Source organism: Sus scrofa, chromosome 5 (genome assembly GCF_000003025.6).
Source record: "Sus scrofa isolate TJ Tabasco breed Duroc chromosome 5, Sscrofa11.1, whole genome shotgun sequence".
Classification (NCBI taxonomy): domain Eukaryota; kingdom Metazoa; phylum Chordata; class Mammalia; order Artiodactyla; family Suidae; genus Sus; species Sus scrofa.
In genome coordinates this window covers 25,777,671-25,849,759 of record NC_010447.5, presented here as the reverse complement: position 1 = coordinate 25,849,759, position 72,089 = coordinate 25,777,671, and positions in this window count along the sequence as shown.

The following is a 72,089-nucleotide window of genomic DNA, read 5'->3' as shown; positions in this document are numbered from 1 at the left end:
AGTAGAAATTACATAAGATATATTCTCAGACCACAATGGACTTAATCTAATAATCAATAACAGATAGATAGCTGGAATATCACCAAATATATGAAAAATTTTAAAACATGCTTCACATATTCTATGAGTTTAACAACAGTATCAAGAGAAATTAATAAAACATTTATAACTAAATGAAAATTAAATACAACTTATAAGAATTTGTAGGATCCACCAAAGAAATAGAGGGAAATTATAGCATTACATGCATATATTAGAAAAAATTTACAAGATGTGACATCCATAACCTGAGCTTCCAATTTAGGAAACTAAAGGAAAAAGAGCAAATTAAGCCTTAAGCAATTAGATGGGAAGAACAAAAATTAATGCAGAAATCAGTGAAAATGAAAGAACAAATTTTTAAAAAATCAATAAAACCAAAATCTACTTTTTAAAAAATATCAATAAAATTAATAAGCTTCTAGTCTGGCTAAGTAATAATTAAAGAGAAAATACACATTGCCAATATTAGAAAGTAAAGGTTGTTCATCACTACTGATTCCATGGACATTTGTAGTGTAATATAGAAATACTATGAGGAACTCTTTGCCTACAAATTTGGAAACTTAGGCAATATGGACTAATTTCTTGATAAAGACAACCTACCTGAATAGTCCTATGTCTATAAAAAAGAATTATAATCAGTAATTAATAACCTTCCAAAAACAAAAGCACCAATATCAGATGATTTCACTCTATAACTTTAGCAAATATTTAAAGAAGACATAATACCATTTGTCTAGTATCTCTTCTAGAAAACAGAAGCAGAGGGAACACATTCCGTTTGTTTTCAGGAAGCCAGTACTGTCCCAGTATCAAAACCAGATAATTAATATTATAGGAAAAGAAAAATACAGACAAATGTCTCTCATGAAGAGACATGCACAAATCCTCCACAGAATTTGCACATTAAACCCAACAATGTATAAAAATTATACATTACAACCAGGCAGAATTTTTTATAGGTATGCGGTGGTTCAACATCTGAAAATGAAATCAATACACTATATTAACAGTATAATGAAGAGAAACCATATGATCAAATCAGTTGATGCAGGAAAACTATTTGATAAAATCTGACACCCATTCATGATAATAAAAATCTCTCATCAAACTAGAATAGAGTATGAATAGTGTCCCCCAAATATTTATATCCACTCACTAAAACTTTATTTGTAAATAGAATTTTTGCAAATATAATCAGTTAAGTTAAAATGTAGTCAAACTGGATGGGGAGGGGGGGCAGAGTGCTAAATTTTCTTTATAAAAAGTGGGAAATTTGAACAAAAGGAAGAGACCACTTGAGGACAAAAGCAGAGACTGGAGTGATACAAATGCAAGCCAAGGAAAGCCAAGAATTGCAAGCAACCACCAGACGTCAAGAAGAAGAAAAGAAAGATTCTTTCCTAGATCTCTCATGGGTAGCATGGCGTTACTAACACCTTGATCTTGGGCTTCTTGCCTGCAGAAGAGTGAAAGAATAAAGTGGTGTTTTTAAGCCACTTAATTTATGGTAATTTGTTATCATAGCTTTAAGAAACTAATAACAGAAAGGAACTCCCTCAACTTGATAAAAGATTATCTATAAAACAACCACACCTACACTACATGTAATGATGAGAACCTGGGTTTATTTATCTTAATATATTTTAAGAACAGGCAATGGATGTCTTTTCTTACCACTCTTTTCATTCTTTCTTTCTTTTATTACTCAATGAATTTATTACATTTATAGTTCTACAATGATCATCACAACCCAATTTTATATTCCATCCCATACCCCCAGTGCATCCCGCCATCCCCTAAACTGTCTCCTTTGGAAACCATAAGTTTTTCAAAGTCTATGAGTCAGTATCTGTTCTGCAAAGAAGTTCATTCTGTCCTTTCTTCAGATTCCATGTGTCAGTGATAGCATTTTTTTTTTTTTTTTGGTCTCTTTTTGTCTTTTTTTTTTTTTGGTCTGTTGTTGTTGTTGATGTTGTTGTTGCTATTTCTTGGGCCGCTCCCGCGGCATATGGAGGTTCCCAGGCTAGGGGTCGTATCGGAGCTGTAGCCACCGGCCTACGCCAGAGCCACAGCAACGCGGGATCCGAGCCGCGTCTGCAACCTACACCACAGCTCACGGCAACGCCGGATCGTTAACCCACTGAGCAAGGGCAGGGACCGAACCCGCAACCTCATGGTTCCTAGTTGGATTCATTAACCACTGCGCCACCACGGGAACTCCAGTGATAGCATTTTGATGTCTCATTGTCTGACTGACTTCGATTAGCATGATAATTTCTAGGTCCATCCATGTTGCTAAAAATGCTGGCATTTCATTCCTTTTAATGGCTGAGTGATATTCCATTATGTATATGTACCACCTCTTCTTGATCCACTCCTCTGTCGATGGACATTTAGGTGGTTTCCATGTCTTGGCTATTGAAAACAGTGCTGCAATGAATATTGGAATACCTGTGTCTTTGCAAGTCGTGGTTTTCTCTGGATAGATGCCCAGGGGTGTGATTGCTGGATCAAATGGCAGTTGTATGTTTAGTTTTCTGAGGCATCTCCATACTGTTTTCCACAGTGGTTGCACCAAATTACAATCCCACCAACAGTGTCATAGGGTTCCTTTTTCTCCACACCCTCTCTAGCACTTATTGTGTGTAGCCTTTTTGATGATGGCCATTCTGGCTGGTGTAAGGTAGTACCTCATAGTGGGTTTGACTTGCATTTCTCTAATGATGAGTGATGTTGAACATCTTTTCATGTGTTTTTTGGCTATCTGTATATTATCTTCATTGGAGAACTGTCTGTTTAGATCTTCTGCCCATTTTTTGATGGGGCTGTTTGTTTTTTTGGTATTGAGCAGTAGGAGGTATTTATAAATTTTGGAGATTAATCCCTTGTCAGTCAATTCATTTGCAAAGATTTTCTCTGATTCTGGGCTGTCTTTTTGTTTTGTGTAGGGTTTCCTTTGCTTTGCTGTGCAGAAACTTTTCAGTTTACTTTAGTCTCATTTGTTTATTTTTGTTTTTATTGTCATTGCTCTAAGAGGTAGATCTGAGAAGATGCTGCTGTCATTTATGTCAGAGAGTGTTTGACCTATCTTTTCCTCTAGAAGTTTTATAGTATCTGGTCTTATATCTAGGTCTTTGATCCAGTTTGAGTTTATTTTTGTGTCTGGTGTTAGGGAGTGTTCTAACTTCATTCTTTTCCATGTGGCTGTCCAATTTTCCAAGCATCACTTATTAAACAGGCTGTCTTTACTCCATTGTATATTCTTGCCTCCTTTGTCATAGATTAGTTGACTGTAAGTGCATGGGCTTAATTCTGGGCTTTCTATCCTGTTCCACTGATCTATATGTCTGTCTTTGTGCCAGGACCATATGGTTTTGATGACTGTTGCTTTGTAGTATAGTCTGCAGTCAGGGGGCCTGATTCCTCCAGCTCCATTTTTTTTTTCAGGATGTCTTTGGCTATTCTGGGTCTGTTGTGCTTCCAAACAAACTTTAAAATATTTTGTTTGAGTTCTGTGAAAAATGTCCTTGGTAATTTGATAGGGATTACATTGCATCTGTAGATTGCCTTAGGTGGTATTGTCATTTTGATGATATTGACTCTTCCAATCCAAGAGCATGGTATGTCTTTCCATCAGTTTGTGACATCTTTGATTTCTTTCATCAGTGTCTTATAGTTTTCAGAGTACAGGTCTTTTGTCTCTTTAGATAGGTTTACCTAGGTATTTTATTCTTTTGGATGCAATGACTTACCACTCTTTTACCATTGAACTCCAATTCTGAGCTAGTACAATGAGGCTTTAAAAATGAATACAAAGCATACAGATTAGGAAAAAAAGAACAAAAATGGTTTTATTCCAAGTCGACATAAATGTGTATGTATTCAAACCCCAAAAATCTAAAAGATGGAATAAAAAATTTCTGAAATAATAAGTAAGTATGGCAAGGTAATAGGATACAAGGTCAATACATAAAAGTCTACTGCTTTCTCACCTACAAGCCCAAAAATTGGAATTAGAAATTCCAATTAAAATGGCAATACCAGTTGTAATAATCCAAACCCAATGTATGAAATACTTAGGTATAAATATAACAGAATATATGTGAGGTCTTCATGTAGAAAAATGAAAAAAAAAGAAGCAATGAAATAACTCAAAGATGGAAATAAATGGATATCAGTATCATTATGATGTCATCTCTTCTGAAAGTGATCTATATTTTTCATGCAATACCGATCAAAAGTTCAGCAAGATCTTCTATGGATATCAATTAAATGATTTTAATTTTTTTTTGGTCTTTTTAAGGCCACACATGCAGCATATGCAAGTTCCCAGATTGAGCTAGAATCAGAGCTATAGCTGCTGGCCTGTTCCACAGCCACAGCAACATGGGATCCAACCCAACCCGAAGGTGCAACTTCCATCACAGATCATGGCAATGCCGGATCATTGATCCACTGAGTAAGGCCAGGGATTGAACCCGTGTCCTCATGGATATTAGTCTAGTTTGATAACCCTGAGCTATGACAGGAACTCCCGATTTTAAATTTTTATGAAAATACAAAAATCTAGAATATCCATCACAATATTAAAGCAATTTTTTGTACACCTAAATCTGATGTAAAATTAAAAGTTTATTAAAACACACACACACACACCAATACTCTGACAATACACTAATTATCTGGAGGAGATTAAATCAATATTTATTCCACACACACACACACACACACACACACACACAAAAACAAAACTGAAAGCAAATATTTCTCCATCGGGGCATATAAGTTTATCAGTTACTGCCATGAGATTGGATTCTCTTTCTGTGTTCTCTATGTTTCTGTTTCCCGAACTCTACATATTTTATAATAACATTTTAGTAGATGTTTGATGGATTATGCCTAATGTAACTGAGCTGGGCCCTGTGGGGCTCCTGGGCACAAAGGCCTTTCTCTGTCCCCCATTTCTTGTTCTTAGGCAATGGGCCTCATTCAGCCTCCATAACTTCCCTGAGTTCCGAGGGGAAGATTCAGACAGTTGCTCATCAGAGAATGAAGGGCATGCAAAGACAAGGAAGAACAGTCAAGCAAAAGTAGTACAGCCTTGGAGCAGGAACCTGGTTCCCTCTTAAGGGATATGCATGATGATGTAGGCATCTTATACATGTAAGAGAAAAGTTATATTCCTTAAACTTCTTTTAGAAATGAATACCTTAAAATCGAACAGCTTGGAGTCCTTTCTTATCCTTCTCCCTGGCTTAATTGAACCCTACACACAATCTCCCGTAAGCTAAAGTTCAGGCGCCCTGAGCACAGTTGCCTATGGGTTAAAGGTTATTAGCACATGATGTTATTCAGGAACTTTCCTAGTTTGTTCTAATCTCTGATCAAGATGCCTTTTCACATGTACAGTTATTCTGTGAAATAACCCAGAAGACTGCCCTCATGTTCATGCTGAGATCTCCTGATTCGGCTTTGATGACTAAGATTCCCCCAAAAGAAAGAATGCATATCTGTCCCAATCCTGACTCCTATCTGACAACCTGTTTTTCTCTTTTTTATTATAAAATTCCTAGCAATTCTTCCCAATGGGCAGTCTTTAAGACATTAGGAAAAAAAAAAAAAAGACATTAGACTGCTGTGGCATCCTTTGCCTGGCAAAGCAATAAAAGCCATCTTCTCCTTCACCCAAAACTCTGTCTCCGCATTTCTATTCAGCACCAGTGGACAGTGGCCAAGTTTCAGCAACACTATTAGTGCGTTGGTTTATGATTTGCAAATTTTTAAAAGTACAGTTTTACATCTTTTTAGATTAACAGTTCGTATTAATAGCCAAAGAAATCCCAGAGAAGAAGTGAAGTTCAGCTGATTGACATCAGAGAAGTGACTGCTGGGAGCACTGAAAGGTTTACAGTTGTCTCAGACTTCAAAGGAAGGGTGTGCCACTAAGGACCAAATTAAAAATCTGCACTTACTGCAAGTGCATGATAATCTCTTTCAAAGGCGAGGAACCAACCTATCTGTTGTGACTCTAATAATTCTTAAAGTAATTGCTGATGTTTCTGGGAGTTTAACTCATTTCCGAGACAAATATATATCAGTGAAGGTAAGACTACTGTAAACTTTTGTTATATACTTCAGATGTAATGCTGAAAAAAAGTCATTCCCAAATTCGATATTAACATTTCTGTATCCTTCTTAAGACATTTGAGAGGAAATAGAGCTCTGCTTAAGGACCCCCCAGAATGTTTAATTAACATATTTTTTAAAGGGACTTCTTCCTTATTTTCAAGGCATTTTCAAACTAGAATCCAATAATATCAAATCAATAAAACGTAGTTTGAGAATGAAGGGGATCAGGATATGGCACCTCAAAATACAGCACTTTGTTCTTGATTTTTTGGAGAAACTTCCATACAATTTTCCATAGTAGCTGTACCAATTTATATTCCCACCAACAGTGCACAAGTGTTCTCTTTTCTCCACATTCCTGTCAACGCTTTTTATCTTTTCTGAATATATATACAAAGGAAATAAAATTAGGATCTTGAAATTATATTTATACTCCCATGTTGATTGTAGCACTATTCACAAGATCCAATTTGGAAAGAATCTGTGTATTCACTGACAAATGAATGGATAATGAAGATGTGGAATACACACCACACACACACACACACACACGAATATTATTCAGCAATGAGATTTGCAACATGGATGGAATTTGAAGGCATTATGCTAAGTGCAATAAGTCAGAGAAAGACAAATACTCTGTGATATCACTTACATGTAGAATCTAAAAAAATCTAAACTCATAGAAGCAGAAAATGGAATGCTGTCTTTCAGAGACTAGAGGTTTGGTGAAATAGGAAGATGTTGGTCAGAGGGTACAAATTTTCAGTTATAAGAGACATAAATTTGGGAGATATAAGGCACAGAATGGTGATTATAGTTAACAATACTATGTTGTATATGTGACACTTACTAAGAAAGTAAATCTTAAATGTCCTCACTACAAAATAAGAAATGATAATTATGTGAGGTGATGGGGGCTTTACTTATTGCTATAGTAGTAATCATTTTGCAGTATAAAAGCATATCAGGAATTCCTGTCATGGCTCCGTGGAAACGAATTTGATTAGCATCCATGAGGATCCATGTTCAATCCCTGGCCTTCCTCAGTGGGTTCAGGATCTGGCCTTGCTGTGGCTGTGGTGTAGTCCTGCAGCTGCAGCTCCAATTCAACCCCTAGCCTGGGAACCTCCATATGCCATGGGTGCAGCCCTAAAAAAAAAGCATATCAAATCAACACATTGTATAGCTTAAATTTATATAATATCAATTATACCTCAATAAAGCTGGAAAAAATAAGGCCAATTGCATTAACTATACATTGCATTAAATATATACATATAAAATATGTTGGCTTAAGAACTACTTTGGGCTAAAGGTACTTGAGTTTCTGAAACTCCTTATCTGCCTAAAAACAGCCTCTGAAAATATCTCAGTTGCTATAAACTCCCTACCCAAAAGCAGCTCTTAATTTTCTCATCTCAGAGGTAAGGCGTCTGTACCACCCAGACAGACATTGTCACAAACTATCATATCTCCCATCTAGTCTCCTAAGGACCTGTTCATATTTCCAAAAGTCATTTGTTTTTCTTTAAGTGTCCTTTTCCCCTCAAAAGTTAGGTAAATAGATCCCAAATTCTAAGCCCTCCTTTGAGTTACTCATCACTGGGTATTCCTATGTGTATGCACTTTGCACATACTTTGTTTTTCTCTTGTTACTGTCTTCTGACAGTCAAACCTACAGGAACAAGCACATCTGACATACACATTTTCTCTCTCTAAACTTTAGAAGTGGACATTCTGGTAGAAAATGAAGGTGAGAGATGCTGTTACCTCCTAATTTCCTAGAGCTGCAGTAACCACAAACTCTGTGGCTTAAAAAATTAGAAATTTGTTCTCTCACAGTTTTGGAAGCTAGTAATCAAAAGTCAAAGTCTCTATAAGGCTGTGCTCTCTCTGAAGCTCCCGGTAAAAATCCTTCCTTGCCCTTTCCCAGCTTTTAGTGTTTACCAGTAATCCTTGGCATGTGTTTGTATGTAAAAGCACCGCTTCAGCCTCTGCCTCTGTTGTTACATGGTATCATTCCTGTCTCTATCTTTTTCCTTTTCTTATAAGGATGCCAGTCATATTGGATTAGGACCCACTCTGATGACCTCACATTAATATGATTACATGTGCAAAGGTCCTATTTACAAATAAAGTCATATTCACAGCTACGGGGAGTTAGGACCGCCTTATATTTTGGGGTGGACACAATTCAATCCGTAACAGAGATTATAGCTGTAAGGGATAGGAAATCCCAAAAAGAGAGAGGAGAATTTTCTCTCCTATTGTGGAAGCCAAATAATCAGCTTGAGAGATACCTTGAAAAATGACTTTGTTCCCATGGTTCCCTAGAGAATGTTCAGACTTTGAAGACTTTTGAATCCCCTCAGGAAACAAAGCATTTGGTTGTGAGAATCCTTGAATAACATGTTGGGGACAGTACTGGTAGACAATAAATTATTCTTGGTCCTTAAGGTTGGAAAAAAGTAACTATAGACTACAGTACCTAGAGAGATTTTGAAGGGGGAAAAAAAAAAGCTTCCTCCCAAGGCACAACAAAAGGTCCAGTGATTTTTCAGTCTGTTTGTTGTATTAAAGAGGAATAACTTTTATTAAATAAAATCATTAAATAAGCGTCACTGGCTGATTTGAAGTTATTTGAAAGAGCCCAACAGATGGACTTGAGCATTGATCCTAAAAATCAATGCTTTGGAGGCCTACTAGTAATGACTGATTTAAGGAGACATTTATGTGAATGAGAGGAGTAGAATGATAAAGTAGATGCATTTCCACAGAAATAAAACTGTTGAAAGAGTTAGAACTAAAGTGTAGGCTCTTGGAATAATACAAATTTCAGTGAGATACTGAACAATTTGATGATGGTTATTGAAAAATTATTTTTTTCCAAAAGATCAAATGAAAGGAATGTTTTAAAACACAGAGCAAAGTTAGAATAAACAATCATAACAGAAAAGATTGAAGGACGTATTCCAGATAAAACATACATACTCTAGAGACTTCAGAAGAAGGAAAAAGAAATACATGGAATAAATAGTATAACTAAATGAGAATTAGAAAAAGGTTTACCTTATCAAAAAAGAGTTAAGTGGGATTTAATTACTAAATATTCTTGGCACAGTTGACTCTTCACCTAAAAGATAAGTTTAGAGCTTTATCACACATAAAATTCAAAATTAAATCCCAGTTGAAATAAAGGTTAAAATGTAAAGTAAATGTTAAAAAGCTAGAAATTAAATTACAACTGAAGCAAGAAAAATTTTTAACAAAAACATTAAAATTAGAGAGAAATTATAAAATTTACGCAATCCAAATATAGTTTGGAGTTTCCTTTGTTAAAAAAATAATGAAGTATAAAGAAAAATATAAATGTATTTGTATAAAAAACATTTTTATGACAAAAAGTCAAAAGGCATACAGAAGTCAAAGCCTGATTTAATAATTAATGATGGAAATAATGTCCATAAATGCAGAAATTCCAGAAATTGATAAGGTTTCCCTGAGAATCAAGATTTTTAACTGTTGAAATATTTTGAAAAAAAATCATTTGCATATTTACCAAAATGTAAATTGGCAAAATTAAGATTTAATTTTAAGTAGGGAATTCCAGTTTATTGATATTGTTTCATTAATAAGAATCCAGTGTTAATGTGGACAAAAGATTATGTTCAAAAAAGGCTAGTAAAAACATAAATTGGTATAATTTTCTGGGAAAATAACCTAGCAAAACCAAATAATATTTAAAAGGTACATCTCCTAAATTTACCCAACACCCTTCTGTATATTCTATGAAATAATGTACAATATACCAGTTATGTAACCAAACTTGGTTCTGCTCACCCACATGCAATAAAGCCAGTCTACTGACACCAGGTTGTAGTGAAGGAAAGTACAGTGTTTATTGCAGGGCACCAAGCAAAGAGTTCACGGTAGGTACTCCTCAAAACACCTGAACTTCTGGATGGGCTTTAGAAAAGCATTGTTAAAGGCCAGATGAAGAAGGGGAGTCTCAGGGTATGTGATCAGTTTGTGCACAATTCTCTGATTGATTGATGATGAAATAAGTAACAGGGTGGTGTCACATTATTGGTCCTCAGGCTCTAGTACATCTGAGGGCTAACTGCTCATGGTCATCAGGTAGTTAATTTCTACCATATGGTAGGGGTTTTAGCATATGTAAAACAACTCAGGAAATGTACATCAGATAATTATTTAGTTATTTCAAAGAGAGCTAAAACAGGGGAGAGCTCTGTCCTGGAAGGCCTCACAGGGTCCTGTTCGGTTACATACACAGCATCCTATATAATTATGGATGCTTTATAAGAAGAAAATGAGGCACATACACACATAAGCACACAAATACAAGATGGCGTAGTCAATATTATACTTGTTCATAGGCTTGAAGTTAAAAAGCAAGATGTCTTGAAGAAATGAATGTGTCAGAGTAATAAGAAAATAAGAAATCAAACAAAAATATTTCTAAAAAATTGCAAAAATATGAGATTAATTGAAACTATGAAATACAATTTTTGAGAATATGAGAAATAAGATTAAATATCCTTATGTACAAAGACTAAAAGATTTCATGAATTATTGAAAGATATATTTTAAGTAATGGCTTATGAAGAACTTGTTTTTGGGTTTGAGAGAAGAAGCATTCTGATGTTAATTTTACCATAATACTGAAGTAAATATTAGAGTTTTTTAATGTATATTTGTAGTCACTTGTCCCCAAATCTAAAGGCTGTATAAAATATAATCTTTTTTATGAATGAGAAAATCAGATCTATATGTGTATGTAAACAACTACCTACATTTTGGGGATAATAGTGTATGATATAATCATATAGGGTGGTGATATTAAGTAATAAAGGGAATTTGGGCTTTTTGCTGGAGAAATGTCCATGTCTGAGAAAATCAAGCACTGCAGTTGAGATTGCTTTTCAGTGCTCAAAAGCCATTACTTAAGAGGCAGATGTTGGAAAGTACTGGTTGCTTTATTCAGGAGGCCAAAGTAGGGAGAAGGTGGACTCATGTCCAAAAACCAACTCAGAAAATTGTGCTCAACCATGAAAGTTTTTAAACAGAGAAAGGGACGTTAATCATTTGGGGAGAAGGTCCGTTATCTTCCACTGTGTCCAGACTTTCTTCTGATTGATTGATGGTGAGATAAGGCAGTGTTACAAGAATATTGTACTCAGCTTGAAGTTATCATCCTCCACTTGGGAGGGGGCCTTAGTTTCTGCAGAAGAGCTCAATGATATTGTTGTATGTACCCCCTGAGGAGGAACCAGGACCGTTTTTTATTGCTGCACTATTGTTTCTTCACTGTTCCTCCTTTCTTTTGCATTTTCTCCCTTCCCTAATTAACAACTGTTTGAATCTGCCCTTTGGGACTCAGGTAAGGTCAAGGAGGCTGAATGAAGCCTGTTTCCTACAAACAAGAAAAGGGGGCAGAGAAAGGATTTGTTCTTGGGAAGGCCTCATAGGTTCCTGCTGAATTTCAAGTTGTCAAGAAAATTTTTAATGCCAAAGAAAAATTGCACATGACACAGTTAAACAAGCAAAAGTGTCCTTGTTTGGTGCTATTAAACAGGAATCCAACCTATTCTACTAGGGAAAAGAGTTTGAAGTCAATTCCCTATATAACCAAAAGGCAGGATGGGATTAAAACTTAATATAATTCCAGATGCTTTTGATTCACTTAGCAATCCTTCTCAGAACAGTATATGTATGGGTGCTTTCATGGGGTTAAATAGCTAACAGATCTCCCGTTGCTAAGAAGGAACAAAACAATTACAGTAAAAATTAATATAACAAAATTTTACCTAATACATCTTCTTGAGGAAGCAATAGCTTCATCATTAATGGATATGGTCTGTGTTGTTTAAACATTTTTGAGATTATAGTAGCTATAGTTGATGGAAACAGGAATGACTCATTTGGATCCTTCATTTATATATGCATGTGTGTGCATGTGCTAATAACTATAGAGTCATAAGCATTTATACCTTTCCCCCCACTGCTTAGCATGGACACTGTGAAATGCATGATTGGCCATTCAATTGTATTCATTAACATTATTTCACTTTTATAAGAGGTTCCTTCCTCTGAAATGGCTTAATTGTTCATTATAGGAAATTACAGGATGCTCCATCAGCACTTCAATGGAAAGCATCAACAGATGCCATCATGCCCTAACATTATTTGAATATTTCCTGTCAAAATCCTCTCCTTGCAGTCTCTGCCAATCCCATTGTTGATCAGGATTGATTGTCCAGTCCTAATCAAATTCACCCCATTCCTACCAATGAAAGATCTTCCTTGCCAAGCTCTTAATTCTCAATAAATTCAGAACTTGCTTTTCTCCCACCCTTCCCAAACATATCTAAAGCTCTCCAGAGGTGAAATTCTCACTTATCACAGTAAGCAATAAGCTCAGCTAAGTATTATAGAAAGGTTATGCTGAGATATTTTGGGGAGCCAGTATTTGACAACCATGTGGCTATCTGGAAAACAAACAAATACGTTCTTGTAGAATACTTATCAGAGGCAAAAAACAAACAAATAAACAAAAAAGCCGACCAAATAAACAAACAAAAACAAAGAATAGCTGAAATATGAGGATTAGAGGGAATGAAGGAGACAATGAACATTTTCCCCTAAACTGGAGTCAGGACTTCACTGACTTTACAGCAGAACTAATTGTAAAAGATTTAATAATTTATAAGTGTCAAAGACTTTTAGAGCATATATTAAGGTCTTAAAAATGATCACTTTTGTTAGTTTCACTTCACTTAGCTCCAGATTTTGTTCCCACAAACAAGTTTATTGATTAACTTAGACAAAATGTGCTCTTTATTTAAAGTGAATACCGAAACATAATAGGCCAGCTCCATGTGAAAAAAAATTATTTTGCTTTTTATGGCCACACCTACCACATAAGGAAGTTTCCAGGCTAGGGGTCCAATCAGAGCTGCAGCTGGTGACCTACGTCAAAGCTACAGAAATGCCAGATCCTTAACCCACTAAGAGAGGCCAGGGATCGAACCCACATCCTCATGGACACTATGTCAGGCTCTCAACCCACTGAATGGCAATGGGAACTCCTATGTGAAAATTAAATTGCTCCCCCTGGAGTTCCCATCATGGCTCAGTGGTTAACAAACCCCAACTGGTATCCTTGAGAACGCAGGTTTGATCCCTGGCCTTGCCAGTGGGTTAAAGATCCGGGGTTGTGATGAGCTATGGTGTAGGTCTCAGATGTGGCTCAGATCCCAAGTTGCTGTGGTGTAGGCCAGTGGCTACAGCTCTGATTAGACCCCTAGCCTGGGAACTTCCATATGCCACAGATGTGGCCCTTAAAAACATAAATAAATAAATAAATAAAATCAATTGCTCCCCCTAATATGGTTGTTTTCAAATCCCATGAAGCCTATAAGGTTTTTGTTATTGTTGTTGTTTACCAAAATATTAAGCATTGGTTTTACAATATAGAGGCATTTTATCAGGTATTTAATCATAGCTTTTTTTAAAAAAGAAAGTCTCTCTGTGGGTACATAATTTAAAGTGACTGACTGGAGTTCCTGTCGTGGCTCAGGGGTTAACAAACCCAACTAGTGTCCATGAGGATGCAAGTTCAATCCCTTGCCTCACTCAGTGGGTTAAGGATCCAGTGTTGCAGTGAGCTGTGAGCTGTGGTGTTGTAGGGGAAAATGTCCTGACAAAAAGGTCGAACGGAGACACCCCGGCCATGATGACTAAGCAAAATCTGGCCAAACTGCCCCAACCCAGCCAACTACCTCTAACCACCCCTCCCCCACACATCTGCTTCTTTAAAACTCACTCCCGCATCTATTACTTTGCCAGTTCTCACTCCAGTCCACCAAGCACAGACCTGGAAGAACTAGCCCATAAAAGCCTTGTGAAACCCCTCTTCGGGGCTCAGACTTTGGAGAGGGATCTCCTTAGAGCCCGCCTGTGTAGTAAACCTGAGTTCTCCAGCTCTCTGAGTGCTTGCTTGGTTTCTCACCAGGTGAAAGAGCTGCTGGAGCTGGTACATTGCGGCCACAGAGCCGCTGGAGCTGGTACACTGTGGCCATAGAGCTGCTGGAGCTGGTACACTGGCCATAGGACTGCCACCAGAGCTGATACACTCCGGCTGTGGGCTGCTGACAGCCTCCACAACAGTGTAGGTCACAGACATGGCTTGGATCTTGCGTTGTTGTGACTGTGACATAGGCCGGCAGCTACAGCTCTGATTCACCCCCTAGCCTGGGAACCTCCATATGCCACGAGTGCAGCCCTAAAAAGACAAAATAAAATAAATAAATAAATAAATAAATAAATAAAGTGAATGACTGACAAGTTATAAATAAGTTTTTACAAAAGTTTTCTAATTCACTTGTTCCTTGTTTTGATTAGATCTGTCTGTTTTTAAATATAGAATCATACAAAACACCTATGCTGCTTCCTAGAGTGCCTTTCTCATAGGGGAAATAAAGTGAGCAAATTCACAAATGGTATTCACATAAATATGGTAGGAGGTTTTGGGATTAGAGGCAAGAGCCTTAACTTTTATCACTGTCAATTAGTAGGCATTGTGAATTGAGGCTACCCAGTTAATGCTTTTTTGTTCTCAGGAAATTACATCTCAGAAGGAATGCTGGCACTTTTGGTTTGCTAATCTGCATGGCTTTGTGCTCTAGTCTTTCTGCCACAATCAAATAATCATTTCCTCTTGTTTGTCTTCATTCATTTCCTGCCTGCCTCCTCCTTGGATTTAACTACCAAATGTCCTTTGCTTTTGACCAGAGGCTCTTCAACAAAAGCCCCCTAGTTCCTGACATCATTATTCTTTTGCTTAAAAAAAAAAAAAAAAAGAGTGCTTGAGCATATGGTTTCTTTTTCTTGGTCAAAGTTAAGTATTCAGCTTATCGCCCTGGTATTACTATATACTATGCAGCAGTCTTCATTCCATAACCATATCAGAAAGTGATTAGGAAAACAGGAGTTGTGAACAGACAATTGCATTGTGAATAACATTTTGATATCTCATCAAATCTGAAGTCCTCATTTTGTTTTAGGTTTATTTGTTTTAAAACAAACTATAAAATATAAAGGTATATATTATTTGTCTATCATCTATCTATCCATTTAATTTCTATTATATCTATCATCAATCTCTTTAAAATTACCGTTTTGGTTAAAATATTTCTGTGTTGGTAGCAAGGTTTTTGTTTTACAAATACCCACTTCCTACCAAGTCACAGTGCCTCCTGCCCAAGACAGCAATCTATAAACCAGAAAGGGGTGCATTTTAGAAGGGGTGTGTAGGAGGTATTAGAACAAATGCTGTTATACACGAACAGACTTTTTGCACATAACTCCCTCGCAGTTCTTTAAAAATGTACCCTTTCATATAAAAATATCTGCTTGAAAGCTAACAAACCAGAAAAAAAAAAAACACCTTTTTTTTGCCTTTTTAGGTGCAATCTTGTCAATGCAACTCAAGCTGACGTTTCAAGTTACTCCAGAAAAATCTGCAAGTGTCCCAAGATTGTGTGTCTGTGTTCAAGACTTCAAAATATGCCACCCCAAAATAATTCACTTTAGCATATTGACAATTTGAGCTGAAGACACTTGAGAAACAGCAGATACAGGAAGGACTACTTGACCTCCTCTTTTCTACTTAAAAGTAGGTCATAAAATTTCCTAAGAGAAAGTTGTTCTTCCTGCACTAGGAAGACAGGAACATTCCTATTACAAGAGTTTGGAGGTCAATGCTGAAATGGATGTGTATAAACTAACCTACTGAAATAACCTTTGTCTTCCATTAGTTTTCCCCAAATATTTCTTAGTCAATTTCTCAGAATTTCCTCTCTCTCAGAACTGTAACCCACTTTTCCTTTGTATGGCCACTCGTTCATAATTTTAGCATTCTTTGCTAAAAGGTTATGTAAGCTCTTAGTCCTAATCGCTTCTAAGAGTCTTCATTTTCCCCATAAAAGCCTTTCTATATGCATGTAAAAGTATTAAATAAATGTGTATATTTTTCTACTGTTAATATATCATTTGTAATTTCAATTCATAGGACCCAGGACCAAGGAAGGAGGAGAAAATTATTTTTCATGCTCTATTATAATGGTAACGAGGATGAAATAGCATTAGCTGGGACTCCCTACTCAGGAAGCTGTTGCTGAGATTTGGGGAACACCTGAAATACTCAGCAAAAGGTAAGTGACTCTTTCACTTTTTGTTTTGTGTACTTTTGGTTTTAATTGATATTTTCCCTCCCAAAGATGGACGTTGTTTTCCTTTGTCTATCTTTTGTCTTATTTTTTGGAAGAATGACAAGCACAGGATGGAAGACAGGCATGGTTCTTCTAAGTCTATTGTTTGAGATGGTCTCACAGACCAGTGAGTTAATGGTTCTTGTTGGGCTATTGCCAGAATTCGGCCTCTTTCTGCCAGTGCTGAATTGAAACACAGAGGCAGAGTTTGGGGTAAAGGAGAAAAAAAAAATAGCTTTATTGCTTTGCCGGGCAAAAGAGGGTCACAGCAGGCTAATGCCCTAAAGACTGTGCCCCCCACTAGAAAGAATTGCAAGGAATTTTATAGCAAAAAGGAGAAAAACAGGTTTTCAGACAGGAATCAGGATTGGGACACACATATATATTCTTCTTTCTTTGGGGGAATCTTAGACATCAAAGTTGGAGGCAGGAGATCTCAGTATGATCATGATGGTGGTCTTCCGGGTTATTGCCTAAAATAACAGGACTTGCAAAAAGGGCATATTGATCAGGGATTCGAACAAAGTTCCTAAAAAACATCATGTGCTAATAATCTTTAACCCAAAGGCATTTATGCTCATGGTGCCTAATCTTTAGCTTATGAGTGATTGTGTTTAGGATGCAAATAAATCAGAGAGAAGGACAAGGAAGGACCCTAAGCAGTTGAATTTTAAAGTATTCATTTCTAAAAGAAGCATAAGGAATATCGCTTTCCTCTTAGGTGTATAAGATGCCTGTATTATTATGTGTATTTCTTGAGAGGGAACCAGGATCCTGCCTCAAGGCTGTACTGTTGTTGCTTAACTGTTCCCCTCATCCCTGATCAGCAGCTGTCTGAACCTGTCCCTAGGAACTCAGGGAAGGTCATGGAGGCTGAATGAGGCTCATTTCCTAGGAACAAGAAATGGGGGACCCAGAAAGGCTCTTGTGCCCAGGAGCCCCACAGGGCCATGTCTGGTTTCAGGACTGGAGTCTGTTTGGACAAGCTTTGCTCTGATTCACCAATAAAACTACTGGCTGAGTTTCTCCTTTCACCTTGTTTTGTATTCTGAGAGCTTGCCTTGTAACCTGCCTTCTGCTAGATAGGAGGATCTGGTAGCTTGCCATCAGATTACGACCATAGAACACAAAGTGTGCTAGAGGCATTTTATGTGTTGGACACTTCTGGCTCTAGGAGATTATGTCTAAATAAGGGGTCTCAGCTCTTAAAGGCCCTTTGTTATCTCTACACTTATTGCCTGTCAGTGCTGGAAAAGTTGCATATCAGTGTGTTTCCCAGAATCAGATTATCAGATCCGGGCCTGGAGGTGTCTTACTTTTGTGGGAAACTGGATATACAACTTCTCACAAACACTGTTCTTAACATTTGTGACAGCAGAGTTTTTGCTTTCTTTTTTTAAAAAATGGAGATAGAGTTGATTTATAGTATATTATTTTCAGGTGTGTATAATGTAGTTCTTCAAAAATTTTACAGATTATACTCCATTTACAGTTATTATAGAATATTGGTTATATTCCCTGTGCTATATAATGTATCTTTGTAGCATATGTATTTTATGCATGGTAGGTTGTACCTCTTAATCCCCTAACCCATTATTGCCCCTTCCCTCTTAGCTCTCCTAACTTGTAACCACTAGCTTGTTCTTTGTACCTTTGAGTCTGTTTTTGTTTTGTTATATTCATTGACTTATTTTATTTTTTAGGTTCCATCATATAAGTAATAACATACAGTATTTGTCTTTTTCTGTATGACTTATTTCACTTAGCAAGAGACCCTCTAGTTCCATGCATGTTGTCACAAATGGCAAAATGTCACTCTTTTGTGACTGAGTAGTATTCCATTACGTGTGCGCATGTGTGTGTGTGTGTGTGTGTGTGTGTGTACATTTTCTTTATCCATTTCTCTGTTGATGGACACTTGGGTTGTTTGCATATGTTGGATATTATAAATAATGCTGCAATGAACATCAGAGTGCATGTATCTTTTGAGTTAGCATTCTTGATGTTTTTGGATATATACCCAGGGTTAGAATTGTTGCATCATATGGTAGTTCTATTTTTATTTTTTGAAGAAACGATTGTTTTCCATGATGACTGTACCAATTTACATTCTTTCCAACAGTCTGCTAAGGTTGCCTTTTGTCTACATCCTTGCCAACTTGTGCTATTTGTCATCTCTTTGGTGATAGCCATTCTTACAAGTATGAAGTGATATCTCAATGTGGTTTTGATTTGTATTTCTCTGATAACTAGTGATATTGAGCATTTTTTCATTTGCCTGTTGGCCATCTGTATGTCTTCTTTGGAAAAATGTTTATTCAGTCCTTCTGCCCATTTTTCAGTAGGGTTTTTGAGGTTTTTTGATATTGAGTTGTATGAATTGTTTATATATTTTGAATATTAATATCTTATTGATAATAAACATTTGCAGATATTGTCTCACATTCAGTAGGTTGTCTTCCATTTTTTCAGTGATTCCTTTGCTGTGCAAAAGCTTTTAAGTTTAATTAGGTCCCATTTGTTTATTTTTGCTTTTTTCCCTTTGCTTTAGGAGATGGATCCAAAAAATTATTGCTACGATGTATGTCAAAAAGTGTTGCACCTATGTTTTCTTACAGTGTGTTTATGGTTTCTGGTTTTACACTTAGATCTTTAATCCACTTTGAGTTTATTTTGCATACAGTGTGAGAATATTTTATAATTTCATTCTTTTATGTGTAGCCGTCCAGTTTTCTCAGCCTAATTTTTGAAGGCATTGTCTTTTCTTTGTTGTTTATTCTCACTTGCTTTGTTGTGGATTAATGGAACATAAGTGTATGGGTTTATTTCTGAGCTCTCTAAGCTCTTCTGTTGATCTTGGTGTCTATTTTTGTTCCAGTACCGTACTGTTTTTTTTTTTTTTTTTTTACTATAGCTTGATAGTATAGTCTTAAGTCAGATAATGTCTTTGCTTTCTTAAGCTATATTTGAGTGACTTTTTGAATCATGAGAGCTGTACCCACCCCCATGAGTTTCTCTTGTATTCATAATAAAAATTTATTATACTTCTAGAAAGTTACCTTTAGGTCTTTCTATGCAAAGGTTTATTGGATTTAGTCACAACTGAAAAGAGTATACATTTAAAAATTCTACTTGTCAATGGCCAAATGATGGATCCTTTTGATTTGAAAACAAAATTTTTTATTTGAAAAAAAAAGTTAAAAAGCTCTCATCCTAAACAAATGTCCTGTTGTAACTATAGAATGATCAAATTGAAGGAAAGACAGAAAAGAACATTATGGATAGCCTTATGGACTCTTAACAAGATTATAGAAAGGAAAAAGAACAAAAGTTAAATTTCACACCCACATTGAATTATTCTTCTTTATGCTCTTATATTCTCATTTATCCCTAACTCCCAGTTCCAACCCCCTAGAAGATCTTTTGGGTCTCCTGACCCTTGTCCTAAATCCCATGCTATCTCTTCAACAAATACCTTTAATCCCTAGAATTCCTTCTTCTTGCATAGAAAATCCCTTCAGTACCCAACTGACCATTTTCTTCTCTTACCCTGCAAAAATTACAAAAAATAATCCATCCTGTTCTCAAGGACTGGCATACAGGTTGCTTTTGTAAATACCGATGTGGGCCAAGAAATAACTGCAGCAGAGTTCCCAGGGCTGTGCAGTAGGGTTCATTTTGCTGTCCCTTATAATTTTACCTATGTTCTGGGTATCTGTCTGGACTTCCTCTGCACTGTCCTTTGCGGGTGTATCCTGGACCCTCACTGCAAACAAGTCATGTCTCTTGGGCAGCAACAAATCTTTTAAACTACAAAGTCCTTTACTTTCACTTTTGAAAGAGTCTATCAAATTTATGAAGGAGTTGGAAGGTTTAGTGGCCATTCAACTGCCCCACTCATGGTGACCTCAACGGCTGCTAAGAGACATTCTTCTCAATCATGCTTACACTGTAGTTATAAGACAAACCAGATAGCCCCCAGGAAGTCTCTGTGCCCCTAACAGAGAAAACAGATGGTCGGAACCTCCTCTAAGGATCAGGAAATGGATCATAGGCATACCAATATTTGAGACCTGAAAAGCAATTATAGGTACCTTTCCTTCAAGGTGAATTGATCTAAGGTTGAGTTGCACTCAGAAAAAAAAGGAGAACATTCCAAGGTCTTTGTTGAATGCTTTTATATAGACTTTCCAAATGCACTCATTAAATCCCAATAACATAGAAATATTTTCATTTCCACCTTAGTAAAATATCTTCTCCCTAATACAAAAAAGACAAATCCAAAACAGTGTGGTGGGCTGTGCAGGATGATCTCTGTGTTATTATTTAAGTTGCTATTTAATTCTTTGATAATAGCTTGTAGGAACACAGAGGGAAAAATGAATTGAAATCAACAATCCTTGTCTTGCAAATTGAGTCTTTAAAAAACAGAAGTATGACTCTAAGGGTAAGCCAGTAGCCACCTATTTTTCTTGTCAACCACAGAGCCTGTCCTGTTCATCTCAAGATATTTACAGATGTTGTAAAAGGCCAGGACATTGGAAAGGCAATTGTTTTGAATATAAAACAAAAGCTTAAATACACTATCCCTATATCCCAGCAGCCTCATAGGATCTGTTTTTTTCTCTTTTGGGGGACAATTTCCCATCGATGGATGTCAGTCAATTCTTATTTGCACCCTAGAACCCAGCATTAAACTTTAAAAAAGAATATTAGGAACTACACTTCTTAACTGGTGTGCGTGCACCTTTTTCTACCATTGGCTTAGAGGATTTATCTGTTTGTTGCCTCTAATTCTGTTCAGATTGTGGGAGAATCTGAACAACCTCTTTCATTGTCAAATATCAGGCCACAGCAAAATCTTAAGGCCCTCTAACCACCCATCATATCTTTTGAGTTTCTGATTCTTCATCAGCAAATCTTTTAGGTAGAACCTTATTGAGTAAATTTAATGGCACCATACAATGTAATGAGAAAGATATTTTTATCCCTGCCCTCAGACCAAATCTCAAACTTTCTACTTTCCCTAATGGAGATTTATCTCAATTTAAAATCCTCTGAAGAGAATGCAACCTTAAAAGATGTCCTAATTAATCTCTGATCCTCACTTGCAGATGAGGTTGGATTGCTTGTCATTGTAGAGCCTTTGTGCATTTTCTGGAAAAGGAATAAACCTGTCCTAACAGTACCCCAATACTCTCCTTCTCAAGAAGCAAAATAAGGAATTGAACTTAGAACAGAGCCACGTGTTCTTATATTTTCTTCCTCACCCTGCACTACTTCAATCTTGTCAGTAATGAAAGAAGGGAACTTTGATTCAGTTGAGAATCAAAGTATTGATTTGTATAAAATGTAAGAGCCATAAATGCTTTCGTAATTCCTTATCACACTATAGTCCCTATTCCAACTACTATTCTTACCTCCATTCCTGTTAACATAGTTTGATTTACAGTAACTGACTCCTGAACAACTTTCTAATTCTTTTGCACTTGACTCAAAATTTCTTTCTGCATCTACATTTTGAGGAAGATAATTAAAATGGACTAGTATACCTCAGAGATAGTGTAAGTCTCCCTCAATATTTTCCCATGTCCTTCAAGCTAGCTTAGACTTTTTTGTCTTTACCTAAGGCTCTGCTCTTGTTCAGTATGTTGATGACCTCTTACTTTATAGCCAAACCAAGCAAAGTGTTTTTATAGATTCCCTCATTCTCCTAAAGGCATTAGCTAAACAAGGCTTTAAAGCCTCCCGATATAGACTTCAATAGGCACAGACCACCATTGCCTACTTAGAACATGACCTATGTCGGGGCACTCACAACTCACACCAAAGTGCCTTCAGTTAATATTGCCCATCTCACTCCTGAAAACAAAAACACAACTATGTAAATTTTTCAGGGCAGCTGATTTTGTTGCCAATGGGTTCCTAGTTTTGCTGCCCTTGCTAAACCTCTGCAGCCTGTCCCATTGCCCCTGCTCTTGGCTTACCAAGTTTTGACCTTTTCACCTATGTTGCCAAGAAAGTAATGGAATTGCTATGGGTCTTTTGGGACAAACTTTCCTTCTTAGGTACGTCCTGTAGTATATTTCTTATGTCAGTTAGACATTGTAGTGTCAGACATGCCCCCATGCCTGTGCATTGTAGCCACAGCTTCTACCTTAATTGACAAAACCCATTGCTCTTACATTAGGCTCCCATTCACCTCTAGGTTCCCCATCTCTTGCTTTTCCCTTACGAGTTCATAAGATACAGATCCTCTCTACATGGAGGCAGACTATGAACAAGCCCTGTTGACCAGTCCCTTCCTCATTTCACATTGTTTTAATACTTTAAATCTGGCTACTTTCATAACCCCTCCCAGATGATGGACAGCCCCACTCCATGCAATTAGAGAAATAATTTCAAAGACACAAAGAAGATCTCTTTTTGTGATATCCCCTTAGACAACCCAGACTTACCTTAGTTTTGTAATGACTCTTTTAAACAAAATTCTCAGGAAAACATAACTCTTTATAACACAGTTTTCCCACATGAAACTCCTGGGGCATACGTTTTACAAGCCCAAACTACTGAACCTTGGTAGAGCTTACATATTAGAAAAAAGGAAAACTACCAATATTTACACTAACTCCAGATCTGCCTTTGAAGTCTTCCGTGCTATTAGTACAATCTGTAAACCCTATAGATTCTTAACCTCTACTGATACTGCTATTGCAGATGGGCATGTAATTGTTACTCTTAGGGCTCTTCTCCCTAAGACAATGACTGCTATTCACACTCCAGCCTGTACTAAGAAAACTGATACTGTGATAGGGAAATATAAAACGGAGCCCACCTGTCCTTTGTCTAGCCACTTTATAAACTTGCCTTCCTCCTTGACTGATACCCCTCGACATGCCACCCAGCAATATACCACTTTGGCATATCAGAAGGGCTCCCTGACCTCCCTTTTCTACCTAAAAGCAGGGCATAAAATTTCTTTTGATAAAGATGCTCTTCCTACACTGGGAAGAAAAGAATGTTCTTATCATTGGAGCCTGGGAATTGATACTGGGATGAATCTGTACAGAGACCTACTAAAATAACTCCTTTCTTCCATTAGTTTCCTCCACATATTTGAGTCATTTTTTCACAACTTATCACCCCTAGAGACTTAACACTCTTTCCCTTTGTCTTGTCACTTCTCTACAAACTTATCATTCTTTGTTGAAAAGCATATAAGCTCTCAGTCCTATCTCCTTTGTATTTTCATTTTTCCTATGACTGCTCTTGTGTGTTTGTAAAAATATTACATAAAATTTGTATACTTGTCTCTTGTTAATACACCTTTTGTCAGTTCAGTAGATAGATCACAGCCACAGAACCTAAGACAGTGAAAGAAAGCCCTTTTTCATCCCCTACATATGATTGTTTATGTCATGTTTTATTAGATATGAAATGAAATTTAGATTAAAAATAAATGCAAATGTATACTCTTTTTTCTCCAGTTTTACTAAGATCAATTGACATACAGCACTACATAAGTTTAAGGTATAAAGCACAAAGATTTGACCTATGTACATCATGAAATGATTATTAAGTAAGTTTAAGAACATTCATCTCACGTACGTACAAAACTAAAGAAATGGAAAAAAGTTTTGTGTGTGATGAGAGGGTTTACTCTCTTAACAATTTTTCATATATAAGAACTTTCATATACAACATATAGCACTGTTAATTATATTTATCATGTTGTACACTAAATCCCTAGTACTCTTTTTTATCTTATAAAGTTTGTAGCATTTTCCAATGTTACATCCAATCCCTCCTTCCCCTGCTCCCCACCTCTAGGAAAACAAATTATGATCTGTTTTTCTATGAGTTTTTTGTTTGTTTATTTTGAACTACAAATGACCTATAATACTTGTCGGTTCCTATTGCACAACAGTGATTTTTTTTCTATACATTTCAAAATGATCACCACACTTTCTGCTGACTCTGTCACCTTACAAAGACATTACTTTGTTATTGACTATATTCCCCACCCTGTACATTTCATACTCATGACTAGATTTATTTTACAACTGAAAGTTTGTACCTCTTAATCTCCCTCATCTGTGTCTTCCTTCCCCACAATGCCTTCTCCTCTGGTAACCACCTGATTGTGTTATTCATAATTCCATTTCTGTTTTGGTATATTTGTTCATTTGTATTTTATATTCCACATTTAAGTGAAATCATACAGTATTTTTCCTATTTCTGTCTGACTTATTTTACTTAGCATAATAGTTTCTAGGTCCATCCCTGTTGTCTCAGATGGGAAGATTTCACTCTGTTATATGGCTGAGTAATATTCTATTGTGTGTGTGTGTGTGTGTATACATACATATATGTATTTATATATGTATGCCAAATCTTCTTTAAATATTTATTTATTGAAGGGCACTTGGGCCATATCTTGGCTACTATAAATAATATCATTGTGAATATTGGGTTGCATAGTGTTTTCATTTTCTTTGGATATATACCCAGGAGTAGAATCACTGGATCATATGGTATTTTTTTTTAATTGTTATTTCCCCAACATAATTTTTTTTTCTACCGTATAGCATGGTGACCCAGTTACACATACATGTACACATTCTATTTTCTCACATTATCATGCTCCATCATAAGTGACCAGATATAGTTCCCAGTGCTACACACCAGGATCTCATTGCTAGTCCATTCCAAAGGCAATAGTTTGCATCTTTTAAACCCCAAGCTCCCAGTCCACCCCATTCCCTCCCCCTCCTCCTTGGCAACTACAAGTCTATTCTGCAAATCCATGATTTTTTCTGTGGAAAGGTTCATTTGTGCCATATATTAGAGAGAATAAAATAATGCCATTTGCAGCAACATGGATGGAACTAGAGACTCTCATACTGAGTGAAGTAAGTCAGAAAGAGAAAGACAAATACCATATAATATCACTTATATCTGAGTCAATGGTATTTTTAGTTTTTTAAGGAGTTTACAGCCTTCTTTCCATAATACTTGCACGAATTTACATTTCCACCAACAGTGCACAAGAGTTCCCTTTTCTTTACATCCTTGCCAACACTTATTTGTTGACATTTTGGTGATAGTCATTCTTACAGGTATGAAGTCATATCTCAGTATGGTTTTGATTTTCATTTCTCTGGTGATGAGTGATATTGAGCATCTCCTTGTGTGCCTATTGGCCATCTATATATTTTATTTGAAAGCTGTCTCTCCATTTTTTAATTTTTTTGGATGTTGAGTTGTATGTGTTCTTTGCATATTTTGGATATTAACCCTTTATTGGATAAGTTGTTTACAAATATCTTCTCCCATTGAGTAGGTGGCTTTTTCATTTTGTTTATAGTTTCCCTCACTATGCAGAAGCTTTTTAGTTTGCTATAGTCCCATTTGGTTATTTTTTCTTTCATTTTCCCTTGCCACATATTACAAAGACTGATGTCAAAGAGAGTACTGCCTATATTTTCTTCTGTAAGTTTTGTGGTTTCAGGTCTTAACATTTAAGTTTTTTTTTAATCCAATTTTAGTTTATTTTTGTGCATGATATGAGAAAGTAGTCCAGTTCATTCTATTGTGTGTAGTTGTCCAGTTTTCCTAATACCATCTGTGGAAGAAGTTTTTTCCTATTGTATATTCTTGTCTCTTTTTTCTTTCTTCTTTTATTTATTTATTTAATTTAATTTAATTTAATTTAATTTTTATTTTATTTTATTTTTTTCAGTGCCACACCACCCATAGCATGTGAAGGTTCCCAGACTAGGGGTTGAATCAGAGCCACAGCTGCCAGCCTATGCCCCAGCCACAGCAATGCTGGATCCCTAACCCACTGAGCAAGGCCAGGTATTGAACCTGCATCCTCATGGATACCCGTAGGGTTTGTTAACCACTGAGCCATGATGAGAACTCTTGTTTCATCCTTTTTCTATATTAATTGACCATATAAGTGTAGGTTCATTCTGGGATCTCTGTTCTGTTCCATTAATCTGTATGTCTGTCTTTTGTGTCCATACTGTTTTTGTAACTGTGGCTTTGTAGTTTGAAATCAAGGAGCATGGTATTTCCAGCTTTATTCTTTCTTCTTAATATTGTTTTGGCTACTTGGGGTCTTTTATGTTTCCATACAAATTTTAGAATTATTTGTTGTAGTTTTGTGAAAAATAACATTGTAGAGATTGCACTGAATCTATAGATTGCTTTGGGTGGCATGATCATCTTAATAATATTAATTCTTCCAATTCATGAACATGGTATATCTTGCCATCTCTTTGCGCCATCTTCAGCTTCTTTTGTTAGTGTCTTATAGCTTTGCAAGTGCAAGTATTTTACCCTTTAGTTAGACTTATTCCTGAGTAGTTTATTCTTTTTGATACAACTATAACATTGATTGCTTTTTAAATTTTTCTTTCTGATAGTTCATTGTTAGTGTATAGAAATGCAACAGGTTTCTGTATATTAATTCTGTATAAATTCATTGATAAGCTCTAGTAGTTTTTTAACTGGCCTCCCTGGTGGGTAGATCTAGTCCCAGAGCTTCTGACTGCAGGGCCCTGGGGGCCCTAGGAAAAGTGCTGGCATATTTTGTATGAGGTCCAGTCTTGGGCTCTTTGGTGGATAGGGCTGGGTCCTGGGGCAGCTGTGGGCTCAGAGGGTCTTAAGGAAGTGGTCTGGTGATGGGTCGGGCTATGTCTCTGCCCAGCTAGCTCCTTGTCTGATCCAGCCCAGTACTGGGTGCTGAAAGGCTAGTTAGTGGAGTTGTGTGTCATAGGTAATAAGTTAAAGGTAGGATTCCAGAATGGTGCTTGCCTGCACTAATGTCCATGTGATTAAATGGGCTATGCTAAATGGCTCCCATTAGTATCTGTGTCCCCATAGTGAGTCCCAGCTGCTTTCTACCTCTCTGAGAGGCTCTCCAAGATCAGCAGGTGAGTCTGACCCAGGCTTCTTTCAAATTACTGCTTCTGCCCTGGGTCATGGAGTGTGTGAGATTTTGTGTGCACCCTTTAGGCGTGGAGTCTCTATTTTCCATAGCCCTCTGACTCTCCCAGCAGTAAGACGTGTTGGCCATCAAAGCCAAAGGTTCTAAGGGCTCATCTTCCTGCTTCAGGACCCCCAGGCTGGTGAGCCCAGTGTGGTGCTCAGACCACTTTTTCCTTGTAGAGAACCTCTGTAGTTGTAATTATCTTCCGGTTTTGGGGTCACACACCCAGGGGTGTTGGTCTTGACTATATGGTGTCTCTATTCCTCCTACCTATCTCCTAGTGGTTCATTTTAATATCTTTAGTTGTATAAGATCTCTTCTGCTTGGAGTTCCCATGGTGGCGCAGCGGTTAACGAATCCGACTAGGAACCATGAGGTTGTGGGTTCGGTCCCTGCCCTTGCTCAGTGGGTTAATGATCCAGCGTTGCCGTGAGCTGTGGTGTAGGTTACAGACGCGGCTCGGATCCCGCGTTGCTGTGGCTCTGGCGTAGGCCGGTGGCTACAGCTCCGATTCAACCCCTAGCCTGGGAACCTCCATATGCCGCGGGAGCGGCCCAAGAAATAGCAACAACAACAAAAAAGACAAAAAAAAAAAAAAAAAAAAAAAAAGATCTCTTCTGCTAGTCTGGTTTTTCTCATCAATACTTTTTTGTAAAAAGTTGTAATTTTGGTGTTCCCATGGGAGGAGGTAAACTCAGGGTTTTCTGCTCCATCGTCTTTGTCACAAGGTCTATAGTCTTTTATTACATAAAAATGTTTTCTTGGGATTCTTGGTGTCATATCTTATAATGTTTTTAAATTAACTGATCAATAAACGCCACAGCATTTCTTGTATTTTAGACCATGAGAAAACATTTATTTTCTTCCTTTTGAAATTCCTTTGAGAAATTAAGACATTTAACCATGATATAGATCAGTCTAATCTTTTGTATGTTATCAGAGTCTCAAAGGATATATTTCCCCAAGATATTTCAATTTTCAGCAACAAGTGACATTAGAATATCAGAGGTTATGGTATATGTATCCAAGACTGTAGGTTTCAGTGTTGAAACAGAATGATCTAGGTTAGCTCTTAATACTGTGTAATACTGTTATTATGAAAGAATAACCCAGCTGATAGTAAGAGTAAATGAACAAGATATTTGCCACCTGAAAAACAGAGGGGTAAAATATCCCCATAGCAATACTACAAATGGTAGAGACTTTTGCAACCAACAGCTAAGTTAGGTATACACATGTAAGTATGAGCCATACTATAAATAAAAAGTAGCCTTGCTATGATCAAATAAATGAGGTATAGAATCTTTTAAAAGCTAATATTAAAAACGAAAAATCTCAAATGATTGTAAGGTGAATAATGAGTCTCCAAAAGGTACCTGCATCAGATCCCTGAAATCTGTGAATATTACCTTATTTGGGGGAAAAAAAAAAGACTATTTGAAGACATACTTAAGAATCTTGAGGTCCAGTCATCCTAGATTATAAGGATGGGTTGTGAATCCAATAGTATGTACCCTTCTAAGAGTGTTACAGAGATCAGGCACACAGAGGAGAAGATGATATGAAAAGAGAAACAGAGATTTGGGTCTATGGCCACAAACCAGAGCAGGAATGTTGACAGCCACCAGAAGCTGGGAGAGGCTGAGAAGGATTCTCTGCAGAGCCTCCTGAGAAAGTGCAGTTCCACTGACATCTTGGTTTTGGATTTTGGCCTCCAGAATGATATAAGAATAAATATCTGTTGCTTTAAGCCACATTGTTTTGGCGTTTGTTATAGCAGCCACAGGAAACAAATACAAGTAGAGAAACTGATGAAGAATCATAAAGATTACTAAAATCCATTTAAATATATTCTGTTGACAGTTCTGGTGGGATTTTTAGTCTTTTAGGGCCCGCTATCATAAAATTCCTTGATTTTTTTATTAGCTGCACATGATATCCTCTTTATTCTTACTGTTTAATAATGATGATGAATAAACATTAACTGTAATTTATAAATTAATGATTCTCACAATACAAAAGTACTATTACTAGCTTTGTCCTTTCTATTATGATTAACTTTTGGGATAGGAAATAAGACTTGGAAATGCTTTCTGTGGATCGCAAAAGTGCTCACTTTGTCTTGAACAGATGTTCCAAAATGCAGGCCATAGGATATGAGGAAAGGGTTACCAGGTCATGAAATGCCTCTTAGGCACGTAACTTCCTGACAGAACTTGGCAGTGCTGATGCTGAACTCCCTCAGCTCAGTCAGGAGCAGTGATGTAATGTGCAGTCTATAGCCCCTTACATACATATCTGTTATTTTTTCTCTCTCTCAGAAAATGATGGAAAGGGGGATGGTATGAGGGGAAAATAAGAAAAGTGGTTGCTGAAGCTATTTTTCAGTTTTTCCAGAGTATTACAAATTAAATGAAACAAGGTTAACTGAGGGCTTTTCAACCTTGGTACTGTTGGATAGACCAGATGTTATGTCAGTTTGGATGAAGCATGTCTTCATGTTGGGGTTATCTGTGCATTGTAGCATGTTTAGCAAAATTCCTGTCTAAAGGACAGCAGTATCTCCCCCCCCCCATTGTGATCATCAAAAATGTCTCCTGACATGGCCAATTATCCCCTGGGTGGGATTGGCTGGGGGGAGGGGGATTTCCTAGTAAAGACACTTGGTTTAAGCATATTGTTTTTATTCCTGTGTGAAATTTGAATTTTCATAGTGACTGTTTTAGGAGATCATTTGTGTTTCACTTTTTTATTGTTACATACCAGGGTGGGGTGGGGGGAAGTGGTGAGCAAGTCATCTCCAGTTCCTGACTTCATGGAGCTTAGAGTGTCAGTGGAAAAAGCACACAGAAAGCAACTTATTATGAAAATAGGTACATACTAATAATGATGGCAAACACAGTTACTTTAACTCATAGCTGGTTCTCTCATCTTTACTAAGAGACCTTGACTTTGTTCTGGGTGACAAAATACTCACTTAGATGATGATGCATGTTGCTCTTTTCTAGAAGCTCACTTTATGTACTCCCTTCCGTTTGTCAAATGCAAAGGGTAGTCATTTGTTGAATTCCATTGAATGAAGTGAAAGAAGTTGTTTTCTGGGCATTTAATACAAAATATTCTCATCTGTGCTATCAAGAAAGCTAATATTTTGCCCAATCCTCTACCTCCTTTTTTCCCCAAACTTTGGAGTTGTAGAAGGATGTGAGGCTGCGTTGCAAGAGAGCCAGCTTGTTACCCTGAGGAATAAACCAAGAAAGTCAAAGCAATGTTGAGCTAGAGGCCTGACGTAATTTGATGCTAACCCCAAAATATTAACTACTACTATAACACAACTCAAGTCTTGTAAAAGTTGTATTTAATCAGCTACTGTATCTCATGAAGCAAAAATATTCCTAACTAATTTGCAAATTGTGATAATTGTGGTGAAATATGAGGAGTAAGTAGGCATTAACTAAGAGAAAGTTAGGATAAGTTACAGTATGCTGGTCAGAGAAAGGAAAGGATGGTGCAAAGTCCCTGAGGTATAATTCTAAGGATAGAAGAAGACACTAATGAGCAGAGTTTGAACAACAGGAGTGAGAAATATGCGTCATTGGCTGGAAAAATCTAGGCAGGGCCTTGAAAGACATGGAGCATAGAAGAGCAAAGCAAAAGCAGATAAAGAGATACCAGTTTGAAAGATGTTACAAGGAATCAGGATGCTGGTGGCTGAGACTAGAAGACTGGAAGTGGTAATGGAGCTAACTTTTGTTTCATTTTCCTTTTATGGCTGCACCTGCAACGTACAGAGGTTCCCGGACTAGGGGTCAAATCAGAGCTGCAGGCCTATGCCATCGCCACAGCAACACCAGATCCAAGCTGTATCTATGACCCATGCTGCAGCTTGCAGCAACACCAGATCCTCCACCCACTGAGCAAGGCCAGGGATTGCACCCACCGTGTTCTGCTCCTAACCTTCTGAGCCACAGTGGGAAATCCGCACTTCTGTTTTTAATCTGAAAAAATAGCTTGTTTAAAAAATAAAGCCTCGGAGTTCCCCTCGTGGCGCAGTGGTTAATGAATCCGACTAGGAACTATGGGGTTGCGGGTTTGATCCCTGGCCTTGTTCAGTGAGTTAAGGATCTGGCGTTGCCGTGAGCTGTGGTGTAGGTTGCAGACGCGGCTCGGATCCTGCGTTGCTGTGGCTCTGGCGTAGGCCGGTGGCTACAGCTCCGATTCAACCCCTAGCCTGGGAACCTCCATATGCTCGGATCCCGCGTTGCTGTGGCTGTGGCGTAGGCCGGCTGCTACAGCTCCGATTCGACCCCTAGTCTGGGAACCTCCACATGCCGCAGGAAGCGGCCCTCAAAAAGGCAAAAAGACAAAAATAAATAAATAAATAAAATAAAGCCTCATTTTTTGGGGGGGGGCAGTTTTATGCAAAGCCAGTTTTGCATAAACTCTATAGTCATCTACCAGTATAAAATTACTGAAACAGAAAATACAAGTTATGTTGCAGTTGATTAAGACTCTTTTATTCATTCCTTCAGGTAAAGAAACCTTGCCCAGTTCCATTCTGCCTAATATTGACATCACACCTCAATTACGTGAAGATTGTGTCTATCTTTTCATCACTCTCTCCGCATAATTTTTAGTATAAAAAAGATGAGGATAGATAACTAAATTAATAATACAAGTGTTACTCATGGAAAAGACAAAAATGTTTGGTGACTTAAAAAAAAAAAAAAGCTTTTGTGGAGGTAAAATTTACATACCAAAAATGCATTCTTTTTTCAGTGTGTGTCTTTTTATAGCAACACCTGCAGCATATGGAAGTTCCTGGGTTAGGGGTTGAATCAGATTTGCAGTTGCTGGCCACAGCCACAGCAATGCCAGATCCGAGCCACATTGGCAACCCACATAGCAGCTTGCTGCAGTGCCGGATCTTTAATCCACTGAGCTAGTCCAGGGAGTGCACATGCATCCTAATGGATAATAGTTGGTTTCTTAACCCACTGAGCCACATCGGGAACTCCAAAATGCATTCATTTTAAGTGCACAGCTCAATGATTTTTGGTAGATTTATACAGACTCCCATTTAAAAATATTATCAAGATGTTGTTTTTCCACAAATCTCTGAGGTTCTGTTCATTTTTCTTTCATTTTTTTTTCTCTCTATTCTTCAGATAGCTTAATTTCTATTCTATCTTCAGTTCACTGGTTATTCTGCTCTCTCAAGTTGTCTTTGAGCCCATCTAGTCAAGTTTTTATTTGTTATACTTTTCAATTCCAGGGTCTATTTTCTTTAGTTTTATTTGTTTACTGAGATTCTCCATTTGTTGTGTCATCATATTTTCTTTTCAGTGTTTAAACAGTTGCTATAAATCTTTGAATGTATTTATAGTAGCTTCTTTGAAGTCCTTGTTTGCTAAATCCAACATCTGGACTCAGAGTCTGTTTATATTGACAGCTTTTTTTTTTTTTTCCCCTGATTATAAGTCACAGTTTCCTGGAGTTTTTTTCTTTGTTTGTATGGATTTCTTGTAGTTTTTGGTTGAAATTTGTATATTTTAACTTGAGTTAGTTATATACTGTGGCAAATCTAGACTATGATTTCTTTTGTTTCACTTGCCTGGTGTTAATCTCTAAAATATATCCCTTCTGTCATAGTCACTGATATCTATGCTCAGATTTATATTTCTTATTTTTCTGATTTTAGCTAATATCCTAAGGAGTGTCCCATGCCTTAATATCCAGCAAACAATTAAGGCAGAGGTTGTGCTCAAACACTGTGACCCCGTAAATCTTTCATTCTCTGCTGATCTATCCATCTGTGGGCTGGGAGACCTTTCACAGTTCAACCAGGTCTCAGGTTTGACCCTCTCAGGGTTCCTAGTACACAGATATAACTTAGTCAAACTGAGATGTATGGAGAGTTTATAAAGCTAATAATTCTTTTGGGCCCCCTTATTTTCAGGCTCTCCCATTTGACTGTTTTCACCCTTCACCTCAATATGGACTGAAACTTTAGGCTCATGGAGAGCTGCGTATTTTGTCCATCCTTTCCTGTAGTATTTTCTGCTTTATTGAAAATTCTGCCTGTCGTGGTTTTTTTCGCCTTGTATCCCAAGTCAAGTCTATCCCTCTGGCAATAACACTGCTGGTTCTCATAGCAAAACCATGAAACTACGGCAGCAATTGAGTTTGGGTGGACTGCAGTAGCCTAGGCAAGAATACTGCAGACTCAGCTTTTTTTCCCTCAAAGTTCTAACAGTTTTCTAACTTGTTGATTTCTTTTCATCAACAGCGAGAGCCTTGAAATGCTTTTGGAGGACAGTTTTGTTTTGTGTATCATTTTTGGAAAAGAGTATTTTCCAAGCTCATCATATACTATCAAGTTGTTGCTTTGTAATATTCTGCCTCAAATACACATTCATTCTTGAGTGGCATATTTGGTATATCCATAATAATTGGATAACATATAGTAGTCTCTTTTGAATTTATTTGTTTTTATCTTATAGGCAAAAACTTTTTCAAGCACTATGTGAATGATTCTAATGTTTAGCACTAAGGAAATTACCTATTACTCTTTTTGGAATACTTATGTTTTTCTATTTGTTTAAATTATTTTTCCTACCATGCTTAAACTTTTTGACCTTATCAATGAGTTAGAAATCTACATGATCAGTTTAAAGGTCTATTCTTCCTCTTGTAATAGCACTTCTTTCTTTGTTTCTGTATTTTTATCCTTTCATTTGAAAAACTGGCAATAATGGGCTTTCACTTTGATATATCCCAGGATTCCAGATAATAATGGATGTAGTAGCCATTGGCCATTTTATTACTACCCTGCAACTGAACATATCGATTTCAGTGGAATCATCCATTGTGTGGGTCTTGATAAGAGGCAAGACCTAGCTCTATCTAATTCTTAAAATCTAAGACATATGTATCAGTCCTGGTCTCTGCTGATTATCTGTTTCCATCCAAGAACTTGAATCCAGGGGAGTGATACAAAGATGCAAGGAGATTTAAAAATTACTTATCGGAGAGTCTAGTAATGAATTATTCAATGTTAAAATGATAATGATCACACAGTGATCAAATGGATATAGTAGTACTTTCCTTGTTGCCTAAAATTTTCATTTTATACCTATTAGTCTGTTTTTTTCCTCTCTCTCTCTTTTTTTTCTTTAAGTATAGTTGATTTATAGGTCTAGTTCTTTACATTCCTAACCATTTTGTGAGCCACCTAATATTATTCTAATGAAATATAAGTTAGCCAGAGTTCAGACTAATGCAATAAGTAGTTTTGAGATATGCTGCATTGAGCTATACTGGAACCTGAGGCAAAAGGAAATCTCAGTAATACTAATAATGTATTTGATGTTTTGTTCATCATGAATCTTTACACTAACTTTATTTCTTAAAACTTTTTCATTAAAATATTATTCATCTTGATTATTTGAGTTTTTTGGTAGGTCGTTAACATTTGTGCCCAGAATAAGTACTTCATCTCACCCTAAGCCCAGCCGTGGTGAGGTCAGCTCAATACCAATGCACTATATGCAAGAGGCCTGAGGAGCTGGACAAGCCCATCGAAGAATGATCCATAACAAATTTGATGTAGTTGTAGAGCCTTGGAGATTGTTACACACCAAAACATGGAAATACAAAATAGTGACTATTCTTTGGCTGAGTGTATATTATTATACTAGAACCCATTTCTTATCCTACATTTATTATTAATTTAATTGTATTAGAAATTAAGACCTACTCTCTGTAATATTTCTGTCATTTGGAGCAAATTAATCTGTTTATCATGGTCCCCAGATAAAGTATCACAGAATTATCATGTTGCCTCAATTTGTGACAATAGCAACAAACATCCAAATCTCATAATGTTCTTGATAGAATCCTGATTTAAAGGTTAAAAAAGGTTTTTTCAGTGGCCTGTTTAATAAACACAGGCTGTACAGTGTCATTGTTAATGAGAGTCTAACATAGATTCTTATTACATCTTAGTCATATTAGGGACACCTACTCATTATTTCAACATGAAAGGAAGTCTTCACAGTGGAGTAGGATATGTCCTCACTAGGAGACATAGAACAAATTCTGCCTAGAAAACTCAAAAAGATGAGCAATTTATACGCATATACACTCACTCACACACACACTCACATTCAGAATGCTAACTTCTAAAGTTTCAGTGAGAAATATTATTATTATGGGACTGTTACCAGATGTACACTACCAGTCAAACCATAATAAGTTTGTGTGTAATCATGAACCACCCCTACCCTCCCTAAAGGCCAGGGGACAGGTGGTTGATCACCAGGGGGATTATAATGCAGTTAAGTTCCCTTCCTCCAGGTCAGTGATTGGATGGGCACCAACAGCGTTTGCCTATGATTATTTTCAATTATGTGCATAAAGACTCATCTACTTCTTATCTGACTCATGCAATCTTACTCATACAGGGTAATGTGTTCATTTTGGCCTCAGGCAAGTCTTGCTGGCCAGGATGGGTTTAGGCCTCTCTATTTGACTTTACCTGATTTTTATGATATGTAAGGAGAACTGTTATAATGTCTTAGAAAAAGAAAAACTATATTGTAACAGCCATGATTTGAAAATATAAAACAAGTCTAACTATAAATATTTTTTTATCTTTGTAATGTTTCTTTATTATTTTTTAATAGTTATTTCCCCAATACAATTTTTTTTCTACTGTACAGCATGGTGACCCAGTTACACATACATGTACCCATTGTATTTTCGCACATTATCATGCTCCATCGTAAGTGACTAGACATAGTTCCCAGTGCTATAAAACTTCAAAAAACAATTTGTAAGAGGATTAACCTAAAGTTATATATTGTGTGCACAAACTGTAAAAACTTTGTTTGTCATGTTGTTTATAGTTTTTAAAAAATAGACTTACTAGTGATCAACAGGGAATTATTTTTTTTAAAGGTTTTTTTTTTTTTTTAAAAAAAAAGGTTTTTTAAAAGGTTTTACAGGTGCTATCATTTCAGGGAAAATCCAATGAGCTTATCATTTTTTTTTAAGTTTATCATATTTAAAGCTGGATTTTTAATTTTTTTCCCTTAAAGATTAAATTTTACCTCAAACCCCAAATTACTTCCTGTTGGGCTAGTCAATATTTCTAGTGTTTTAGAATCATATTCTACAGTCATCAGTGAGTTCTGTGTTTAGATTGTTTAGTAGGACTCTGGATCACACGCATTCTTGAGTCACTTCTCTCTTCCCTCCTTTGTTCTTTCCGTCTTCCTTCCATTCTTCTCTCTTTTTACTTTCTTTCCCTCTCTTTCCTTTCTGTTCTGTAAGCCACCACTGTAATTTAGTAATCTCCTGTCTGCACAAAACTTTTTTTATGTTTGTGGCCTTAACTATTTGGGCTATTACTATTGGCTAGATAGAGTATGGAAGTAGTATTATACTATAGTATATCTTTAAGTATAATATATTTTTTCTTAAAAATGGAATACTTTTAAACAAAATTGAGTTGTGGCGATGGTGTAGGCTGGCATCCATGGATCCAATTCCCCCTAGCCTTGGAACCTCCATATGCCAAGGGTGTGGCCCTAAAAAGACAGGAAGAAAAAAAAAAAAAAAAAAAAACTTTCAAAATATTATTTACCTCGTGATGAAAACAATAGCTAATATTTGTAACATGCCAGGCTAGGTGCTTAAGTTCTCTGTGTGTAATACTTCATTCTAATTTACTTTAGTTTTCCTGTGTGTACGATAGACTGCTATTATTGCTGTTAGAGGGAAAAGGAACCTAAGATTTAGTGGCTTATGTAAATTACTGAAGGTAATGTATCAAGGAAAGGGACCAATACTTGATTCAAGTTTTAATTCAAATCTAATGGTATTACTGCTCAGTGGAGAGGATCTACCAACCAACCGTATGTTCCCCTGGCACCTAGTGCATAACATTCGATGTAGAATAAAGAAAGCCTTCACTTAATGTCCTAGTGGGGGTATGAAATGTCAGTGTGCTCTTCAACTGTGCCCTCTTTAGAATGAGAGAAATTTCATAATTAAAAATAATCACAAGAAGTTACCTTCCTGACACCTAATGGGTTTGGATCCCAAAGAATAGGCTATCCTCCTTTAAACTAGGATAAGATATCACTGGATAAAGTTCTGATTAATAAGTGTAGTAGTCACTATTCAGTCCCCTCTCTAAGAATGTCGCCAGCTAACCTCTTCATCAAGAAGTACATATTATTTAAACTAAGAAAACCTTAGCATGAAGTCTCAGGAAAGATCTTTTGGGGTTTTTTGGGGTTTTTTTTGATTCAGATAATTTTGGTTTACTAGTTTGATAATTCTTGTCCATTAAGCCCTCACAACAGCTAAGGGAAAGAGTAAGAGTGCTCTGAACAGATTTCTTATTCAGTACAACTATTACCCTGGCATAAACATTAAATAGCAATTAAATAATTACCTATGCTATTAGTAATCATACCTTTACTCACAACTTCTGATTACTTTCTTGGTGTAATAAAAATATGACCTAATGTTTGCTATCAAGTTTAATAAATGGACTCAAATTTAGAGAATATGATAAATATAACCCAATTTGAATACTATGATACTTATAGCCAAAATTTTCTAATTATTGCTGCAAAGTACTAACCTTCTTCATATATCTAAGTCTTGGCCCCTAATATTATCTGTTTTGGTGACTATACTCCTCAGAAGACTAACTTAGCTTCCAGCTTCTTCACTTCTACTGTGGTGACCTTTCCTTCTAATTTATCTTGTTTATCTCCTTATATAGTTAAATCATGGGTCTAGTCACTAGAAACAGTAGAATTTAAAAATAACTTAAAAACTCTGCCCTCCTACTACGGTGTTCCATCCCTTGGAATTATTTACTCCAATAACTGATTGCTATAGTGTCAAAACCTTTAATCCACTGAAACCACCAAATTCTCATTACCCATAGCCTCTTCCTGGCTGATTTTTGTTTGTACAGTTAGATTTCCATAATATATTATTGTTACTATTATCATTCGGGACATCAGAATATACTCAATTCCTTTCCTCATTCTCTTTCCATCCTCCTCTCTAGCAATATCAAATCTTAGAAAGAATAAACAATTTCCATATATTTGCATTGGAACAGCTGATGGAAAGAGAAATTATACACATAATTTCATATTGTTCTCAAGTCAGTTTCAGATTTTGACTGTGCTTCCACATCACTTTTTCTTACAAATGTTAACTGTGTATCCTGTCTCCTCTTCCTCATTTTATAATTCATACTAATTTCATCCCAATAGGACTTCTGTTTCCAAAGTTCTACTACCCTGCCAAGGTCTCAGAGACTTTACTCTTTGAATTCTCTATTTTTAGCTTACTTGCATTCAACTCTTTACTTAGAATGAAATTCAAACTCCTTCTCTGGCTTTCCAAGTCCTACATAATCTGGGTCCTTCTTTCTCATTCAATATTGTCTTAGTCTTCAATCTTATGCCTTTTTCCAACTATTCACCCACATTGGTCTTCATTTCTTAAAAAACGTAAAGCCTTTCCCAGCTTAGGAACCTAATGTCTGTTTGACTTCTGCTAACTTGTTGACTCCTTCTTGTTTTTAGATTATAGCTTAAATATTATCCTTTCATAAAGGGTTTCCCTGAAGGTCAAACATGTAGTATCCACTTAGTTACTCTTTATAATATTAAGTAATTTTATTTTTACAGATAGCATAGAGTTTTCTTGGCTTTTTGTTGGTTAAGTATTGTCTTAACTGCCTTAGTCAAAATAGAGGATCCATAAGAACAGATATTTATCTTACACTTTATACCAAGAATCTAGTATATAGGAGGCCCAATATGTAAGACCATTAGATAACTCTCCACATTCATGCTGTTTCCCCCAAATCCCCATATTTTCTATTTTTAAAACAAATTGACAGTCTTTGTTATCCTTTTTTTTTTTTTTTTTTTTTTTTTTATTGGTCGCATCCATGGCACATGGAAGTTCCCAGCCCAGTGATTGAATCCAAGCCACGTCTGAGGCCTACACTGCAGACTTATGCCACAGCCATGGTAACAGCAGGTCCTTTAACCCACTGTGCTGGGGATCAAACCTGCACCTCTGCAGTGACTCGAGTCATTGCAGTCAGCTTCTTTTTTTTTTTTGTCTTTTGTCCGTTTAGGGCCGCACCCACAGCATATGGAGGTTCCCAGGCTAGAGGTCTAATCAGAACTGTTGCTGCCAGCCTATGCCAGAGCCATAGCAATGGAGGATCCAAGCCATGTCTGTAACCTACACCACAGCTCCCAGCAACGCCAGATCCTTAACCCACTGAGCAAGGCCAGGGATCAAACCCGCAACTTTATGGTTCCTAGTTGGATTCATTTCCACTGTGCCATGACGGGAACTCCACAGTCAGCTTCTTAACAACTGTGCCACAGCAGGAAGTCCTAGTCTTTATTTTTCTATTTATATTTTTATTGAAGTATAGTATTTTATTGGTTTCAGGTATACAACATAGTGATTCAATATTTTTATAGATTATACTCCATTTAAAGTTATTATAAAATGTTGTCTATATTCCCTATGCTATATATTACATCATTCTATCTTACTATTTTTATACCTGGTAATTTGGACCTCTTAATCCCTTATGCCCATTTTGCCCCTCCCCTCTTTCCTGCCTCCACTGCTAATCACTAGTTTGCTCTCTGTGAGTCTATTTCTATATTTTTGTTTTATTTGTTAGATTCCACATATAAGTTATAAAATACAGTATTTGTCTTTCTCTCCTTGAATTATTTCACCAAGCATAATATCCTCCAGGTGCATCCATGTTGTTGCAAGTGATAAAAATTCATTCTTTTTATGGCTGAGTAATATTTCATTACACACAGACATATACACACACACCATGTCCTCTATTCATTCATCAATCAATGGACATTCAGAATGCTTTCATATCTTGGCTGTTGTTAATAATGCTCTTATGAATATTGAGGTGCACATAGCTTTCTGGGTTGTTTTTTTTTTTCCTTTTAGATATATACCCATGAGTGGAATTACTGGATCATATGGGAGTTCTATTTTTAGTTTTTGAGACACCTCTATACTGTTTTCCATAGTGGTTACACCAATTTACATTCCCACCAACAAGGAATTGGTTGTCTTTTCTCTAAATCCTCACCAAAATTTTTATTTTTTGTCTTTTTGGTGATAGCCTTTATCACAGGTATGAAGTGATATGCTTTTGATTTGCATATCCCTGATAACTAGTGATTCTGAGCATCCTTTGATATGTTTGTAGGACATCTGTATGTCTTCTTTGTCAAAATGTCTCTTCAGCTCTTCTCCCCATTTTTTTAATCAGATTGGATTTTTTTGATATTGAGTTATATGAAATGTTTATATATTTTGAATATCAACCCCTTATCAGACCTATCCTTTGCAAATATTTTCATTCAATAGATTCTTTTCATTTTGTCAGTGGTTTCATTTGTTATGCAAAATATTTTAAGTTTAATTAGGTCCTATTTGTCTCTTATTTCTTTTGTTTCCCTTGTCTAATGAGACAGATCAAAACAAAAAGTATTGCTAAGACTTATGTCATAGAGTGTACTGTCTATGTTTTCTCCCAGGCATTTTATGGTTTCTGGTATAGCATTTAGGTCTTTAATCCATTTTGAGTTTATTTTTTGTGTATAGTGTAAGAAAATGTTCTAGTTTCACTCTTGTACATCTATATAGTACCATGTCACCTGCAGAAATGACAGTTTTACTTCTTCCTGTCCAATTGGATGCATTTTTTTTTCCTTGTCTGATTGCTATAGCTAGGATATCAAATACTCTGTTAAATAGAAGTAGCAAGAGTGGGCATACTTGTTACTTTCTTGATCTTTTCTGTTGTTCTTTGGTATCCAGTTTATTTATTTATTTTCAGTTCTTGATCTTTTCTGTTGTTCTTTGGTATCCAGTTTATTTATTTATTTTCAGTTCTTTATTATTTCATGCTTTGTTTGTTCTTTCTCTAATTCCCTTTATTTCTTGAGGGGTAGTTTTTTACTTATTTATTTTTTAAAATTAAAGTATAGTTGATTTACAGTGTTTTGCCAATTTCTGCTGTACACGCACACACATATATATATATATGTTCTTTTTTTATATTATTTTCCATCATGGTCTGTCCCTGGAGATTATAGTTCCCTGTGTTAAACAGTAAGATCTTATCATTTATCGATTCTAATTGTAATAGTTTGCATCTACTGATCCCAAACTCTCCCAGTCCATCCCACTCCTTCCTCCCTTCCCCTTTGGCAACCACAAGACCGTTCTCTATGGCTGTGAATCTATTTCTCTTTTATTGATAAGTTCATTTGTGCCATATTTTAGATTCCATATATAAGTGATATATGGTTTGTCTTCCTCATTCTGACTTCACTTAGTATGATATTTTCTAGCTGCATCCATGTTGCTACAAATGACATTGTTTCATTCTTTTTTTTGCCCGAGTAGTATTCCATTGTATATAAGTAATTAATATTCAACAAAGGAGGCAAAAATATAAAATGGAAAAAAGACAGTGATGATGGGAAAATTGGACAACTTCATATAAATTGACGAAATTAGAACATACCTCACACCATACACAAAAATAAAATGACTTAAAGAATTAAACATAAGATATGACACAATAAAACTCCTAGAAAAGAACATAGGCAAAACAATCTCTAACATAAATCATACAAATGATTTATTAGGTCAGTCTCCCAAGGCAATAGAAATAAAAACAAAAATAAACAAATGGGACCTAACCAAACTTACAAGCTTTTGCACAGTGAAGGAAACCCATAAACAAAATGAAAACACGACCTACGGAAAGGGATAAAATAGTTGCAAATGATGCAACTCCAAAATTTATATACAACTCAACAACAACAACAACAAACAATCCAGTTGAAAAGGGAGAAGAAGACATTTCTCCAAAGAAGACATACAGATGGTCAGTAGGCACCTGAAAAGATGCTCAAGATTGCTAATTATTAAAGAAATGCTAATCAAAACTTTGATGAGGTACTGCCTCATACAGGCCAGAATGGCCATCATTAATAAGCCTACTAATAACAAATACTAGAGCAGGTATAGAGGAAAGAGAACCCTCCTACACTGTTGGTGGGAATGTAATTTGGTACAATCACTATGGAAAACTCTATGGAGGTTCCTCAGAAAACTAAAAATAAAATTAACATATGATCCAGCAATCCCGCTTCTGGGCATGTATCTGGACAAAACTCTAATTTAAAAAGGTGCATGCACCCTTATGTTCATAGCAGCACTATTCACAATAGACAAAACAAGGAAACAACATAAATGTCCATCAACAGATAAATAGACTAATTCACTTCAGATGGTAGGCTATGTTGTTTATTGCAAGTTTTTCTTGCTTCTTGAGGTAGGCCTGTAATGTTATCAACTTCCTTCTTAGGTGTTATGTTTCCATATTCCATAGGTTTTGGAAAGCTGCAGTTTTATTTTCACTTGTCTCAAGGTATTTTCTGGTTTTCTCTTTGACTTCTTAGTTGATCCATTATTTTCTTTGTAGCACATTTGTTTTTCCTGTTTTTATTTTTATAATTGATTTCTAATTTCATATTATTGTGAGAATTGATCCTTGATATAATCTCTATTTGCTTCAATTTATTGAGACTTATTTGTGGCCTAGCATGTGATCTACACAGGATAATGTTCCACTTGCACTAAGTTCTCTGCTTTTTTTGGGTGTAATGTCCTGTAGATACCCATTAATTCCAACTGGCCAAATGTATAATTTAAGGTCACTATTCCTCATTGATTTTCTGTCTGGATTATCTGTTTATTTATGTAAGTGGAGTGTTATAGTCCTCTATGATTGTATTCATGTCATTTTTCCCCTTTATACTGTTAACATTTACTTTGTACATTTAAATTATTTTATATTATGTGCATGTATAACTTTGAACATTATATCATTTTTGTATATTGATCCCTTTATAATTATAATGCCCTTCTTTGTCCTTTATTATAAATTTTGTTTTAAAATCTACTTTGTCTGATATGAGTATTGCTACCTTAGCTTTCTTCTCATTTCTGTTTGCATGGAATATATTTTCCATCCCTTACTTTTATTCTGTGGGTGTTCTAGCTTTGAAGTAAGTCCCTTGTATTCAGCATGTACATGGATCTTGTTTCCTTTATCAAGCCAACCACCCCATGTCTTTTAATTTGAGCATTTAGTCTGTTTATATTTAAAGAGATTATTAGTATGTTCTTATTGCCATTTTAAAAATTATTAATAGTTTTTCTCTGTTCTTTTCTTTGTAGACAATATATAGCCTCTTCCTTTGTGGGTCAAATATTTTCTTTAGTGTTATGCTTATGTTTCTTCCTCCCTAGTTTTTATGTATCTATTGTAAGTTTTTGATTTGTGGTTACCATGGAGTTCATGTATGTCAACCTATATTTCAAACTGTTAGTCATTTAAGTTCAAAAACATTCTAAAAGTTCTACATGTTGTTACTCCTCTCCCCCATGTTTTGTGTTTTTGCTATCATATTTTACATTTTTATCTCTCTCTTAAGTGTTCATTACAGTTACAGTTGGTTTTATTATTTTTGTTTTTCAACCATTCTACTATCTTATTTAAGTGGTTTATTTAAGACTTTACTAAGTATTTGCCTAACATGTGACACCCTCACTTTCCAGGGAGGATGTCCAGCCCATGATACATTCCTCTTCTGGGTCCCCTGCTAGGGTTGTGGGTCGCAACCAGATTATGTCTCCTTTCCTACCAGACACTGTGATGTTTCTTTACAGTCTTGGTTGTATGTGAGCCTTTCTGTAGTTTCCAGTTGTTTTCAGTTAGAATCTCTCCACATGTAGTTGTATTTTATTTGATGTGTTTATGTGGAGATGTGAGTTCAGTGTCCTCCTCCTCTGCCATCTTGAGCTCTCCCCTTTGTTTTCTATTTTTAAAATATTGGTCTTTTTTCACTTTCTTGAACATACCAAGACTTTGCTATATTAGGGCTTGTACATATTGTATCTCTCTTCCTCGAATGTTCTCTTTCTAACAGATATCCCATTCTCAACATCAAGGATTTTCTTTATAAATTACCATCTTAGTAAGAGTTGGTCATCCTATCCAGCATAGAATTGCTCTTCCTCCAAGGCTTCATTCTTTTATGTCCTCTCTTGTTTCATTCATACCACTAATGACAACCTTTAGTTTTTGGATTTTTTTCTCTTATTTATATTTGTTTATGTTATTGTAAGTTTCCACTAGAGCATTTACCATGTTTATCTAACTCAACTTTTACTTTTAAAATTATGGTATAAATACATAACAATTTACCGTTGCTGTCATTTTTAAGTGTACAGTTCAGTAATTAGCTTAACTTTTTTTAATCACCTCTTTCTAGTTGCCTAACACAGAGAGGTTACTCAATAAATGATTATTAAAATAATGGATAAAACACTTCACAATTGGACCATGTCCTTGTTTGTTTTTTAATTTAGTATTTTGTACAGCCCTAAACCTCAGTTTTTTTCATATTGCCCAATAAAAATAAGTTAGACACTAGTTCCTGCTGTGGAACAATGGTATTGATGGTGTCTCTGCAGCACCAGGATGCAGGTTCAATCCCCATCCTGGCACAGTGTGTAAAAGGATCTGGCATTGCCACACCATGGATTGGATCTGATCTCTGGCCTGGGAGCTCAAGATGCTTCAGGATGGCAAAAAAAAAAAAAAAAAAACAGAAAGAAAAAGAAAAAAAAATGTAACCCAAGTTGTCTGTTCCCATTTCAATCCTTGAATTCAGTCCTTGAGTCAGTCTGTGTTTATCTATTATATTGTCAAAAATTCTTTGGATCCCATGTCTCTCTATTTTCTAGGCCAGCCTTATATACTCTTAGAGGACAAAACAAGTTTTGTAGGGTTTATTTTTCTTTATTTTAAAATAAAACTTTTTCTAGGTCAAATTCATAGTTTCTTTTGTGCTTCTAAATTTATTTGAGCTTGATACTATTATTTCAGCCATTTATCCAATACACATATAGTGATTATTTACTATCAAATGGGTTCTGAGTATACGTTGTTAAAAAGACAGTACCTGTTGGATGGACTTAGAAATTATCATAGTAATTGAAGTTAGTCGTACAGTGAGACACCAACATCATATGCTATCACCTACATGTGGAATCTAAAAAAAGGACACAATGAACTTCTTTGCAGAACAGACTCACAGATTTTGAAAATATATATGGTTTCCAAAGGAGAAAGGTTGGGAGGTAGGGGGATGGACTGGGAGTTTGGCTTGGAAATCCTGTAAAATTGGGTTGTGAGATTGTTGTACAACTATAAGTGTAATAAAACTTCATTGAGTAATAAAAAAAGACAGTGTCTGAAAACAGAAGCTGTTTTTCAGGTAGTGGTTACCGAGAAATAAATGGGCAGTGTAGCCTATTTTGTGGTAAAACATAAACCCAGAGCTATGGTGAGACACACAGGAGGGAAAGTTCCTGAGTCTTGTGACTCCATTTCACAGATGAGGAAAATGACGCTCAGAGAAGTTAAATACAAGTTGAAATGTGTTAAAAGATTCCAAAAAGTGGCAAAGCCAGTATTTAAATCTTACTTTATCTAATTCAGTAATTTAATTATTTAATAATGTTATCATATTACCTTTCCATATATATTGAGTACCTATTTCAGATACTAAGTTTTCCATACATTATCTTATCTAAATGTCAAAAAACTCTTTGAAATAGAAGCTTTAATTTTTATCACCTTGTATATTAGGGTACTTACCTCTGGGGAGGATACATATGCTTGAAATGATAAAATGCAAGAATGACTGGCACACAGATTTTTCTGACTTCAAAATAAATGATTTAAAAAATTTGGTATTCACACAGAATATTTCATGGCACTCACTATTTTTTTGAGTTCTGTTACAATATTGGTTCACTATATCCTGAAATTGAGTGATTTTTTGGTTTGCAAGCATTACAGCAAAGTGTGTAGGCACCATGGGGTTAAATATTCCATAGATGTATATATTCTCTAGTTACATTTATTGATGGCCAAATTTATTGTGTGTGTATATGCATATACACACACACAAGCACAAACACACATATGCATATATTAACTGTTTTTTTTCTCATTTTCCTAGTTAATTTTGGAATTTCTTACTGGTTGGATCATGTTATTCTAGCTTGTTTTTTCACTCATTTGCATTGCTCAATACAGTGCTTTATACGTAGCAGGTGTTCTAGAACATTGGTGGGAAGAATAAATACCTTTGTGTCTGTGTATGTGTGTGTCCATTTATCACACTATACGCAGGGATTGAAGATATCTATGAAAATGAGTATAATTTAGACAGCAATTCTGTCTGCATATTAATTCACTAGTCTATTACTAGGGAATTTTATTTGAAAAGATTTGTGGAGAGGTCTGTGGGTTTTACCCTTCCACCCATATTTTCTACCACATATGTGACTGATTATCCATCTAGACTCAGCCTTTGTCTCTTTGAGGTCAGCATGAGGATATATTAACTTAATGCAGAAGGGAATGAAAAGAGGTTTGTTTCTAATGAATTGATAACCTTATAGTATATTTTTATTATCTGGAGAATATAGTGCTCATCAAACAGGACACTATTGAGACTAAGTACCTCCGAATCCATGGTCATGTTTGCCATCTTTCCTCAGAGGAAAGTGGGTACATTTTTATTCTTAATGTAAGAAAAAACCTCAAGGGAGGGGAAAAAAACTGTGCTGGAATAGCAATGAAGAAGTAGTTGCTCTACATGACATTTTATTTCTGGATAGCTAGAAAGATCAATGTACTTGCCTGCAGCTCATGAATTAATATCCTCAGCTATCAAGGAATGAGACATTGTGCACAGCAACTTGTTCTTCATTGCTAACATCTTGTCCTTCATTGCTAACATCTTGTCGTAAGTAATAATAAGGTGGCTCCAGAATAGGTGTCACCCTTGGGATATAGCATTACTGTATCTTACAAATCACTAATAACTGTAATACATGTACTTACAGTTCCTGTATAAATGAGATAATTTCTGTTAGGCATATGAAAAGCAGAGGATCTGAGTAATTCAGCCATTAAGAGATGTATTTTTATTTTCTCCATAGGTCATCATAGCTCCATCTGGTTTCATGAGGGTTAGGCCAGGATTCCTGAATCTGAATTTCACTATTACTTTACTTTGGTAAACAATTAGTTTCTAATTCTGATTAAACATTTACAAAATGTCAGTAGCAGTATCTTTAACAAACATTAGATATGTATTGTGGCTAAATCCATTAATTCACGTATCTGTTTATTTAGCAAGTATTCATTAAATGTTTAAGGGCCCAAAATTGTGCTGGTCATGATGTATGTAAATATAATCTGATGTCATTTTAGAGTGCAATAGGTATTATAGCAATAAAAATATTTCTGTGTGACAAGTGTAATGAGAAAATACAAATAGCAAATTGGAGAAAACAGAGTTTTTATTTCACAAAGATAAAACCAGACCCATTGAATGTAGGATGGCTAAAGTGAGGGTGTATGACTTTGTAACTCAATAATGTTAGAAGTGGGACGTTTGTGGGACCTCATAAATAGGATGGTGCTCTAGGTTTATGAATTTTCCTAAAATCCTTTCTGAGCCCCCAGTGATATAACAATTTAAAATTAAAGGCTACTGAAAATTTCAATAGCTTTGTTGAAGAATTAACCATAGGAGGGTTGCCAGATGCAGTTGGAACAGTAACAGTCTTGAATATGGTATGAAGGTGCCTCCGAGGAGGTGTTAGTCATTCTGCACTTTATAGAATAATATATTTGAATAGTTTTCCAGTGGTAAGATACTTTCCTATTACTGTCTCCTTAAATTTTCACAGTTGTTTTATAAGGTAAGGATAATGGTTCCATTTTAGAAGTGTGAAATCTGAGATTTAAGGCCATATGAATTAGTGAGCAAAAAAGTTCAAAGATGAGTGGAAATCATCTGTCATTTCTTTGACTTGCCCTTCATTTAGCAGATATTTATTGAGCACTTATAAAATCATGAACACTGTTCTACAAAGTGGAAATGTTATAATGACTAAGGTAAATACTATTTCCCCTCTCACTGACTTTATAATTTTCTGACTTTAATGTAAATATTTATTGTAAAGTGGAAGTCAAGAAAAGAGAGGAGAAATATCAGGATAAATTGATGTGTAAATGTTTAGAGTATAAACATTTATAGTATAAAATGTACACAGATTTATTTCACTATGTCTCAGCTGAAGGCTTTGTAGATTGTATTGAAAAAGAAGACTAGGGAGTTCCCGTCATGGCTCAGCAGTTAACAAATCTGACTAGCATCCATGAGGACTCAGATTCAATCCCTGGCCTTACTCAGTGGATTAAGGATCCGGCATTGCCGTGAGCTGTGGTATAGGTCTCAGACCCAGCTCAGATCCTGCATTGCTATGACTGTGGCGTAGGCCAGCAGGTATAGCTCCAATTCAACCCCTAGCCTGGGAACTTCCATATGCCATAGGTGCAGCCCTAAAAAGCAAAAAAAGAAAAAAAGTCATAATAGATTTGCATCAGGTCCCATTTGGGTTAAAAACATGTAGACAAACATTTGTAAGACCAAATTTGTTTATACATGGTATCTTCCATGTTTGTTTATAATTAGCCTCATTTTCATGTATAGATTAGATTAAACTCAGTAACTAAAAGAGGGCATCTGTGTAATTTTAAATGACATTATTTGGATTTGTTGACCTTGTGAACTGCAATTTCTTTCCTTCCATTTTCTCTTGGACCCAGTTCAATCACTTATTTGCTCCCACCATTCCTTTGAAACTATTCTTAAAATATTTATCAGTGATCTTATTTTAGCTTAAAGATAGTAATTCCAACACCCCCATCTTAATTTAAACTTGTGATAGTCCTTTTTCAAATTTTTTAAAGTTTTATTGAAGTATAGTTGAATTATAATGTTATGATTATTTCTGCTGAACAATGAAGTAATTCAGTTATACATAGATGCACATTCATCCTTTTTCAGATTTTTTTACCCATATAGATTATTACAGAATATTGGGTAGAATCCCCTGTGGCCAGTCATTTCATATAGCACAATGTACATGTGCCAATCCCAAACCCCCACTCCATCCCTCTCCCCAACCTGTCCTCTTTGGAAACTATAAGTTTGTTTTCAGACTGAGTCTGTTTCTGTTCTGAAAATAAGTTCATTTATATCCTTTTTATATATTACACATATTTGTGATCTCATATCATATTTTTCTTTTTCTGCCTAACTTCACTTATGATGATAATTTCTGGGTCCATCCATGTTGCTGCAAATGGTGTTATTTCATTCTTTGAGAAGTAATATTCCATTTATATCTATACCACATCTTCTTTATCCATTCTTCTGTCAGTGGACATTTAGGTAGCTTCCATGTCTTAGCTATTGTAAACAGTGCTGCAATGAACATTGGGATGCATATATCTTTTTGAATTAGGGTTTTCTCTGGATAGATGCCCAGGAGTTAGATTGCTAGATCATATGGTAGTTCTATTTTCATTTTTTTTGAGGAACCACCATACTATTTCCCATTGTAGTTATACCAGTTTACATTCCCCCCACCAATGTAAGAGCATTTCCTTTTCTCCATATCCTCTCCAGCATTTGTTGTTTGTAGATTTTTTTTTTTTCTATTTATGGCTGAACCTGTGTCATATGGCACTTTGAATTGAAGCTACACCTGCAGCCTATACCAGCCAGGGCAACATTGGATCAGAGCTGCATCTGTGACTAGGGGTTGAATTAGAGCTACAGCGGCTGGCCTGTGCTACTGCCAGGGTAACACTGGATCTGAACTGAATCTGCGACCTGTACCATAGCTTGCAGCAACACTGGATCATTAACCCATATAGAGAGGCCAGGGATCAAACCTGCATCCTCAGAGACATTATGTTGGATCGTGAAGCCACTGAGCTACAATGAGAATTCCTGAGATAGACATTTTTTTTTTTTTTTTTTTTTTTTTGGCTTTTTAGGGCTACACCTATGGCATATGGAAGTTCCCAGGCTAGGGGTCTAATCAGAGCAGTAGCTGCCAGCCTACGCCACAGCCACAGCAACGCAGGATCCAAGCTGCATCTGCAACCTACACCACAGCTCATGGCAACGCTGGATCCTTAGCCCACTGAGCAAGGCCAGGGATCGAACCCGCAACCTCATGGTTCTTATGGTAACCTCATGGTAACTCCCAGTAGTTTTGATTTGCTTTTCTCTGATAATTACTGATATTGAGCATTTTTTTATATGCGTTTTGGCCATCTGTATGTCCTTTTTAGAGAAATATCTGTTTAGAGCTTCTACCCATTTCCTGATTTTTTTTTCTTTGATTTTGAGATGCAGAGTTGTTTATATATTTTGGAGATTAATCCCTGTCAGTTGCTTTATTTGTAAAGATTTTCTCCTATTCTGTGGGTTGTCTTTCATTTCGTTTATGGTTTCCTTTGCTGTGCAAAAATTTCCATGTTTTTTATTTCTTTTTTTTAAATTAATATAGGAGGTGGCTCTGAAAAGATATTCCTGCAATTTATGTCAGATAATGTTCTGCCTGTGTTTTCCCTATAAAAATTTTAAAGTATCTGTTCTTATATTTAAAGTATCTGTTCTTTAATCCATTTTGAGTTTATTTTTATATATATTGTTAGAGAATATTCTAATTTCATTCTTTTACATGTAGCTGTCTAGTTTTCCCAACACCACTTTTTAAAGATACCATCTTTCCTCCATTGTATCTGCTTGCCTCCTTTGTCATAGATTAGTTGACCATCAGTGCATGGGTTTATTTCTGGGCTTTCTATCCAATTCCTTTGATATATATTTCTGTTTTTGTGCCAGTAGCATACTCTTTTGATGATGGTAGCTTTATTGTATAGTCTGGTGTCAGGGAGCCTGATTATTCCAACTGTTTTTTTCTTTCTTAGGGTTACCTGGCTATCTGGGGTCTTTTTGTGTTTCCACACAAACTGTAAAATTTTTTGTTCTCGTTCTGTGAAAATGCCATTTGTATTTTCATAGGGATTGCATTAAATCTATAGATTGCCTTGCTTTCTCTTCTGTCCATGGGTAAAAGCCTTTCTTCTTCTTCTTACCTAATTACACTTAGATATAAGAACCATCTTGATAATCCAGGATAACATCACCATCTAAAAATCCTTAATTTAATCGCACCTGCAAAGATCTTTTTTCCATATAAGGTGATAATCATGTTTTTCAGGGAGGCACTTTTCAACCTACAGCAGCCTCCTTCAGGTCTCTACTGAAATATCAATGCCTTTGCACTTGCTTTTCTGACTGCCTTTTTTAAAATCTCTCTCTCTCATCATCAGTGTCTCCACTCTCCCTATCTCCCTTTCCTTTATTTTTTGTCCTCATAGCCATTATCACCATTTAAATGAATCATGACATATAGATGATGTATTAAAACCATATATGTTTAGCTTATATATATATAATATAAATTTAATTATTGGATATTTAAGTCTCCTTTTTACTGCAATCATGAACTCAGTGTGGATAGGCATTTGTTAGTTATTTTTGCTGATAGAGATTAATACCTTGTACATTGTAGCTCAATAAATGCTGGGGGAGCTCTAATTTGTTAAAAGATTTGTTGTCATCAACTAGTATTTACAAATAAATTTTTTGTACTACTGTTACATGAGTAGCAGTTTCTTTCTTTGATTTTCAGATAAATGATTTAGATCCCTAGCAGTATTAGAAATCTTTGTGATAACCCACGGAAGTATTCGCACCTGAATACTTATCTAAATAATTAGTGAAGATTACTCTTTATTTTTAGTAATTTTTCTTATTTAATCTTTAAATAAATAACCATAAGGAAAACCTTTATAGTAGAGGGCATGGGTAAATTTGATTAAAACATATTATTTTACTATAATTATTCTGACTATATTACGGTAGGATAGAAATAAATTTTAAGGTACTTTAAAAACTATTAAAAATTACAAAACACTTCCAAAAGGCCATTTTTTAGACACTTCATTTGCACAAATAATTGATTAAATCACAACTTTGTATTTATAGCTATTTTCTTTTTATCTTAATTAATTAAATATTTGCATCATTTCTATCCCCTAATTTTTCTGGCATTGCCATTATTAGCATTTAATCAATAACAAACTTAATAGATATACTCTTTTAAATTTTAATTATTGCTTCCAGACTGTTTTCTAGATGACTGTATCAATTCATATTCCCATCAACAATGTGTAAAAACAAGTTTTTACCCACATTACCATGATATTTTATTATGCTCTTTAATTTGATCTATGTTAATTTTTTTGTGAACTGTGTTTTATATTTTAGTTTTTGTCATTATTCCCCAACAATGTTAATTTTGGTACCCAAATGGAAAGGATGCTCTTGGTAGCTTTTAATCATTGCTAAATTTTGGTTGCTTCTCTCATAGGTCTTCATTACCAGTCTTCCATTCTTGTTGTTCATTTATTGTCCCCATTGTTTTTTTCCAACTACATTGAGAAAGAGTTTATTACTTTGTTTTCTACTTCCTGCTACAGAATATGACAAGAAGAATAGCATTTTTAATTGAGCCCCTTCCTATATGTCTACCCCCTCTATTATTGCTTGTCATCATTTTATACTACCTTTCATTATCATCATCAAAATTTTGCCAAACACATCTTTTAAAACATTTCGTAAATCCATGAAAATGGAGTTACAATATTTTGCATGATCTTCACTAAACCAGAAATAATGTAACAAATCTCTGTCAGTTGTCGACCTATCCAGTTGCACTCATTTTATTGTCTCTTATTGCTTATCATTGTTCAGGTGACAGTAAACTCAATTTTTCTGTATTTTCCTGTATCTCTCTTATAAGAGATAGGAAATGTGTAGGTAGAATGTATGAAATATAAATGAAGAGAGATGAAACTGCATGCCAAATCTGAGATTTTCTTTAAGGAAAAAAACGATAGATCTAGAAGCAATGACGAAATTCTCATCTAAAAGTTTCAGCATTCTGTGTTCTGCATTTTTAGGCTTATATCCTCTTGCATGATTCTAAACTGATGGAAAATTGAGCCTTTCCATCTTATAAAGCAGAAACATTCGTATTCTAAATTTGTACTTCCTTTGTCCTTTTGATTTCATTTTTGTACTAATAATTGGTTAATAGAATTCCTTATTTTGGTAAATATAGATAGATTATCATTTTAAATTAATAACATTTAAAAAGTATTTATATATACCCACAGAAAATGAGTAGGAATGTGTTTTTGCTAGATTTTAGCTTTCACATAAACAGAGAATGAACATTATCAGTCACTATATATAGACTAAAAAAAAGACTGTCAACAGAAATTAAAAAATTTGATGCATAAAGAATATTACTTAATCTTCATGATCTATTCACCACCCATCAAGATATGGTAATAAAAATACATTAAACTCAGAGTTCCCATCGTGGCTCAGCAGAAACGAATCTGACTAGGAACTGTGAGGTTGTGGGATTGATCCTTGGCCTCGCTCAGTGGGTTAAGGCTCTGACGTTGTTGTGGCTGTTGTGTAGGCCAGCAGCTGTAGCTTGGGTTAGACCCCTAGCCTTGGAACTTTAGGGCCATGGGTGCGGCCCTAAAAAAATAATAAAATAAAAAAATAAAAAATAAAATACAGCACGATTAAAAAAAATACATTAAACTAATTTACTAAGTAAATTTGACTTTCACATCTTACATATTAAAGCACTTAAGAGTTTTTCAACTTTGGCATCATTGGTATTCTGGGCTACGTAATTACTTTTTTAAGGGAGGCGGACTTTGTCCTTTGCATTGTAGGGTATTTAGCAGCCTAAACTTCATGGCCTTAGCCCAGTAGTTGCTAGTAGCAATCCCCACCCCCTTTCACCATCATGATAATAAAAGCTTTCCTAGACATTGTCTCCTGGGCTGGGATGGGAAGAAGAAGGATATTGCTCCCTGTGAAAAAAATATATCATGTAATATCATTACATAGCATTCCTTTAATCTGGGTACTTTTAGATTAGATTTTTAAATTATTATCTGAGGTCACGTTAGTTTCTTATATACTACTAGATCACTTATATATGTAGATAATTAAAACAGTATACCTCATATTACCTGCAATAGCTACTATAAATCGTGGGTTGTGTTTTGTTTTGTTACTATTTAAAATTCATTTATTACTGTAGGTTCTAATCCCAAAAAAATTTAATGCATTATACTAGTACAATAGTTCTTAACTATGGGACATTTTTATAATCTTGTCAAAGAACTTCTCACAAGCATTATTTCACTCTATCTTCTATGATTCCATACAGTATATCTTGCCTCGTTTAAGTATGTATAAAATTAAATGAATAGGTTGTTTGTACAATCACTGATAACTCATTATGGCTTGTAAATATTTAATGAGTCCAGAATATGTGTTATATATGTTTCATGACTTATGCTTAAATGAGGATGTCACTCTTGAATAATATTTTACTATTATACTCCTGCAAATTTATTAAACAGGAAAGGATGTTGTCTCTGCTGTGTTCATTTTAATCTGGGTATTTGTATCTTTATCAGGGTTCTGTTTTAATATCTTGATTATTAATAATTTAAATACTGTTGCTTCTGGGTACATTGTAGTAGATTATAAAGCAAGTCAGTAATGAAAAATCTAGTACAAAATAATATATAAAGAGTTATAGTATGCATAAGTTGTTGCTGATTTGATTCAGAATAAGTGAAGAATTCATAATGGAATGAAACTGTAATTTAATATCATATTGGTTTCATGCTTTTATTTTTTCCCCTTTTAAGTACTTTCTCCTTAAACTGAATACAACTACTTCTTCACTACTTTAAAACTTTCTGTTTCATCTGCTTCCTTTCCGTCTTTATTCTAATTATTTCTGTTGTGACCAGAATGATTACCCTTAAGTACTATTTGATTATATCATTCTCTTCAGGAGAACTCTTCAGTGAGTCCCAGCGGTCTGTTATATTGACCTTCAAACTGAATCATTTAAAACTCCTAGCGTTCTTGGTAGAATGCTAGCTCATACTGGTAGATTATATAAAAGCTTAAACATGGGTCATCATGTATGAGTTTCTTTGTATGGGTATTGAAAACAAACAGACAGAAACATAGGATGAAAAATGACCAAGATAGTCTCACTCATTTATACATTGTAGAGAACTGATAAAATACCTACATTGTTCTAAGTGGTAAGACATTTCGTTTTGGGGCAGAAACACAGATTCAGTAACTTTTAAGATGAAGCGAAAACTGCCACATCCTTAGCTTTCATTCATAATTTATCTTAGTCTTCTTTGTAAATGTGTAATATCCTCAAGTCATGTATCTGAAATTCCTTGGAAATTTCCTTTTGGCTTCCAATGCTTTGCTGCCTGAAGCCCTGTGTCTGCCAGATGCTTTGTCTCAACCTGTTGAATCTCACTGTTCATCCACGACCCAAGTTAGACTTGCCTCCACTATTTATTAGGAACCTCTCCCTTCTGTGCTCTAGTAGACTTTTTCCACCAGTTTCCTTAGAATACCACTCACAGTCTTAACTAAGCATTTTCATGATTCACCCAGATTATAAACTTCTTAGTGCAAAAGACATTTTTGTTCATTTTTCAACCTTCCCTTACTACCCTGCACATAGTAAATATTCATTATTACTTATTGACTTAAGAAATGAACTTACTTAACAATTAGAGGATCTTACTTTCTGAACAAATAATCAGAAATTTTATAAAATATCTTTCTAATATGTGAATTTCTTTGTGTCAAAATATCTGACAAAATTTTAAGTATGTCTGTTATTAAAAAATTGCCATTATTTAAAATAACATCATATGAAATCACAATTTAGAGAGCCCTAAATATATATTATTTTGCTAATTGTGGAAAGCTAATGTCTCTTTTCTATGTTGTCAATTCTGGTTAAAAAAATTATATTTTATTTAATCTAGAACCTTTATTCATCTCAGATGAAGGCAATGCATGTAGGCTATTGTTAATTATGCTAAAAAAGCTTTATTGTTATAGGAGTGAACTATATTCATTAAAAGAAGGAATTAAAATGTTAAGAAAAATTATTCAAAACAAGGAAATAAAGGAAAAGATTGTCTTTGTACATTTCAGTAACTGCCATTTCAGAAAATTATCAAATAGGCCCACTCAAAAGATTTTTTTTCATATACTCGCACAAAAAAGGGAGTTCTCTTGTGACATAGTGAGTTAAGGATTCAGCGTTGTTACTACAGTGACTTGCGTCACTGCTGTGGTATGGGTTTGATCCATGGCCCAGGAATTTCTACATGCCAGAGGTGGGGCCAAAAACTTTTGTTTTTGTTTTTTTTCCCCAGGGAAATTTAGCTTTGTTTGATAAGCCATTTACTATTGATTAGCAGCCCTATACTATGCCGTTGAATCTCATCAACATTCAAATGATTTCTATTACGAATTAAAAGTAACCCCAAAACTTATGATTGTATTTCCCTGAAGCTAATAACTGCTTATTATTCTAACATAGTAGTCTCCTTCCAACATTTTTTCTTGGGTAACTAAATATTCTTCAGTTTGGCCATCTTTTAGATGTAACTTTGAAAGTTACAATACTTTTACAATACTTACCTTTGTGTTTCAAAAACACTGGTATCCCAACTATATTGGCTTGAGAAATGGGTTGATAACAGGATTAATTTGGTTGTAAATTATAATCTTGAAGAAAGCATTGAAACAATGACCATTTTTAAAAGGGCTTTTGGTTCCTGAGAGGAATGTGGGTCAATTAACATTGATTGGGATAAGGAGAGGGGAAGAAGAGGGGGTGGGAGGATTATGAAATGCAGATTCGGATTTATTTATAATTTTTACAGGGATAGATTCTGATAAATTTAAACTTTAAAAAAGCAAAAAAAAATCACTGCAATTTATGTGGCTTTAAGTTATTCATGTACATTAGGTCGAACTTTAGAAAAAAAAGTCAAGATTCAATAGATATAAGAACATTCTTATAACTCTCCTGAGGGTAGAAATTTCTTGTAACTGTGAGAAAAAATATCCATACTTATATTCATACATTTATATACTTACACTTGCCTCTTTGGGGACTATTTCACTTAAGAGAAAATATTTGTGTACTTAGTTTAAGATTTCAAGGACATATGTTTGCCTTATATTTGTGAAAGAAATGCTATTTCTCCAGTAGTATTGAATGAAACCAAGTTAAGCATTTTAATACACAACAATTTAGGGCTATTATGAAAAACAAACTTTTGCAAAAAATAAAAAGAGCAAGAACCAAAAGATATCTAGTTGAAAAATTCTCCCTTGTGCAAAAGAGTCTAGATAATTTAGAGATCTTATAATGGCTTAAAAGTTTTGTTTGTTTTATTTTTTTTTTGGCCACACCTGTGGCATATGGAAGTTCCCAGGCTAAGGGTCGAATTGGAGCTGCAGCTGCTGACCTATGCCACAGCCCCAGCAATGTAGTATCTGAGCTAAGACTGCAACATACACCACAGCTCATGGCAACAACAGATCCTTAATCCACTGAGTGAGGCCAGGGATTGAACCCTCATTCTCATGGACAAGAGTCTGGTTTGTCACCTACTGAGCCACAATGGGAACTCCCTAGAAAGTTTTTAGAAGTCACCTCTGAGCTTAGAAATTTGAACCTTAAACTTTATATTTTGAGGCCCATTAATGAATAAAAGAATGACTTTACACTGATTTTGTTAGTATAATTTGTTAAATGACCTGTATTTAACTAGCTAATTCAACTCTCAATGGGGTATGAATATAAGGAAGTTGATATTAGAAATAAGAAAAATTATATTCTTCCACATCCATAGAGTTTGCATTAAACTTGTTTCTTGGAGTTTTTTGGTAGCTTAGCAGATTGAGGATCCTGTGTTGTTAATGCTGTGGTTTGGGTCACTGCTGTGGTACGTATTTGATCCCTTAAACTTCAGCATGTCATGTCCATATGTGCATGGGTCTAATTCTGGGCTTTCTGTCCTGTTCCATTGATCTATATTTTTGTTTTTGTGCCAGTACCATACTGTTTTGATGACCATAGCTTTGTAATATAATCTTAAGTCAGGGAGCCTGATTCCTCCAGCTCCATTTTTCTTTCTCAGAATGGCTTTGGATATTCTAGGTCTTTTGTGCTTCTAAACAAACTTTAAAATATTTTGTTTGAGTTCTGTGAAAAATGCCTTTGGTAATTTGATAGGGATTGCATTGAATCTGTAGATTACCTTGGTTAGCAGTCATTTTGACAATGTTGACACTTCCAATGCAAGAATAGGGTATACCTTTGCATCTATTTTCATCATCTTTGATTTATTTCATCAGTGACTTATAGTTTTCAGGGTGCAGGTATTTTGTCTCTCTAGGTAGAATTATTCCTAGACATTTTATTCTTTTTGATGCGAGGGTAAATGGGATTATTTCTCTAAATTTCTTTTTCTGATCTTTCATTGTTAGTATATAGAAATACAGTCAATTTCTGCATATTAACTATGTATCCTGCAACTTTACCAAATTCATCAATAAGCTCTGTTTTATGGTAGTGTCTTCAGGATTTTCTAGGTATAGTATCATGGCATCTGCAAACAGTGATAGGTGACTTCTTCCTTTTATTTTTTTTTATTCTGTGATTGTCATGGCTAGGACTTCTAAAGTTATGCTGAATAGTAGTGGTGAGAGCAGACATCCTTGTCTTCTTCCTGATCTTAGTGGGAATTCTTTCAGTTTTTCGCTATTAAGAATGGTGTTAGCTGTCATATATGTCCTTTATGTTGAGGTAGGTTCCCTTTGTGCCCACTTTCTGGAGGCTTTTTATCAGAAATAGTTGTTGGATTTTGTCAAAAGCATCTATTGAAATGATCCTATGGTTTTCATTCTTCAGTTTGATAATATGGTATATCACAGTGATTGATTTGTGGATATTGAAAAATCCTAGCATCCCTGGAATAAATCCCTCTTGACCATGGTGTATGATCCTTTTAATGTTTTGCTGGATTCAGTTTGCTAGTATTTTGTTGAGGATTTTTGCATCTGTGTTCATCAGTGATATTGACCTGTGATTTTCTTTTTTTTTTGTGGTATATTTGTCTGATTTTTGCAGCAGGGTGATAGTGGCCTCCCAGGATGAGTTTGGGAGTGTTCCTTCCTCTGCAATATTTTGGAATAGTTTCAGAAGGACGGGTGTTAATTCTTCTCTAAATTTTTGGTAGAATTCACCTGTGAAGCCGTCTGGTCCTGGACTTTTGTTTGTTGGAAGGTTTTTTAAAAAATTAATTTTATCAAGTTATTTGCATACAAAAAAATGCAACAATTTTAAGCCTACGTTTTGACACGTGTACAAACTTTATTAAACACTATCTCAATTAATATGAAGAACATTTCTGTTATTCCAAAAGTTCCTACATGATCTTATACAGTCAGTCCCCCCCCCCCCAAGAACCTCATACTAGGTCACCACTAGTATTAGTTTTGACTGTTCTAGAATTTCACATCAATGGATTCATACAGCATGTGCTCTTTTATTATAGATTTCTTTCACATAGTGTAGTACCTTTGAGATTAATTGATATAGCTGTATTCATTGGTAATTTATTCACTATATTACTAAGTAGTGTTCTACTCTATGGGTATGCCACAGTCTGTTTATCCATTCATCTGCAGTGTACACTTTGTTTCCAATTCGGGGCTATTATGAACAAATCTTTACATTAGTGTACAAGTCTTTGGATGAACATGTGTTTTTTATTTCTCTGTGTAAATGCTTAGGAGTAGAATGGCTGGATTATATGGTATGTCGATTTTTGTGTTTTTTTAACATTTTTTATTATAGTTGATTTACAATGTTCTGTCAATTTCTGCTGTACAGCAAAGTAACCCATGTATATATACCTTTTTTTTCCTCACATTATCCTCCATTATGTTCCATCAGAAGTGATTAGATATAATTCCCTGTGCTATATAGCAAAATCTCATTGCTTATCCATTCCAAATCCAATAGTTTGCATCTATTAACCCCAAACTCCCAGTCCATCCCACTTCCTCCCCCTCCCCCTTGGAACCACAAGTCTTTTCTCCATGTGCATGAGTTTGTTTCTGTTCTGTAGACAGGTTCATTTGTGCCTTATATTAGATTCTAGATGTAAGTGATATCATATGGTATTTGTCTTACTCTTTCTGACTTACTTCTCTTAGTATGAGAATCTCTACTTCCATCTGTATTGTTTCAAATGGCATTATTTTCTTCTTTTTATGGCTGAGTAGTATCTCCACACCCTCTCTAGCATTTGTTATTTGTAGACTTACTAATGATGGCCAATCTGACAGGTGTGTGGTGGTACCTCATTGTACTTTTCATTTGCATTTCTCTAATAATTAGTGATGTGGAACATTTTTTCATGTGCTTGTTGGCCATCTGTATATCTTCTTTGAAGAAATGTCTGTTCAGGTCTTCTGGGTTTTCAGTTGGGTTATTTGTTTTTTTTGCTATTGAGTTGTATGAGGTGTTTGTATATTTTGGAGATTAAGCCCTTATCGGTATAATCATTTGCAACTATTTTCTCCCATCCCATAGGTTGTCTTTGTTTTTTTTATTCCCTGCTGTGCAAAAGCTTATAATTTTGATTAGATCTGGGTGGTTTATTTTTGTTTTTATTTCTATTGCCTTGGGAGACTGAATTAAGAAAACATCTGTATGGTCGATCTGAGACAATGTTTTGCCTATGCCCTCTTCTGGATGGATTATTCTATAAATATCCATTGAGTCCATCTGGTGTAATGTATCATCTAAGGCATGTGGTTTGTTGTTGATTTTCTGTCTGGATGATCTGTCCATTGCCGTAAGTGGGGTGTTAAAGTCCCCCACTATTATTGTGTTATTGTCAATTTCTCCTTTAAGGTTGTTATCAGTTGTCTTATATATTGAGTTGATCCTATGTTGGGTGTGTAGATATTTACAATTGTTATATCTTCTTAGATTGACCCTTTGATCATTATGTAATGTCCTTCTTTGTCTCTTACAGTATTCTTTATTTTAAGGTGTATTTTGTCTGATGTGACTATTGCTACTCCAGCCTTCTTTTGATGTCTGTTTGCATGGAACATTTTTTACCATCCTCGCAGTTTCAATTTGTATGTATCTCTGGAACTGAAGTGGGTCTCTTGAAGATAGCATAGATGTGGGGCTTGTTTTTGTATCTGTTCAGCCAATCTGTGGCTTTTGGTTGGGTCATTTAGTACATTTAAGGTAATTATTGATATGCATGTTCTTATTGCCATTTTATTAATTGTTTTTGATTTGTTTTTGTTGGTCTTTTCCTTCCCTTATCCTCTTGTTCTCTTCTCTTGTGGTTTTATGACTATCTTTAATATTTTTCTTTGGATTGTTTTTTCTTATTTGTGTGTATATTGCAGATTTTCCTTTTCAGTTACTGTGAAGTTTTAATATAGGGGTCTATATATATATATAATTGTTCTCTTAATTGCAAATGTATCTACAGTATCCTACATTTGTACCCTCCTCTTCTCACGATTTCTGGGTTTGGTAGCATATTTGTGTGTGGATGATTTCCTACCATCAATATATGTATGCCTTTACTGGTGAGCCTAGCCATTTGTAATATTTTTGTTTCTAGTTGTGGCCTTTTCTTTTCCATCTAGATAATTTCCTTTAGTATTTGTCGTAAAACTGGTTTAGTGGTGAATTCTCTTAGCTTTCGCTTATCTGTAAAGCTTTTGACTTCTCCTTCAAATATGAATGAGAGCCTTGCTGGGTAGAGTATTCTTGGTTGGAGATTTTATCCTTTCATCACTTTAAGTATATTATGCCCCTCCCTTCTGGCCTGCAGGATTTCTGATGAAAAATCAGCTGATAACCTTATCAGGGCTCCCTTGTATATTAATTGTTTCTTTCCCTAGCTGCTTTCAATATTTTCTCTTTGTCTTTAATTTGGGTCAGTTTGAATAATATTTGTCTCATGTGTTCTCCCTTGGGTTTATTTTATATGATACTCATTGTGCTTCCTGGATTTGAGTGAGTAATTCCTTCCCCATGTTAGGAAAGGTTTTGGCTATTATCTCTTTAAATATTTTCTTTGGCTCTTTCTCTTTTCACCTCTTGGTATGCCTATAATAGAGATATTGGTGTATTTAACATTGCCCCAGATTTCTCTTAGGCAGTCTTCATTTCTTTTCAATCTTTTTTCTCTTTCTGTTCCACATCAGTGATTTCCACCAGTCTGTCTTCACCTCACTTATTTATTCTTCTGCCCCCTGTATTCTGCTGTTGGTTCCTTCTAGTGAATTTTTAAAATTTCATTATTTGTATTTTGCATCTGTGCTCACTTAATCTTTACATCTTATATTTCTTTGTTCTGTGTTTCTTGTAATTTATGAATCTTTTACTCCAGTTTATTTCCAGGATCTTGAATAATCTTTATTCTCATGGGTCTAAAGTCTTTTTCCTGGAGGTTGGTAATTTCCAGTTCACTTAACTGCTTTTCTGGGGTTTTTTTTTCTTGTTCCTTTATCTGAGTCATAATTCTCTGCCTTTTCATTTTGTGTAGATTTTTAGTGTGATTTCATTTTTGCAGACAATAGTGTTGTAACCTTTCTTGCTTTTAATGTTTGCATCTGCCCCTCTTGTGGCTGAATTTGGTACTGGGGCTTGCTGCAGGCTTTCTGATGGGAGGGACTGGTGCCTGCCTGCTGGTAGGTGGAGCTGATTCTTATCCCTCTACTGGGTAGGGCTTTGTCTCTGGGTGTAATTAGAGGCAGCTGTGTGCCTGGGAGGACTTTAGGCATGTTATTTGCTGACGGGTGAGGCTGTGTTCCCACCCTGTTTGTTGTTTGGCATGGGGCTTCTTACCACTGATTGGTGGGTCCAGCTTTTTCTAAAATGGCCACCTCTAGAGAACACACTGATGATTATTCCCTACACCTTTCCCTCCAATGTTTTTACCTCTCAATGAGCCATAGTCATCCTTTGTTTTCCCAGAAGATCTTCCAAGAACCACTGGCAGGTCTGACCCACATTTCTATGGAGTCTCTGTTTTGCCCTGGAACCAGTGCACATGAAAACCAGTGTGCTCTTTCAAGAGTGGAATCTGTTTTCCTCAGTCCCATGGAGCACCTGGGCTGATCCTCAATGCCAAATGCTCTGGGGCCTCCTTCTCCTAATACTACATCCTCAGGCACAGGATCCTGACATGGGGCTTGGAACTCCCATTCACATGGGTGAGCCTCTTCGATATAGTTACTCCCCAGTCTGTGTGCAGCTAGCTTGGAAGTTATGGGGTTGCTTATATTGCATAATCGCTCCTCCTGCTGCCTCTATGTGGCCTCCTGTTTGTCTTTTGTTGGAGTAGGATATCTTTTTGTAGAGTTTTCCATCTATTCCCTTGAAGGTTGTTCAGCATTTGGTTGTAATTTTGTTGTTTTCATGAGAGAAGGTGAACTCCAGTCCTTCTACTTTGCCATCTTAATTCCCCCTCCTCCTTCTTCATTTCTGTTTCTAGCCTGCATCTTAACAGATCATCTCTTTCTGTCTCCTCTTTGCTAACAGTAGATTAAAGATAATTAGCTTACTTGTAGGGCTGTTATCAAAAGAGAACATATTCTAGGTTGTGTCTGATAAGCCCAAGCTCCCGATCCCTCCCACTCCCTCCCCCTCCCATCAGGCAGCCACAAGTCTCTTCTCCAAGTCCATGATTTTCTTTTCTGAGGAGATGTTCATTTGTGCTGGATATTAGATTCCAGTTATAAGTGATATCATATGGTATTTGTCTTTGTCTTTCTGGCTCATTTCACTCAGTATGAGATTCTCTAGTTCCATCCATGTTGCTGCAAATGGCATGATGTCATCCTTTTTTATGGCTGAGTAGTATTCCATTGTGTATATATACCACCTCTTCCGAGTCCAATCATCTGTCGATGGACATTTGGATTGTTTCCATGTCCTGGCTATTGTGAATAGTGCTGCAATGAACATGCGGGTGCATGTGTCTCTTTTAAGTAGAGCTTTGTCCGGATAGATGCCCAAGAGTGGGATTGCGGGGTCATATGGAAGTTCTATGTATAGATTTCTAAGGTATCTCCAAACTGTTCTCCATAGTGGCTGTACCAGTTTACATTCCCACCAGCAGTGCAGGAGGGTTCCCTTTTCTCCACAGCCCCTCCAGCACTTGTTATTTGTGGATTTATGAATGATGGCCATTCTGACTGGTGTGAGGTGGTATCTCATGGTAGTTTTGATTTGCATTTCTCTTATAATCAGCGATGTTGAGCATTTTTTCATGTGTTTGCTGGCCATCTGTGTATCTTCTTTGGAGAAATGTCTATTCAGGTCTTTTGCCCATTTTTCCATTGATTGATTGGTTTTTTTTGCTGTTGAGTTGTATAAGTTGCTTATATATTCTAGAGATTAAGCTCTTGTCCGTTGCATCATTTGAAACGATTTTCTCCCATTCTGTAAGTTGTCTTTTTGTTTTCTTTTTACAAGGAGATCCCGCTGAATAGCATTGAGAACTATGTCTAGATACTCATGTTGCAACAGAAGAAATGGTGGGGGAAAAACTGTAATTGTAATGTATACATGTAAGGATAACCTGACCCCCTTGCTGTACAGTGGGAAAATAAAATAAAATAAAATAAATAAATAAATAAATAAATAAAAAAGAGAACATATAAGAAAAATGTTTAACATAGAAGTTGGCATATTATGTTACATTATTTGACTCTTTCTGTATATAAAATATTTTTCACATTTCCTTTCTTTTCTGAAGGCTTTTCAGTCTTTCCAATTGAATCTCCAAAAACAGTGTAAATAAAATTGTCAACTACACTATATGTGACATTATGTTGTATGAATTTGAAAGATCATGTAATCCATTTTTTTTTTTTTTCTTTTTAGGGCCATACCTAAAGCATATGGAAGTTCCCAGGCTAGGGGCTGAATTGGAGCTGTAGCTGCTTGCCTACACCACAGCCATAACAATGTGGGATCCAAGCCATGTCTACAACCTACACCATAGCTCACAGCAACACTGGATCCTTAACCCACTGAGCGAGGCCAAGAATTGAACCTGCATCTTCGTGGATACTAGTCAGATTTGTTTCCACTGCACCACAGAGGAACTCCCTGGTCCATTTCCAATAAATGATTTTTGAAAAGAACATTTTTGGTTGAATCAGCTTAAAACATTCTATAAACAATTTGCTCCACCATCTTCCTTTTGAAATATGCAGTTCTCGTTACTTATTAAGGTCTGAAAAAATGCCACAAAAAGAAGACTACTTTACTATTTGATTCATTATGTGGCAAAGATAATGCTTGATCTATAAACACTTTTTCTTTCTGTAACACGAACTAACACCACATAGAAGAGTATTATTAGGAACATAGCTTAAGAAATGATTATTCAGTTCAGTAGACATTTGGAATTGTGTGGAAACATTTTGTTTTTCTGTTTGTCACAGTGAACGGGTAGTTGCAATGACATTTAGTGAGCGAACGTTAGGGACCCTTAACATGCTATAAGAGAGACTTTCTCTTATATCAACCCTCCCATCCCCAATACGTGTCCATTGAAAAACACTGAATTTTTTCGGTCCACTTCTTTTAAGGAATTTGTAGACAGTTGAAGGGTATGCTATTAATAAAACACATGTATTGGACCTCAAGACTGAACCCAGATCAGACTCCTTGTTTAACATGCTCTGTGAGGTGAGATTTTTCTGATATCACAATGCTAAGCAGTCATGAGAACATTCAAAGATTCCTTATGATATGGGTTCATATTTTAACAAAGTTCTGATAATCTTTCCTATTAGGAACTTCCTTGGTATTTATTTTAAAAATAGTATTAAGCATGAGGTCTGATATTAAATAAAGGTAGAGATGAAATCAGAGGAAGCAAAAAATCTCAAGTGTTATTCCTTTGCCTGTTCACTGCCAGAGACACTTTGAAGGCAAAATGCTTCTGAATGCCTAGACATCTTTAATTTCTTTGTTTTTTACCTCATTTTATCTAAGTGTGCTATAAACATGATAGAATTCAGCATTCCTGAGTTTCAGGATTGAGGGTCAGAAAGTCTCTGAGGCTCAGGTCTTTAGTATTTAGGAAGAAAAATGATGAAGATCTCATAGTATCGATAGCCTATGGAAAGATCCTACAACCTCTCAGCACTGGGCAAAGCAGGCAACAGAAAACTGTCTTTAATTATTCTTGTCTGGAATACTTTCCCTCAGTATTTTTTATTCTCATCATCGAGATTTCAACTAAATGTTATGTTGGAAAGATCTTCTATGACCTTGTCCCTTCCTCCAGGGGAGGAGAATGGGTGGCTTGAGCTCACAAACCCCCAAAATCCCTGAAGAGTTTTAGCAAAACATTTTTAAAGGCAAGGTGAAGGAGGGGTTTCCCAGGGTTTGTGATCAGCTTATGCACAATTCTCTGGTTGATGGTGACTAGTCTTAGGCATAAGACTATCTTGGAACTTCCATGCTAATGTTCATCAATAAGTTAATTTCTTGGAGTTCCTGTCGTGGCGCAGTGGTTAATGAATCCAATTAGGAACCATGAGGTTGTGGGTTTGATCCATGGTCTCGCTTGGTATGTCAAAGATCCAGTGTTGCGTAGCTATGGTGTAGGTTGCAGACGTGGCTCAGATCTGGTGTTGCTGTGGCTGTGGCATAGGCCAGTGGCTACAGTTCTGATTCAACCCCTAGCCTGGGAACCTCCATGTGCCAAGAGTGTGGCCCTAGAGAAGACAAAAAGACAAAAAACAAAAGTTAATTTCTTCCTTTCGGTGATATCTTAGCATCTGAAAAATTCAGTAAATATGCATCAAATATTATTGCCTAGGTACTTCTGAAGCAGAGGCCATAGGGTCTGTCCCTGGAAGGTTTCATGGGGTCCTTCTTGACTATATTTTCACCAACCAGCAGTAATGTCAATTAATGAAAAATTTGCCCATAAAATTCCTAATTTTGCAGACAAAGTTGATGTACCTATTTTTAAATGGAACAAAATACTTTACATATTTGCATTTAATTTCCCTTGTATGATATCATTATATAAACTGGTACTAACATTTATATATAAATAGTTTTATAAACCCTTAGATGGCAAATGATAACTTTATAATAATTCCTTAGACAGCAGTGACTTGCTATGACTGAATGACAAAATGAAATGGCTTGTCTGATAAGGCATCAGATTCGTCACCTTCCATAATGTTATATATGCCTGCAAGCTTGGTTCACCCCATCACCCTCCTCTTTATAACATAAAACCAACTGACAAGTTCAAGGAATGATGCGCCCATAAAATGTCCCGAAACCCTGCTTACCATTATTAATAGCAAACGATCCCTTTTGAAATAAAAGAGGATGTCAGGCTATTATTGGCTATCTTTAAGTCTTTTCAGTACTCTTCTAGAAAGATGGTTTTCCAGGGCAGGTTATTAATTAAAGGGCTTGAGTTTTTCCCCTTTCATAAAGCATAACAGAGAAAATTTCGATGAGCTATACTCTCTAAAATTATGAATTAGTGACACTTTTACACTTCTATCATTTATAAATCACAATTTCATGTAATAAGGCATATCATAATTTTAAGCAAGGATTAAAGATTAGTAATGGGATCTATAAAGTAACTAACGTTAATAGAGACCGTTCTTTTGACCTAGGGCCTCAAGCCATTCCAAAGTCAAAAAGCTAATCAGTTTTTTTTTCTTTTGAGTTGTATGAATAAAAATTTTTATTATAGAAAGTGGAAAGTTGGAGGTGTTCCCTTTGCTGTATAGCTTAACTTCATAATGAGGCCCTACTTGCCCCCAAATGACAATCCTCAGAGTACCACAGTTGTGCAGGTTGACAGATGTATGGCACTCAGACTTGATGCATCATCTCTGCAGCCCTTGGTGAGATTTGCTTTCAGTGTCTGCACTCTGATTATTTTCCCATCTCAGTTGGGTTGATGGGGATCAGGTTTGTGGTGCACTGTATACTAAACAACAACTCAATTACTGATTAGGTAGGAAAACGCAGGCTCTCATTAAGTATATAAAGAGCTGTGTAATTGAATAGGTATGAAGAAAAATAAAAATACAATTAATCAGTCATTTTCCTGTACTAAGAAGCATGATTTTATTACCCAAAACCACCACCTTCCTTTTTCTGTGCTTCTTAAATGTCTGGCATTAAGGTGGAAAATAGATACTTACAGTTTCACTTATGATTCTTTAATTTGTAGAGTCCCTTGACAGCTGGAAAATTTTTTACATAGAAAATGAAGCTTAACTATGATTAAGAGAATCAAGAAGGCATTTGCCATATCTACCTTCTCTTATTATGGCCATTTATTTTTGTCCCCTTTCTTCATAGTTTATCATTATGTTGGATGGATGCCTCTAAATGACATGCAAGAACTATTATAAAACTGACAGCAATTGGAATAAATAAATCCTGTTCTACAAAATGAAGCTATTAAAGGATGCTGGAAAATAGCATTCCACTAAATATGAGTGCATAATATATTATACACAAGTTTATAAAACTGCAATATGTACACTAAGCAGAAGTGTCTATAAATTTCTTCAGTTCAGGAAACTGAAATATTAAAAATACTCTTTATTAAGCAATATATTCCTTGCCTTCATATTTCTATTAAGTCATTTGTTTTGAGCTTCTTAGTTGGATATGCTTAACATTTGAATAAAAATAGTAGGGAGAGCAGTAGAAATGGAAGGATTCAGATATTTAAATGGTTTATTAAATGGTTAATATTGGTTATAAATGGTTTATTTAAATCATTATAAGGTGGAAGGGGGTCTGAATACAGCCATTATAAGGAATTTAAATGGCATGAAAAGTCTTTCCTCTGTTGTAAATTCGATCTTAAAACAAAAATTTTATGACATGTATACATTCTTTTTTTCTCACATTATCATGCTCCATCATAATGTGAGAAAAAAGAATGTATACATGTACGTGTAACTGGGTCACTATGCTGTACAGAAGAAAATTGACATAACACTGTAAACCAGCTATAATGGGAAAAAATAAAAATCACAAAAATAAAAAAATAATTAAAAAAAAACAAATTTTATGACAGAGGTGAGTAGTCGAGGAATTGAGCTTTGGGCAAGAATCCTATGCTTCGCTGCTGTACAAATAACAGCATGTAAGGTAAAGTGTTTAAATACAAATACCATGTTTATTTGAAATGTGATGAAAATTTTTACTGTAATCATTTGATGAAAAACAGTCTGTTACTAATTTATATATTAAAAATCTAAAGGAAAAATTCAGTTTAAAAATCAATTTATAAGAAAGCTAGGGAGTTCATGCTGTGTCACAGCAGGTTAAGGATCTAGCACTGGGAGCTCCTGCTATGTCTCAGAGGGTTTTGAACTCACCTAGTATCCATGAGTATGCAGGTTCTATCCCAGACCCTTCTCAGTGGGTTAATGATCTGGCGTTGCTGTGAGCTGTGGTGTAGGTCGCAGATGCAGCTTGGATCCCTCGTTGCTGTGGCTATGGTGTAGGCCATCAGCTGCAGCTGCAATTAGACCCCTAGCCTGGGAACTTCCATATGCTGCAGATGAGGCCCTAAAAAGAAAAAAAAAGGGGGTGGGATCTGGCATTGTCTCTGAGGTGGCCTGGGTTGCTGTTGAGGCACAGGTTTGATGTCTGACCCAGGAACTTCCACAAAATGTGGATGTGGCCAAAATAAAAGAAAGCTACATTGTCCTAAGGATTATATATACATATATCATATATATTTACTACGTGTATTTATATACATAATGTATTATATAATTACTATGTGTGTATATATAGGGTGTGTGTATATATTTATGTATATATGTATGTGTGTATACATAGATAGATATAGTAACCTGTGATTAACTACTGGGAAGCATTCATTTCATATAAATATACTTTCAAAGGTATAGTTCATTCATTTACTTTTAATATTCATATAGTCTCTTGATCACGGAGACGTCTACTTTATCTCCACACATGGTTGAAGCATATGGTGGTAGTTATTCAAAATAACATGGTCAATGAAGGACACAATGGTAAGTTGCCATCTGACTGATCAGAAAGAAGTGAGAGTATAAGCTGTGTCTACTGGGGGAAGAGCATTTCAGCCAGAAGTTACAACAGTGCTCTCAGGTAGAACAAGCTGGAGTATAAAGAAAAGAAATGAAAAAGAATCAGGCTGGAGTCAAGTGAGCTAGTGGAAAGCAGAAGTAAATGAGAGGGAAGATAATAGGGGATCAGACTGTGTACTGTCTTTGAAGCCATTTCGAAGACTTTGGTTTTTACCGAAAGGAAAAACCAAAGAGAACCAAGAGACTTTGTGAAGTTGTGAGCAGAGTGGAATTTTTATCTGACTTGAATTTCAGCAGTTTTAGTCTAACTGCTTTGTTAGAGGCAGAGGCTATGGTGGGAGGAAAAGGGGCAAGGGCAGGGAGATCAGTAAGGAGATTATTAGAGCAATTCAGGAAAAAGATGACTGTGTCTTTCATCAAAGTTGTGGCAGTGAGATTGTAGAGTTGACTAGATGAGTATAAAAACTTAAAGGCAAGAGAGGGTCTGAGTTGTGAAAATTTGAAAGAGCCTTAAATAACTGGTTCCTGTGCAGCAAGAGAGACACTGTTAAGAGAGACAGCTGGAAGGCTGGAGAGAGGAGCAAAGTCCTCTGAAGGGAGCATCTTATAATTTTACCCTGAGGTTCCCTGGAAACCCATTTAAATATTTTAAACAAAGGAGTTAAATAACTTAGCCCCATAGAACACAAATACTTTATTATTTCACAGCTTTCACAAGTCAGGAGTCCAGGCACTGCTTTACTAGTTCCTCTGATCAAGGTCTTACAAGACTGAAATCAGAATGTCGGCCAGGCTGTGATCCTTTCAGGAGCTAGGGATCCTCTAAGTTCATTTAGGCAGGATTGAGTTTCTTACAGCTTTAGAACTGAGACTACCAATTCCTAGAGGCTCCTCCTCCCTGTTAGTGTTCACATCATAGCTGTTTGCTTCTCCTTGGCCAGCAAGAGGACCTATCGCTTTTAAAGAACATCTGATTAGGTCAGGTCCATCCAGGATGATATACCTTTTATTAATCTACAGTAAATTGATTAAAGACATAAGTTACACCTACACAATCTTCTCCTCCTTGTCATATAATGTAACATAATCTTGGAGTGATATCCCATTACTTTTATCATAGTCAAAGGAAAGTTATAAGTATCATTCACACTTCAAGGGAAAGAAATTGTACAAGGCATATACAGCAGATTGTGGAAATCCTGGGGGCCACCTTAGTAAGGCAGATAGATATAGATCCATGCACAGGTTATATATTGAGGTGAACACCATGGTCTTTTCAGTCATTCTGGTTTCTGAGTATTTTGTGTAGAGTAGACTGAACGGGGC